Source organism: Meles meles, chromosome X (genome assembly GCF_922984935.1).
Source record: "Meles meles chromosome X, mMelMel3.1 paternal haplotype, whole genome shotgun sequence".
NCBI lineage: Eukaryota > Metazoa > Chordata > Mammalia > Carnivora > Mustelidae > Meles > Meles meles.
Genome location: NC_060087.1, coordinates 14,237,946 through 14,310,034, shown reverse-complemented (window position 1 = coordinate 14,310,034; position 72,089 = coordinate 14,237,946). Strand labels below are relative to the sequence as shown.

At 44.5% G+C, this 72,089-nt stretch overlaps 1 pseudogene; it reads right to left on the bottom strand.

Annotated features, from left to right (window-relative positions):
* Positions 1-30,704: 30,704 nt before the first annotated feature.
* Positions 30,705-57,902, bottom strand: LOC123934550 (annotated as a pseudogene).
* Positions 57,903-72,089: the final 14,187 nt, after the last annotated feature.

Below are 72,089 nucleotides of genomic sequence, written 5' to 3'. Positions count from 1 at the left end.
TATCTCTCAACAGTGTCTGCTGCACGGTCCCACAACTCTTCTGCACTGAGAGAGGACAAGGGGCACAGAAGTGAAGGGAAAGCTTTCTCTGTGATCAAAGGGAGCCAGTTACTATTTTTCTCTGGATCATACACACATACACAAAGCCTCACATAGATCCCTTCAGAAGAAAGTATAGAATATAGCTGATAGTAAAAACTATTTGAAACAGCAGATTTGAAATTCTCTCCCATCAAATTGGAGGGATGGCCTCTTAACCAGTGAGTTAATTTGAATCTTTGAGAAATGACCGTTTCATTATCTTCCTTAATGGAATATACATCAAATTTAGTGTGTCTCCCAGACACCAGGCTAGATTTAGCCAGATGGTGCAAGTTTTCCAATCTCCTACTATTTTTCATGCATTTTTTAGCAGTTTAAATGCCTAACGGGAGTAGCATTCTGGTAGGAGGAGAAGAGCAGTTGGCTTAGTGGTCTTGCCCTCAGCTTTGTGAAGCAATGATCCTTCCTCTGTTCACATTATCTACTAAACTCCTTAAAATTCATGTCTGGGGTTGGGGAAATCATTTTTTTCTGGACCTTTCAAGAAACCTGTCACCACAGTGTTTGGTGTGTGGGGTTTTGTCTTAGTTTAAGTTCACCCGGAAGGAGATGTTAAGACAAAGATTCTGGTACATACGATATCTTTGGGCGATGAAGGAAACTCTGGTATGGGAGTGGGGAAGCAAGACAGGAAAGGGAGGGCAGTGAACAAAGGGTGTATTATGCAGTAAATCACCACGTTGGTTGAGTGGAACTTGATCTCACTGGGAAATTCTGGAGAAAGAATGTAAAACCCATGCTTCAGGGTTCTTCCACCTGAGGGTGAGAGACCTGGGGTATTTATACACCACTGCCTGGTATTTTTGGAGGATGGCTCCTTCCAAATGATGTTAATTTCATGGCACTTCTGTCCTGCCAGGGAGGCAGACAAATCTGGCCTCAGTGGCTAGAGATAGCCCTCAAAGATATGTAGATGTTGGCATTTGGAAATGGGGAGGGTAAGGGGGTGCAGATTTCTTAGACTAAAAAGTTAGACCGGAGGGAGACCTTAAGTTTCATAAAATCCAGAGCCCTCTGAGCCCTCTGTTCTTTCTTCTCCCCATTTCCTAATCAGAGGAACTGTGGTCCAGGCAGGTAAAGTCACACCTGCACAGTGCTGGGCTGCAGTGACAGCTTAGTCCTGTCACCTTTTTATCTTAGAGTCTTTTATCCCTGCCATGTTATTCCCAAACTGGGGGGATACTTAAAATAAGAAAAGATTATTGTCATAAAATTTAAGAAAGTAATTTTTGTTTGTGTTAGAAATAGTGTGTGATTACTAAGAAAGTACAATTGTTCAAATGAATAAATTGGTTATGGGACAAAGTAAAAATAACCAGGAATACTCCTTTCTCTTCACATATGCCTCTTGGACATTAGATGATTTTCCCACAGCTGTGAGCAAGGCTATTCTCAATTCTGGGTCCTTCTGCTCTGCCCTTTGGATAATCTCTAAGGTCTTCTTTTTAAGTCAATTTGACTTTTAAATACAAGATACCATGTGACCTCGACAGCCCCATCGTCTTGCAATACCCCCGGTGCTTCTTAAAAATCCAAGAAGGAAAGAATTTGCAAGATCTCCTAGTCCCACAGGCAGTTAAAGAAAACCCCGCAGGTGAAGTTCTAAGATGCGGGAGTGTTTAGGAAAACCTTAGGAAAGAAGAAGGTTCAGCTTCCCAAGGGGGTCTGAAGGGAACCACCTGGCCAGTCTTTGTTTCTCTCTAGATGCTTTACTCTCTGACCTATGTAGGCTGCTCTTCACATACTTTTGGGGGGGTCCCTAGGGCTTTTATCCGGATTTTCCTACATCTTTCTAATCTTCTTACCAGACTTACCCATTTCTCCTAGTCTTAGAAGGACTAAATTCTGGGTCGGAGATCAAAAGAACTGGGGCAGAAGCAAAGCAAGTGTCATAATTCTATGAAAGTGTTCAGATTTACCTCACTGTTACGTAAGTCTTGATATCTATGTGCCCAGAGGGCCATGGCTGGATTTTCCAGCTGAAACTCTTTAGAAAACTGTTCTTCAACTTCTTTCTTTTGTTTAAATTATAAAATAACATGCATAAGGTAAAGTATGAAAATTTCAGGTGTATAGTGCACTAGATTTTGAGAAAGTGAGTACAGTCATGTAACCACCATCTAGATTAAGGTGTACACTGCCAACACCCAGAAGCCTACTTCAGATCCCCTCCCAGGCATTACCAACATCTCAAAAGTACAGATAATCTTTCACCATTGATTTGTTTTGGATATTTTTAAACTTTATATAAATGGAGTCACACAACGTATACTTTTTTTTGGTCTGACTTCTTTTGTTCAAGTTAGATGTGTGAGGGTTGTCTACAGTGTTGTGAGTAGCAGTAATTTCTTTCTTGTTTCATTGCTGTATAGTATTCAGTTGTATGAGTCAACTACAGGTTATCTGCCCTATGGGTCATTTGCAACGTCTTAGTACTGAAGTTCAGAAAGTCATTGGGATGCTATCTACATTTAGATAATTTATGCCTAAAAACACTGATCAGCGGATTGACAATGGTCAGTCAAGTCTATTTAGCTAACGTGTATGGAGCTTACTACACATCAAACACTGACCAAAGTACTTTATGAATGTGAACTCATTTGACTTCCGCACCAACACTCTGAGGTAGGTCACTATTATTACTCCCATTAAGCAGATGCAGGAGTTCAGGGCACTTGCCTAAGGTCACATAGATGATATCCAGAAAAGAAGAAAGTTCTGGCCAATGGAACTGGCTTAGATCATGTTCTCTTCTGTGTCTCTTGTATACACGAATATTATAGCACCCAGAAACTGTAGTGTATGTCTTCGTTTACCTGTCCTTCTGCTCTTCTAGACTATCAGCTTGAGCACAGCATTTGTGTCTTATTTTTGGCAACGTTGCTTTAGTGAATGAGCCAGGGGCTTTGCTGAAGTAAATGTTTGCATGAGGAATGAGTTAGTGTGGGACGATGAGCTTATGGGCACCTGTTCTTAAAGTGCCCAAGATTTCCTTATATTTTCCTGGTGAGGACAGGGAGAGCAGGATGGGCAATGAGCTAGGAGGGAGAGAAGGAAATGGAAACAAAGATAGAATGTGTTGTCTATTGCTTGCACTTCCACTGTGCAAACTACTTAGAACAGTTCTTATAACTTTAACTCGAAGAGAGAGGGGCTAGAAGGAACGTAAAGTGGGGCACCTGGGTGGCTCAGTTGGTTGGGCAGCCAAGGCTTGATTTTGGCTCAGGTCATGATCTCAGGGTCATGAGATCGAGCCCCACGTGGGACTCTGAGCTCAGCAGGGAGTCCGTTTGAGGGTTCTCTCTCCCTCTGCCCCTCCCCCTGCTTTCATTCTTTCTCTCAAATAAATAAATCTTTTAAAAGAAGAAAGAGCCTAAAGCTATGCTGTCCAACAGAAATATAGCATGAGCCACATGTGTGATTTTTAATTTTCAAGAAGTCACATTTACAAAAGTATAAAAGAAACAGGTGAAACTAATTGTACTTATGTATTTTATTTAATCCAGTATATCCACAACAGTATCATTACAACATGTGATTGATGTAAAAATTATTGATGACATATTTTGGATTCTTTTCTGCTTGGTTTTTGGAATCTACAACATTTCTTAAGTTGGATCAGGCATATTTTTAAAGATTTATTTATTTATTTTAGAGACAGAGGGAGAATTGGGGGAGAAGGGGAGAGGGAGAGAGAAACCCAAACAGGTTCCAAGCTGAGAGCAGATCCTGAGATCAGGACCTGAGCTGAAACCAAGAGTCAGAGGCTCACCAGACTGTGCCACTCTGGCATATATTTGAAAAAATATTTTATGTATGTATGTATGTATGTATGTGAGAGAGAGCAAGAAACAGCCAGAACACGTGCACTTGAGCCCAGGTTGGGGGGGCGGGGAGAGGGAGAGGGAGAAAAGTTTTTTAGTAGACTACGCACTGAGCGTGGAGCCCAACATGAGGCTTGCTCCCAGGACCCTGAGATCATAACCTGAGCTGAAAGCACGAATTGAATGCTGTGCCACCCAGGCACCCTCAGGCACACACACACACACACACACACACACACACACACACACACACACACATATATTTATACACACACATATGTGTATGTATGTGTGTATATGTATGTGTATATATATATTTAATGTACATAAATATATATATATATATATTTAATGATTTTATTTTTAAGTAATCTCTACACCTAACACGGGGCTTGAACCCACAATCCCAAGATCAAAAGTCACATGCTTCGTAGACTGAGCCATCCGGGGGACCCAGATCAGGCATATTTAAGTGCTCAGCAGCCACTTGTGACTAGCGGCTTCAATACCTAGAGCCTTGCTACTCCAAGTGTTGTCCTTACAAGGCAGCATCACAACTGGATGTTTGCTGGAATTCCCGGAATCTCAGGCCCCACCCCACCCCTAAGGAATCAAAGTCTGCCTTTTTTTTTTATGATTTTTTTTAATTTGTTTATTTACAGCATAACAGTGTTCATTGTTTTGGCATCACACCCAGTGCTCCATGCAGCAAAGTCTGCCTTTTAAAGAGATCCGGGAGTGATTTGTTTGCATATCAAAGTTTGAGAAGCAGACCTAGTGGCCAACTGCCCGGAGAGGGTATTTTCCAATGAATGGCAGATAATAGCTCCCTAACCCTGAAATCACAGCCACAGGGTCTCTCATTAAACACTTCATTTGTTAACTTCCCTCCTTCTCTTTTCCCTCCCTCCGTTCCTCATTTCCTTCCTTCCTTTCTTGCTTCCTCCCCTAGACTGGTTCCCACATTAAAAAGAAGACTTTTCCATCAATACTGCTGCTTCTCTTAAATGACAGTGCCAAGCTATTAAATTTTGCCAGCTCATCCTTTGTGAATGAGGGGAAGTGGATTCAGCGGCAGCCCTATCTTTCTGATATTATCCTGTATTAAATGTCCTTCAATTAGTCTGTGCTGCGGGTCCCCTGCAAGACCCCCTGCTGGTTTATGTCACTTGAACATTAACCTCATTGGTTACCAAACATCCCTATTATTAAGCCATTAAAAGCCAGGCTTGTTCACCTGCCAGCCCTTTAGTTTCCTTTCCCATCTCCTGGACAATTTTCTCAGATGGGATTTTAGTGATTTTCTCCACATCTCTCTTCTTCTTCTTCTTCTTCTTCTTCTTTTTTTTTTTATCTTGTGGGAATTTATTTCCTCTCTAGCCCCTCTTCTTTTTCTCCCTTTCTCTTTCTCTGTCCCCTTCCTCCTCCCCACCCCCCTACGCAGTGTGCTGTCTTTCTGCAATTTTTTAATACCACTCTCTCTCCCCAGGAGAAAGTGATTACTTGGTTGAGAACAGGTTGGTTATAGCTGCGTGTGCATTCACTGAGCTGAAGCCTCGTCAGCAAGGCTGTTTCCAGCCCCTGCTGGCGCAAGCGACATTTGGCAAGTCATCGCTTTCCAACCCCATCCAATTGTTTCTGCTAGTTTGATGAAATTGCAGAGCGGGCTGCAGTATGGGCGATTTGAAAGTGGATATTGCATAGGGTTATAGAATCATATTTTGAAAACCCGTTTTTGTATATCTTGTCTACCTTACCTGCATCTTTTTAAAGAGCAATGTGATACAATTTTAGCCATGTGTGTGTACTATTAAGCTTGATGTTTTAGAGGGAAATTTTGGGATGAAGATAGAAATGCTCAGCCTGTGGGAACGTGCTTTATTTTCAAGTTGACGTTTCAGCAAGGGGGCCATGGAAGCCTCCCATTTTGCTCTCCTTTTTCTGGTATCTCATAGCCAAATCCACCAGCCTCTTCTTTTTGTACGGCCAGTAAAGTAACAATGGTTTTTATGTTTTTTAAATGGCTGAAAAAGCATCAAAGACAAATATTTCATGACACCTAAAAACTCTAAGAAATTCACATTTCAGTGTCTGTAAATCAAGCTTTCTTGGCACGCAGCCACACCATTCATTTACGTATCATCTGGGGCTGCTTTCACACCACAGTGGCAGAGTTGTGTGGTCACAACAGATGGTATGGTCTGCAAAGGCCCAAATATTTACTCTCTGTCCCTTTATAGACAAAACTGACCGACCCCCGATCACAGAGCACTGGTTCTCAACTTGGGCTACAGTCTTGGCGAGCTTTCAAAATATAGATGCATGTGTCCTGCCCGTAAAGATACTGGTTTAATTGTTTGGGGTATATGCTAGGAATTGGTCATTTTAAAAACTCTTGGTGATTCTCCTTTGCAGCCAAGGTTTAAAACCATGTAACCGAGTACAAGGAGATATAAAACTTGATTCACTCCTGATGATTTGAGTACTTAAAAAAAAATACATGCTCCCTTACATAACATGGAAATACTAACTTCATTTCTTTCCTTGCTCTTGTCAAGCTCTTTCTGATTCTTGCTTGCTTGCCTAGTTCTGATTTCTTGTCTTTCCCCAGACATCTGAATGTCTGTTTGGCACACATGTTTCCAAGCACCATTGAAGAAAAGTAAGGGAAGCATGGTTGAATGAAGGTTGCTTCTAATTTTAGGGCGACCTCCTTGGGGCTTCAAATAGGAATTCGTGGCTCCTGTGGGTGGAGGAACGCCATGATGGCTGGTGAATATATAGTTGAGAAAGTTTCTTCTTCTTTTTTTAAGATTTTATTTATTTGAGAGAGAGACAGAGAGTTGGGGTAAAGGGCAGAGGGAGAGAGAGAATCTCAAGCAGACTCCCCGCCAAGCGCAGAGCCCAACACAGGACTTGATCGCAGGACCCTGAGATCCTGACCTGAGTCGAAATCAAGAGTTGGACCCTTAAACCACTGAGCCACCCAGGCGTCCTGAATTTCGCTTCTTTCCTGACCATCTAAGCAACACTCTCTTCACCCCCTTCCAAGATGAAGCTTAAGAACTGACTTCTTAGGAAACCCTTTCTGCCCGCCTCCCTCCTCACTCCGGACCTAGAAGAACTCTCGCTTCCAGTCTTCGTATCCCCCTACAACTCCCAGAGGCCTTTCCTCCAGCAGCTGGGACACCAGTTGGCCTTTACTGGTTTATATGCCTGTGCCCCTCCACTAGAGTGTTGTCTGTTTGGGGGTAGGGCCATGTCTTTTTAATCCCATGGCCCTTGCCTCCCAGCATCATGCTTATGATCCAGCAGGTGCTCAATAAACATTTTGTAATTAAAGAAGGAAGGAAGAAACAAAACTTTGTTTTCTCAGGGCATCATGGTGTTTCCTGAGATGTTGTCACTGAAACTGTAAGCTGTCGGTTGGACATACAATGTGTTGTTAGAGATGGTATCTTAAGGCAAATCACTAAAAGATGAACTTCTGGCTTTGGCAGAAAGCTTTGGTGGAAAGGCGAGGCAAGTCATAGAGATCTTTAGTGAACAGTGTCATATTAAGTGGGATCAGCCACCGTGCTGAAGACAGTAAGGGCTATCCCAGGAAAGGGCTGGCCAGGAGTCCAGAGTGTCCCCCCGGAAAGTCTGCTTTTGCTCAGGAAAAATTCTTAGCAATTACCTGTAAAAAAAAAAAAATCAACTAAAGACTTGTCCATCCTTCGCTTTGAACCAGCCCTCTGGATTCCAGCACAAATGGCCAGTTTGCCTTCTCTCTGAATCTTCACTTCACCTCTCTTTCCCTCTTTATTCTCTCTCCTCTGCGCTGGTCTAAAAACTATAGAGGGGAGAGATTATGTCTCTTAATTCTCTGCTGTATACCTGTACATAACATAGTTTGTACGTGATAGAGAGTTGTTGAGTGAATGGAGGAAGAATAAATCTGCAGGACCCAGAGCTTCATGTTCCTTCGTCTACTGCAATGGGTCATGGTTTCAGCTGTCCAACATCCAGACCACTTCAACTGCGGAGTCTAAAGCTCATCTGTTCTTAACCTTGGATCCATTGACATTTAGTTGGTCAGTAAATAGAATTTAAGGTGTCTGTGACTGGGCCTGGAAAAAAAAAAAAAAACACACACCTCTTTATTTCCACTAACCTTTAACTGAGATGTAGCTTTTCCTTCAATAATACATGTAGGCAACAAGCAACATTAGTGTATCAGTAGGACCTGTGATTTTGTCACAGGCGAATCCTTCACACTTGTCAGCAATTCGGAATTATTGTAGTAATTATAGGTGCCCCTGGATTTTGTTATTTAATGTGTTAATATTAAATGTGTTAATATTAATAAAGAAGCACACATACCACTATGTCATAAATTTATTGAATGACCAAATTAATCTTAATTAACCTAGATGAATGCATTAAAATTCTAATAATGTCATTTCTAAGTAACTGAACTGCATTGTAATCCTACACGTTACTTTATACATTTAAAAACATTCCTAGAAGGGGTCCCTAGGCTTCACCACATTGCCAAAGGAGTCCCTGACACACATAAGGTTAAAAAGCCCTTATTTAGAGCTAGTTACAAAGGTGGACCCACTCTGTAAAAATGCATCAAGGAAAATACATATTTTTAAGTATGTTATGGTTCAATAAAATAGTTTTTTAAATTGGTCTGGGCCAATCATGGCAATTCCATATCAGTAATTGATTTATTAAAGGGTACATGTCCCAATCTGGGCCAATGAAACATAAGAGGAAATTCTGCTGGGGCACCTGGGTGGTTCAGCCACTTAAGCATCTGAGTTTTCATTTCAGCTCAGGTCATGATCTCAGGGGTGTGAGATTGAGCCCCACCTCGGGCTTCCCCCTTCACTTGGAGTTAGCCTCTCCCTTCCCCTCTGTTCCTGTCTGCGCCCTATCCCCACTTATACATGCACCCTCATCAATCAGTCAATCTTTTTTTTTTTTTTTTTTTTAAAGTAGGGGTTGAAGCCAAACAGCCAAATTCTGCCATCAGGAAGTGTATTGGGGTGGGGGGGGGCGCCTGGGTGACTCGGTGGGTTCAGCTTCTGCCTTTGGCTCAGGTCACGATCTCAGGGTCCTGGGATCGAACCCCCACATCGGGCTCTCTACTCAGCAGGAAGCCTGCTTCCCCCCCCTCTCTGCCTGCTGCTCTGCCTACTTGTGATCTCTCTCTGTCAAATAAAAAAAATTAAATCTTTAAAGGAAGTGTATCAAGGTCTGGCTGACCAAGAATGGCCAAAAAATCACAGCTTTTGTACCCAATGATGGTTGCTTGAATTTTACTGAGGGAAACAATAAGGTTCTGGTTGCTGGATTTGGTTGCAAAGGTCAGGCTGTCAGTGACATTCCTAGAATTTGCTTTAAGGTTATCAAAGTAGCCAGTTTCTCTCTTTTGGCCTTAGTCGAAGGAAAGAAGCAAAGACCAAGATTGTAAATTTTGATGGTGATAATGGGACAATAATAAATATTCATATACCAAAAAGCCCCAGACTTCCCAGGCAGAGATTGGGGGGGGGGTGGTCGGTTGCTACAGACACCCTCACAGATTCTGCTTCTCCTGGTTCAGCTCAGGAGCTGATTCCCTGCTGGCTGCTGATGTCCTGTTCACACCTGACTATGCAGAGCTTGGCTGACTACCCGTGGACCACACCCTGCCTAACCACACAAGTTAGCCCCTAACATGCGCTGACGGACTAGTTTGGGCCCAATTCAGTATTCATTCAGCTTCCTTTTGTGAGCTTAGCATTACCCAAACTTTGATGTTCTTCTCTGCCCACCCCCCCCCCCACCCCCGACACCGGGCTTGGAAGGCTACGTAGTATCTTCCAGTGCATCAATTGTGTTAATCCTTTCAAAGAACCAACTTTTGACTTTGTAGATTAGGTGCTATTATTTTCTGTTCTCTGATTTCTTTTTCAGCTTTAGTATTTCCTACCTTCTACTTTCTCTGGATTTGATTTGTTATTCTTTAAGTCTGAAATGGAAACATGATCATTGATTTTCAGTCCATCTTTCCTATTATGTGCGTTTAAAGCCATGATATCCCCTCTGTCCACTCACTGCTCCAGCTGCACCCGTCGGTGTCAATATGCTTGTCTTTCCTTATCATTAGTTCGAAATGTTTTATTATTTCCATTGTGGTGTCTTCTTTGACTCATGGATTATTTAGAAGTGTATCGCTTAATATTCAGTCAGTTGTGAACTTTCTAGTAATCTTTTTGTTACTTAGCTTAAGATCACTGTGATCAGAGATCAGACTCTGAATCATTTCCATCCTTTGAAATTGGTGGAGACTGATGAACGGGTGGACGGCAAATTTTGGCAAAAGTTCTTATGCATTTGAAAAAGAATGCATGTTCTGTTATTGTTGGGGGTTGCCCCCTGTTCTGAGTTGCTCTCCTTATTTCCTTATTGTTTTTTCTCTTCCCTCTTTTCAGACTCTAGCATCATATCCTGTAGCAGAACTTCCTGTTGAGTGCTCCCCCATGTCCAACACCAAGGCCACTGAACGCCTCTACACCAACGTGCTGGTGAGTTGCATGGAATTTGGATGGCCAGTGCCTTTTCTCTAGTTCTTGGGAGGCAATCAGGTGTGGTCCCTCAGGGATCTAATTCAGGGAGAATTAGCCTTAGCATTCAGACCTAAACTTGGAGCAATACCACGAGAAACTGCTTCACTTTCTTGAGGGGCGATCCAGATAAATATCCCCTTCCTTGATAAAAAATATACACATAGATACGGTTTCTGTCTGGGAGCAGGTGGCAAGTGTCACAAATGGCCACAAAGAGGGTCGGCTGGGGGAACCTGGGCCCTGGCCCATTTGTCACTGCCACGTATGCAAGACGATCTATACAAGGCAGTGGCCACGTGGTTGTTTCCCGTGCCCCTGGGTGGCTGTTAGGTTGAAACCCGAAGATAAACTGGAACAAAGGTGGATCCTCGCTCTGATGTTGGGAACTTGTGAATATAATAAAGGACATGTACATTGAGTCTTGAAAAGTATGTATGACACTCCCCAGTCCCTTGCTGTTCTATGTGAATCTATGTAACCAGTAATGCCTGCTAAGTAGCGAGCTCTCCTGACTCTGAATGCCGTATAGACAGCTTTAACTCCATGTATGTTTTCCACAATCAGAATAATTTGGAACAAAGTAGGCACAAATTGTGAGTCAGTGCTGAAGAGAATCATTAGAAAAAAAAAAAAAAAGCCAAGAGAGCTAAGGTAGACAGCAAGAGAGCAATGGTCTGCCTAAGGTGATATTAAGGAGACTGAGGCAAAGCATATTCGGAGGTCAGAACTCATGTCTGTGGGGGTAGGAGTGGAGATGTATGGAAGACAGGTTCTTGATGTGCTTGACCATGAGGACCTCGGGTCAGAGCCGAGTCTCTGCAATCCTGATGGAAGGGACGTGGATGGGGTTGATGGAGAAATGATTCTGTGTAGTCAAAGACTATGTTTCCATGGCCATGGCTGACTCAAATTTACCTCTCCATACAGTTTCAGGGAGCAGTTAGCCAGGGGTTCCAGCAGGTCTTTCTTCTGAAGGGAAAGCTTGGAATAGGGAGTTTAATGTGATGAACTCTGGCCCCTGTTTCTGCAGTGGGACTTGGGGCTGCAAATGGTCCTTGTCGTCGTCCTCTTCCACTATGGTCTCTAAATTCCCTTCAACCTCAGCCACTGTCTCACTGCTGGTCTCAGTGGTTTGCCCAGTGATATGACCTAAACCCTCATTCCTGAGGCATCTGAGCCTTTCACAGACTGAGGTTGATGCACTCATCCATTCTCAGTTTCCTTTGGACAAGGAGTACCAGTGTCCAAGCAGATCACTTGGGTTTCATGTACATTCTTCCCTAACCCCCACTACCCACCCCTGCCATGTAAAAGTGGCCTTACCTCTTCCTACTGAGCAGGGTCAATCACCCCAGTAAGATGGCGACTCCTCTGTTTGCCTGCTGAGCCCAAGATACAGGAAGTACAGAGTGTCCACGTGGCCTCTTGCCATGTCCTCTGAAGGGGTCTTGTGTGGTGAGAGTGTGGCCCTTTGGGACATCCTAATCAAGCATAACCCAAAGGTGAAGGAATGGAAAGCACCAAGTCCCTCCAGTAGGTCACTGGGAATAATGGCAGGTGAGATCCCTCCTACTTCCACTTCTTGGTTCCTGGACCGATGGACAGGACCTCATAGAGGTCTCTGAATCAGTGTGCACACCGAATCCTAGAGGGTGGCATTCCATCCCCACGGAGTCTTGCCTCTGAGCCGGCACTTCTGCTGTACCTATAGCAGGCAATCCCATCGCTCTGTGGTGGCCGGTTGCATTCGGAACAGTACAGTATGTAATACAGGCAGTGGGTCCCGTGATCACGGGCTCACTTCCTTACCTCCAGCGCTGTGAAACGAAGCCTCCTGGTCAGATGCTGTGTTATATGGGATTGTATCTTTGCACATCAGGCAGTTTGTAAAACCCTTGGATAGTAGAGCTGGCTGAGGCTCTGCAGACATAAAAGGCAAACCTCGACGTGGAATGAATACCTATTTCTGTGTGAATGAGCTGCTGGATTTTCCAGGGTGGAGATGACCCAAATGAAGTCAGCTGTTAGGAAGTGGCCCATCAGTCTCCTCAAGGAGACGTACCATATTGCAGGCTCAGCATTGGTCTGTTGTGCCAACAGGCCGGACATCCTGAGGTGGCAGTAATGGGTTCCTGTTGGGCCCATGTGGGACCTCCATCTCTGCCCCTGTGGTTACTCTGTTGTTTCCCTTGTGCCGATTCTGTGGTGGCCCATGGCAAACTCTGGATGCCATCCGTTAGCCAGGTTATTTTGTCTACGTGGCTGGTCAGTGCTCATCCATGGTGGATGCTTTTTGGTGGGTGTCAACATGAGAATCACAGATCTTGATACTTTGTGCCCACTTCCATAGATCCAGCCATGTGCCGGAACTAGCCACCAGGCTCACCCAAACACAAGAAATGGATTCCAACTTATGTGCTCGGAACACGGAGAGGAGGAAATATTTGGAGAATAGCAGTGATGACCGCCATAGTCCCCAGTTGTTACGCTCTGTTAAAAGGGCCTCAAAGCATGTTCTTTCTCTCGTGTTCTACAGAGTTTTAGTGAAGGTCAATATTTACTTATAGCTTTCGTTCTTCCTAGAATTCAAGCAGTGTTTCCTTAGGGCTGGGTTAGAGACAGTGTAACTCTTGGGTTTTACTCAGACCAGTATTCCCTTATGCTTTGTTACTGGTAAAAGGGTGTTATTCCTGGCATTTTCTGTCCTGTTTGGGAGGGACTTTTTAAAAGCAGCTGCACACACACCCAACCGGTGTGCTGATCGTGCCCATTCACATCCAAATCCCCCAAAATTCAAGTCTGGCCTCCTACCACACTTACATTCCTCTTTGTGTTCTTTTGGCCCTCAATTGATTCTCTCCCCAACCACGATATAAGCTTCTTGGATGCTGAGACTCTGTCTCCTCTCTCTTTATCACTCCTGTTCCTAGGACAATATCCGAACCACATAAAAGGCATTGTAATATTTGCAACTAGTGATGAAGTGATTCTAGAAAGCAAACAAAACAGGTTTTATGGCAGAGATAGCCACCCATGCAAATAACGCAAGGCAAACAGCCCTCAAATGATAAACGGGACCCAGAATGTTTCTCCCCCCCCCCCCCCCCGGGGCCCCTGCTGATCTGTGTGCTCTGACCTCTAGCAAATGGAACTTCTATGATTTGAGCCCAGCAAGTTGGAGGGGCTGGCTGACATTTAATGTGCTGAATGTTCAGAGGATTGCAGCTCCTCAGGAAGACTTTATTGAATCTGAATCCAGAAAGCAAGACAACCTTCGCCAAGTGTCTGTCAATTAAACTAGTGTAATCATTTTATTTTATGTGCAAGACCTTAAGCTGCTCAAGGCAATATTTTCAAGCTGAAAGGGTCCATCTTGGGGCCCTTCCTTCCTATTTCTATTCCTTTCCCTATTTGAACTCTCACCCCAACCCAGAAGCAAAAACAAAATGCCTTCTATTGGGGAAAACCAAGAAATTGTTTTGCTATTTTGTTTTATGATTCAAACCTATATATTACTGGCTGCCACAGTGTTATTTTCCCCCGCACACTCATCATTCATAGCTACAAGGGTGAAAATAGTCCAAAATGGTATGTAATGTCTGTTACACATTTAGGTGCATAAATTTGGTTGTCAAGATGGTGATTTAATGGAAACTTATAGGTTCGTTGTAGACTCTTTTTAATGCTTAAAATTTTTTTCAAAGTGCGTGCATGTGCATGTGTGTTGTTTTTATTTCTCTCTTCTTGGAAATGTCATTTCTTTGTAATACAGTCCCACTTTATTTATCACGGTCTGGATCAAACAAATTTTGGCTGTAGACTTAGAGTAAATTAAGGAAAAAGCATTTATTCTCTTAAGAGTCAGGAAGTAAAACATCTTGATTTCATATCCATAATGTCACTGATAAACCCAAAGTCTTAAGTCCTGTGGCATCAGGCATGGACGTTGACTGTGGGATTTCTCATTTTGACATATTATTTCTTTGGGACTATAAATCATTGTTATTGGATTAACCCCCCGAGAATCCATATTGTTGAAAAGCGAAATTCATCGAAGTAAATTTTAAAGATTTTATTGGCTTTATTCAATGACTCATGAATCAGGCAGTATCTATCTAGCAGATAGAAAGGCGCTTCAGGAAGCTTTATAAAATGAAAGACTGTTATAGGCGAAAGGGAGCAGGAACAAGGAAGTTATGCTAGGCAAAAAGCAGACTGGTTGTGGCAAGGTCACTTACCTTTAGGGGACAAGGGTCCATCAGGCAGATTATCTACCTAGTGCTGACCAGGCAATTCCTGATTGACTGGTTGAAGGTTCTTTTTCTGTAACTGGTTAAAACTATAATCAAGTTGAGTCTTGGTTTGGTGACTTGGGGCTTAGCATAAGTGACTCCATTTTAGGCCTGTTGTCTTATGTCTAACGAGGTCTGTGCCAGTCGGAATTATTTTGAGTATATTTTTAGTTTCATTTGAAATTGGTATTTAATGCTTTGTAAATGTAGTTTCTTTCTCATTCATGTGCTCTTGTCCTCCTTCTCATGTTTATTCTCAGTCTTGTTAATTAGTTTGATGTTACTAATCCCCTCCACTAATTTCCTCACTGGTTTGGGAATGAAAATTTTTTGCCATTGTAATGCTTTCAGTCTCCTGAAATCAGAGTTCAGATTTTTCATCTTTACATAAGTGATCCACAGTGAAACTCAGGATATAAACTGCAAGATATTTTTCAAATAATTTGAATAATTCCTTACTGAGAAGTTAAGTTATAAATACCTTTGCTACATTCTTTTGAAAGTTGGGGCAGGAATAAGTTATAGTAATGAACAGCTGACATTTCTGTTCAGTGAAAAAGACATGGTGATTTTTCTACACTGTGTTTAATAATTCACCTTCAGGAAATTTCAGGGTCCTTCTTACCAGATGGTGCTAGGGAGAAGAAGGGGAATCAGCCAAGAATGGCACTAGAAATCGTGCTATTCATACCTAATTTTATGGATTGTCATCCCCGACTTTGGAAAACACCACCAATTCAAGATAAACAGTTAGAATATTATAGAGCAGTGCTGTCCAAAGGAAGTCTAATGTGCGCTATATGCATAAATAAAATTTTTTTTCCAGTATCCACATCAAAAAAACAAAAACCAGGTGAATGTAATTATAACAACATATTTAACATGAGATATCCATGATACTCACCTTTCAGTGTGTGAAGATAGAAACATTAATGAGATATTTTATAACATTTTTGGCATAAGTCTTCAAAATGCAGAATGTGTTGTACACATCCCACATATCTCAATTCGGACTTGCCTCATTCCAAGCTTTCAGTAGCCACAGCTGGTGAGTGACTACCATAGCGGACACAGCAGGCACGGAGGCTATCTCACTCAATTTTCTCTCTCTCTCTCTCTATCTCTTTCTCTCTCACACACAAATGAGGACTCAGGAGCCAGAGAAGGCACACTATTTGCCACACTCACACTGTTCATTCAGAAAGCAAGACTCAAAGCCAGATCTTCTAACTGCCTCTCAAGGCCACTTTCTGCTACTTCAAGAGGTTATTTCGGCCTGAAATCTTATTGACTACCTCTCTGAAATCTAATTTTATTTTGCCTCTGTAGTTTTCATCAAGAAAAATAACTTACAAGGCACCCGGGTGGCTCAGTCAGTTAAGCCTTTGGCTCAGGTCATGATCTCAAGGTCCTGGGATCGAGCCCCACGTCGGGCTCCCTGCTCGCAGGGAACCTGCTTCTTCCTCTCCTCCATGCTTATGTTCTCTCTCACCTCGCTATCTCTCTCTCAAACAAATAAAGAAAATCTTGAAGGAGAAGGAGAATCATCTTACAACAGGAATGAGAGAAAAGACAGATTCTTCTGTGAGACTTCAACAGTGATGTCATGGGGGCCCTCACCTGGTTAACAAGGGAGTGAAGATGAACTTGAAACTAATACAATATTGTATGTCAACTACATTTCAATAAAAAAAGGAAGTGTTCTTAAACACTTCACTAAAAGCACAGAAAAAAAAAGGGAGGAAAGAGATATTAAATAATATTTTAATAGCCCCTGTCTGCTTTAAACAAGGTAAAAATCTCTAATCCTGGGCAAATTATATCTGGGGTCATTAAAAGAACATGCAACAGAGCAGCTGGTAGTTACTAGGAAAGCGATGGAGAAAGGAAGAAATGCTAGAGATCGGCACATATCCAGATTTTCCAACTAGGAAAGGCAAATGAATGCTACCAGTAGCAGATGTGTCTATAGTACCCACTAGATGCCAGGTTCAGGTTCTGAGTGCTTTCACTCGATTCACCAATTCCTCACAGCAGCCTTAGGAGATAAGTATTAATACTGTCTTCACTTCTCAGATGAGGAAACGGAGACAGAGAAGTTAAGTAATCTGCCCAAGATACATTGCTAGTTTATGGCAGATCTAGGATTTGATCTAGGGAGTCTGACTCTGGAGTCTAATTATTTGAATTGGTATTATACTATGCTTCTCACAAATAAAACATTTCAGGGGCACCTGGGTGGCTCAGTCGGTTAAGAGACTGACTCTTGATCTCAGCTGAGGTCTTGATCTCAGGGTCATAAGTATGAGCCCTGTATTGGACTCCACTCTGGGTATGGAGCCTACTTTTACAAAAATGGAAATTGCAGTGTTTGTCTAGTTCTCTGCCTTTTCATCCTCCCTTTCCCCATAGTTGGGACTCATCTGATATCCACTTGAAAGTTCAGCCCACACCGGGTTCTGGGGCAGAGGTGACTTTGGTGAGAGAGGTCCTACTAGTTCAATGCTGTCGACCTAGTTCAGTGCTTTAGTACACCATCATATTTTATGGATTATCATCCCCACTCTGACCTTGACCTTGTTCCTCAGTTCTGAGCCGTGTGCCCGTCTTTACACCACCAATCCCTAATTCAGATATTGGAATCTGTTCTTGGACCTGTTTGCAACTTGTGGACAGGAGATCCCGATACCACAGTGTCCTCAGGTCATTGTTCAGAACCTTCTCCTTGGTAATACTTACCTGTCACTTCTGTTCTCTGTTACCTCTTGAGAGACCTCCGTGACACCAATTGCTTTTACCAAAGCACTGTGAAGAATTACTCTCCCCACCCACCCCTTTCCATGGATTGGTCAGAACTTCCTCCCATCACTCAAATTGCCCCCAGTTGCCCATCCAAACCAGCAACTGAGTCTAATTCCAAGATCAAGCCTCTCCCCTCCCAGTTTGCTTGGTTTTCTGTATTATTGGTGAAACCTTCCAGTTATGAGTGAAATACCATTTGAGTCCTTGGAAAAATTATGTGTATTATTAAATAGCTTATTTAGGAGCACTTAAGATGAAAAGTGATGATTCTTAAGAAGTCCTTCCAAATCCAAACTCAGTCATCCTTTCCCCTTTTGGGATAGTGTCATTAAAACTGCCAACAAGGGGCACCTGGGTGGCTCAGTAGGTTAAGCCTCTGCCTTTAGCTCGGGTCATGATCTCAGGGTCCTGGGATCGAGCCCCGCATCAGGCTCTCTGCTCAGCGGGGAGCCTGCTTCCTCCTCTCTCTCTGCCTGCCTCTCTGCTTACTCGTGATCTCTCTCTGTCAAATAAATAAATCTTAAAAAAAAAAAAAAAACTGCCAACAAGAAGAATCCCTTAGATATAGTATATCTGAATCTCAGCAAGCCATTTAACAGGGCTGTCATGTTAATTTTGTGGATGAGAAGCTAAGAGTGTGGGCTGGATGATAGAATAGATATGTAAATTCATGTCTGGTCTTGAATGTCGATTTTGAGCTAGATCTCCAAAACTGTTGTAAAGGTCTTCCTCTTGTTGAGGAGGAAATTTTTTTTCTCTGTCCTTCAAGATTCTTCTAGCTTATTGAAGAATTAAATTGACATGAGGCAGATTAACAGGAGAAAATAAAATTTGATTACATACTTACTAATTCATGAGATTTCAGGCACAATGAGGTCTGTAGGTCATTCTGAACTCAGAAGAAGGGGTTGGGGGCCTGGGACTTCAAAGGCAGGGAAAGCAATTCACAGAAAGCTGAAAAAGAGTAAAGTAAATATTTGACAAACAAATATTTGCTGGGCCATTTAGAAACAACAGGACATAGAGAGGAATTTAAACAAACTTTGCTAAACTCCTCCCTGTTTACCACTCCTAATTTATATTATAATGTAGTGATCTGTGGTGATAGCTCTCTTCCTGGAGCAGACTCCTTTAGGAGTAGATCCTAAATTCTTTTAGGCCCTTAGGGGAAAGGTCAAAATTTCTTCCTGAGTCTTTTGGGCCTTGATTGTTTTCAGCTTAAAAGAATCTGCATGTGTATTATTAAACAGCTTATTTAGAAACACTTAAGATGAAAAGTGATGAAAAGAGTAGGCTCCATACCCAGAGTGGAGCCCAATGCAGAATGAAAAGAGCAAGTGGCACGTTTTGGGGCATCTCTCCCTTGGCCCCTACGCTCTTAACCCTAGCCTTTTCTCCTTTTTTTTAAACACTCTAATAAACACTTATAAGGAAAGCCCAGCAAATATGTAGAAGATGCAGAATAGAAACAAATAATTCCCATGATCAATGACAGACCCAGACTCTACAAGCTAGAATGAAGGGCTAAAATGAACAAAATAAAAGACAGTAAGAATGCATGTAAATACTGCGCTTTTTAAAAATTTAACTGTACAAAAACTGTATGGCAGGGAAGTGGACTAACATTAGTGTAGTGGTTGGGGGGCGGGGGAGTCTTAAGACCTTCATTATAAACGCTTCATGAACCAGAAGAAGTGTACCTGGCTGCCAAGTATTGAATGTGACCTTGGACTACATTAATTATAGTATAATGGGAAGGCTAATTCCATTGTACATGGTACCTGCCAGACTCTGTCTGTGTTATTGCACTCAGATCATGGCAGGCTGACAAATTACAAAGGATCTGAGATGGGCAGCAGGGCCGAAAAGGGTCTGGAACTAATGGTATTCTGGAGCCAGCTGGTACTCCCTTCTAAAAATTGCTAATAGTCGGGAATTTGGGGGCTACTGATTAAACCCTTGGTAGGGCCGTGATGGGAGTATTTACACCGTGGTAATTGGCAAATGCTAGAAATCAGGACTTTTTATTTTCTGGAGAGTGGGGTTGTCAGGACACCGCTGTCATTAACCCTATGATATGAAGAATGAGTAAAGACAGGGTGTTGCATTCGATCAAAAAGAAAAAAAACCTCAAAGGCATTTTTCTCTAAGGACAGAGAAGACCCTCAGTGCCAACACCCCCCACCGCCCCACCCCACGCACCCAACCCCCCAGTGGTGTAGCCTGGGCTGCCCAGTCACTGGTGAGAAACTCCTTTGAAGTTTCTCCTGTTGTCTTTAAAAATTATGCAAATTTTACATTTTACTTCATAAACGATCTGTATCTCTCTGACTGTAACAATAATCCATTTAAAGAGACACTTCTCAAACTCGTCTATGTATGAACCTGGGAACCTTGCTAACATGCAAATTCCAACGGAGTAGTCCAGGGTTGGAGGCTGAAATTCCGAATTTCCAACAAGCCCCAAGGTGCCCCCAGAGCTGCTGGTTCAGAGGCGCTTTGGGTAGGAATGGTTTAAAGGTCTTTCCGTGCCTTCTCTTCCCCCAGCCCCATCTTCTAGTAAATTCGGCACCCACAGTGATAGGGTTTGTGGAATGGATATTGAATCTCTGTCTCACACAGAAAGCAAGCCCTTGGGGGTGTACAAATGGACCTCTGAAAAGCTTTGAGCTGACACTTTCTAGGTTTACTTGCATCGCACTGTCTGCCCTCTTGTCGAATTCCTTTTTACTGTACAGCACGCAGACCTTATCCTCTGCCCACACTGAGTATCATTACAGAAAACAGCAGAGGAAATTCATACTTTGACCCACTGCAGGGAAATTGGCAAGGACGTCATTCACTGTTACATTCTGTCCTGTGTGAGGGCTCAGAGGAACTTTTTCTTAAGTTTTATTTCTGGGAATTGCTTCTTCTGAACACTTTGTTCTTTTTGATCTTACCAACACTCTGAATCTCATAGTTGAATGCGCTTTCCTCTCTCACTCAGCATTATCCAACACAGAACGACTGAGCACCTGTTAGGCTCCAAGTACCAGCGGGGTTGGGGCAGAGCAGGGAACAGAACACACACGTATCCCTACTCTCGTGAAAACTGTATCCCAGTGGCTCTTCCCTTTGATTATTGGGAAGTACGGAGTCACTTTGGAGGCTGCCTCTAACAACTCTACAGGACCCACTAAAAGGCAGTTCTGGTTTGAATCTGGCTCCCGGGTGTATGATTTTCCAACTCTCAACTCTCCACTGCGTTCTCCCACCTCTTTATTTTTCTTGTCTATGCCATGTGCATTTTATTTGTCGTAAGCTGCCTCAAATCCTCTGTGGAATGAGGCAGTGTACAGATAGCTCATTAATTATGTGGAGCTGGAGAAAACGGGGCTACAGCCAACGCAGTAAAGTTACAGGGAATTAAACGGTAGCCTCGTAGACAGATAGTCTGATGTGCCTTTCAGTAATTGGATCGTAGACAGATTACCCTGATTTCAATTCTGTAGACAACAGCGGTGCCTCCTTTCTCCCACCAGCCCCAATATCTGTTGGAGAAGATGAATTCCTTCGGGGCGATGGTGGCCTTGGGGGATCCCACATGTTGAAGTGGGGGCAGTTTTGGAGAGGGAGAGCAGCTTCTGCCGGAGAAGCAGCCCGGAGCTCAAATCCTCTACCTGGGATGTGTTTTGTGACACTCAGTAAAATCTGAACTCCTGCTTTTTCTTCTCACTTGTCTTGTTCCAATTCATGGTTTTCTTCAGATGAATAAAATACCCCTGTATTTCTACTGGATGCTGTAAACCAGCCAGCCGTGGTATTTTTTATATCATAAGCAGCTGCTCTCTGAGCCGACACACAGTGAAAGAGGCCGATTTGTATTTTTACAGCCAGATATGAAACCAGCTTTCAATAATTTGGGAAGCACGTGCTATCTCTTGACATCCTCAGGGTGCTTACTTTTGAAACGAGCCCTGAGGATTGCGGATACTACAATTACTGTACCCCTGAACGGTAGGTAGCCCCGTTTTAGCCGTTTCACCAAAACCAGGATATTTTAATGAATTAATTGATTTTAACTTCAGCATGAAATATTGGCACTTGCGGTGATACTACTCTGTGACTACGTAGAGGCGGCATTTATGACCTTTGTAACTACATTCCATTCACTGAAAAATGACAACTATGCGAAAGAAATACTTTCCTCCTTGCTGCTGCTTCTCCCACTGAGAGCTTTTAGCAAAGGGCATAGAAAGTCCTGCCAATAAATAACAAAAATTTACTATCCTCTCCATCATTTTACAGTCTTGCTCTCCTCATAAGAACACAGAGAGCGGAATGGATGAAATCAACCTGCTTTGCTCAGCACCGAGGGCTTGTTATCACTCAAATGGGGTGCCGAAGGGGGAGATGAGGAGAGATATATAGACCCACAGTGGTGTTGCCCCAGACGTGTTTCTTGGCCATTGTCGTTGTCCTCATTGTTCCGTTTCCCACCCCAAATGGTTGTCTGCCCTAAGTGTTTCCGATGCCATAAAAATCAGAATTGTCTTCACCTTCTGAAGACACCGAAAGACAGAAATAGAAATCCCTTGAGGCAAAAGCTATCCAGAGGGAATCATTTCTGTCTTCCTTTTGTGGGACTGAATGTTCCTGTCCTGTGTAAGAGGCTAGGATGTTTTAGAAAGTGCATCTTCAGACTCCTTGAATCGAGGAAGGAAAAGAGACGGAGCCAGAAAGAGCTTAACTGGAATGAAAAGCATTTTCCTGGATGCTGCCCTCCTGAATTAATCAGGTCCAGCATAGGCGGCTGAAGGAGGTTGTTGGGGAAAAATTCCTTTCTCGTACGACTGGGTATTTCTAGCCGGGCTGCAAACAGAGGAATGCTTTCTCGCCCTTGGTCCGGAGCCATTGCAACAGGAATCAAAATAACTGCTTGCCATTCCTATAAGGAACTTTAATGATCTGAAAGGAAATAGCAAGATGTATAAAAAGACCGAAATTTCTCTCCATTAGTGGTTTAAGCGCTCTTGGTATAGTGATTCTTGAAATCACAATTACAGTCCGTGAAGTTTCTCTAACAACGTCCAGCTATTAGAACTGGTTTGAGAAAAGGAGCACTGAGAACTCCAGCCTTTGCTTCGAAGTACCTCAGCTTTCCCCTCCTTGTGGAAGTCCTTGAGAAAAATAACCAGCATGGCGGGGCGGGGGTGAAGAAAAATGTATTTTTCCTCCTTAGTAAGCATGTCTTTTTAAAAATACAGCCCGAGTTCTCTCTTTTTTCCCATCTTTTGAGGCTTAATTCCCATATGCAGACTATTCTTGTCATAGCCAATCCCTTGCTGCTCTAAATACATCTTTTATTTTGCTGCAGATTTCAATAGTTTCTTATTCCTCTATTTCGGTAACAGCGAATGGTCTACCCGCATTCTCACCGACCAAGACATTTACAGGAGCAGGAGGGCGGCAGGGAGGTGGGGCTGGGGGGCACTGGGCAAGGCACCAGCGATTAGTTGAGTGTCTACAGTGGGTTGGGCACTGGGCTAGACCTTTTCACCAGTGAAATTTAAGCCTCCGCCCATATGCTGTAAGGCTGGTATAAGCATCCCGACTTGATGGATGAAGAAACTGAGGCCCCCTTGTCAAGGTGATGCAGCCATTCTCCCAGGTTTCAAGCGTGCGACCCCAGGTAGTTTGACCCCAGAAGCCATGCCCCTTGTGACCTGCAAAACTGCTTCTTGTCCAGGATGGACGATGCAAGCTCCATTTTACAAATGGCAATGCAAAGGCGAAGGGGGTTTTTACGTATCTCAAATTCCCATTGTAATCCTTGCCCGTTGATGTCCCTGGAAACCTGTTTACTGTACCAAGCCACTCAGCGCAGCGACTAAAGACAGATGATCAGGCTGCCTCCCATGTGGCCTGGGCATTGCATGGGCTGTTGAAGAGAAGCTCCAACTTGATTATAGAACCTATCAAAAGTCACCTTCTTCTTACGGTAAAGAAGAGCTTCAGGTTAGCTGTTTACTTGGGGATGGTGGCATCCTCTCCACTGTGACATTAACCAACATGGTAATGTTAGACTGTCTTCTTGGTGGCCCACAACCGTTCGTCTGTACTGTTTTGTTGTACTAACTCGTTCCTGAGGTTTCCCATGTTCAGGACAGCAGTGTGGGATTCCAGGTTCCCTCTGGAGCTATGCAGGCGTGACGCTCAATGAGAATAACCGAATCTGGCATCCAGAGCTGTGTTTTTACACCATTCTTGGGACCACAGAGAATAAGTATGCACCCAGTAAGCCTCAAGGGAGATGTTCCTGGATATTCCCAACCATACAGAGTTCTCAGAACGGGACGAGGACAACTTTCCCTTTATTTGGTCACCTCTTCCTTCACCTGGGGCATCTGTGTCTGGGAAAGACTCCAGATCTCTACATAGCTCATGGGAGAGTCAGGTCAGGGCCAGAGATAAAACTCTAGAAGGGGATTGTAGCAGAGGCTAATAGCTGATCATCAATATCAATCCTCCCACTCTTTAAAAAAAAAAGATTTTATTTATTTATTTGACAGAGGGAGCACAGGCAATGAGAGCAGCAGGCAGAAGAGAGGGGGAAGCAGGCTCCCCTGATGCGGGGCTCCATCCCGGGACCCTGGGATCAGGACCTGAGGAAGGCAGATGCTTAACCGGCCGCGCCACCCACGTGCCCCGTTCCTCCCCCTTTTCCACAGTAAAACAGTTGTTGCCAGACACACACATTGAATACCTACCTATGTTGTTCCATTTGAGTCCCTCTGTTCAGCCACAAAACATGCCTGCCTGGCTATACTTTACCTAGCATCCCTTGTGGTTTTTTGTGGCCATGTGCTCTAGACTAGTGGTTCTCAGAACATCATCATCATCTGAGAGCTTGTAAGAAATGCAAATTCTGGGGTGCCTGGGTGGCTCAGTAGGTTAAGCCTCTGCCTTCGGCTCAGGTCATGATCTCAGGGTCCTGGGATCGAGCCCCGTGTGGGGCTCTCTGCTCAGCAGGGAGCCTGCTTCCCCCCTCTCTCTCTCTGTCTGCCTCTCTGTCTACTTGTGATCTCTGTCTGCCAAATAAATAAATAAAATCTTTAAAAAAATTTAAAAAAATAAAAATGCAAATTCCCAGGCCCCCTCCTGACCTAGTGAAACAGAAACTCTGGCAGTGAGGCCCGCAGCCCGTGTTTTAACAAGCCCTGCAGAGGATTCTGAGGCAGGCTCATGTTCCTGAGAGTAGAGTGAGTAGAAATGATGTGTGTCCCTTCTGTGACTGGGCCCAAAGACATTGAAGATGCCTCTCCTATGCTCTCTTCCTCCGTCCTGCAGGCTAGAACCAGACAACGCCTCAACCATGCAGTTGGTGGTAGTGCTTTAGGGCAGAAGCTTTCTGCCAATTTGATGCCAAAGAATCTTTTAGATTCAAGCTTTCTTTCTCCTTTTTCTTTTCTTTTATATTTTGAGTAGGCGCCATGCCCAGCATGGAGCCCAACACAGGGCTTGAACTCATGACCCCGAGATGAAGACCTGAGCTGAGATCAAGAGTCGGACACTTAACTGACAAGCCACCCAGGCGCCCCTCAGATTCAAGTTCTCAATGTATGAAGTAAAATTACATAAGATTGAAAAGCTATTTGTATTATAAAATATTCTTTACAAAACCGGATATGTGAAGTAGTACTATATTTGCATTGTAAGTAATGCTAACAAGATCTCATAGTGGGTCTGATGACCTCCATGAATTCAAGATATCTGCAATAACTCTACCAAAATGTGAAAAGTATGTGTGGTCTCTACGGGCAACAGAGTTCCAGGTACTGCTGATACTGCTGTGGGTTGTTGTGCACATTCGTAATTCGTAATGTAAGGGAAGCTAAGTTTCAATTAGAGATTTAGGGTAGACTCAGTAGTGGCCCAGGATATCCATGTTCTAGTCTTCAGTGCCTATAACCGTAGCCCTACATAGTAAAAGGGACTTCACAGCGGATGGAATTAAGTTAGGGTATTGACATGGTGAGATCATCCTGGATTGTTCAGATGAGCCCTAAATGTAGTTACAAGTGTCCTTACACGAGGGCGGTAGGAGGTGGCCAGACAAGAGAAGAGGAGAAGACAGTGTGGTGATGGGTGCTGTGCTGAGACTTTGAAACGGGGGAATGAGCCACAGGGCAAGGAATGCAGGTGGCCTCTAGATACAGGAAAAGGCAGGGAAATGACCTTCCTCTAGAGCCTCCAGAAGAAAACACAGCCCAGCTGACACCTGGACTTCAGCCCAGTGAAACTGATGTAGGATTTCTAACTTCCTAAACTGCAAGCGGATAGATTTGTTGTTTCAAGCCACTATGTTTGTGGTAAATTTTTCCAGCAGCAGTAGAAAATTAATACCAGCTTAGTTAAAGTAATGGTGATCCCCCCCCCCATTCCAGTTCATGCACCTCCTGAATTCTATCCATGGGTTAAAGAACCCTTACCCTAGGGGTTTGGAGAGCTACAGGGTGGAAAGATCTGGGTCCCTGAATGACTCAAGGAGGCAGAGCTGCTCATGAATCTAGAACCCTTTACTCTGGACTAATATCGAGAGGAAAAGAAACTTCTTTGATTTTTTTTAAGCCACTGAATTTGGAGGGTCTCCTTGTTATAGTACCTTAGTTCCCTTATAGTATGCATAGTTCCCTTAACTATTATGGGGCAATTCCTTAAGAGGGTTTAAGGAATATATCTAAGGAAACCATATGGACAGGAGAAAGAGTCCATAGCACCTCAGTCCATCAGACTAAGGAACCAGCAGTGCTAGTGAGCAGTTGGGGCTGGAAACTCAGTGCAGACCTGGCAAGGTCAGGAAGCCAGGGGCTGATTCTGGTCAGGACTGCATGCTAGGGCACTAGGGGGCAAGGTCAGAGAAAGGTAAATGATAGAGGATGGGGGAGCCTGGGACCCAGCAGCGTGAGGGGTCAGCCCCTTTCTGTGTTCAGAATTCCAACCCACAGGCTGGCTCTCAGCTTGCTGGATGCCTTGGAATATTCAGCCAATAAGAACCTTGACCTCTCTATCAGCCGTGATAAAAAGCTTGGCTTGAGGTTTGCATGTTCCTATTTTATCTCACAGACACCTGGGCTCTCGCTCCTCCAGGCCTGGACCTCTGGCCTTTTTCTCTGGTTCTGAGACCCAAGTTGGGCCCCTTTGGTTTTAATGACCTTCTGGTTTTCCTTCTCAGCTTCTTGGACCTCAGAACTCCATTATGGTTTTCAGCTTTCCTCATCTTGGTGTCTTTACTTCCTCTGGGTGAAAAATTTCAACTCCAACTCAGCCTCTCTGCACCAACCTATTTAGAAACCCATCCTCGAGCTGAGTATGCTACAGCCTCGCCTGGAGTGGGTCAGGATTCTAACAAAGACATCTTTTCTTTTCTTTTTTTTTTTTTTTTAATTAATTTATTTATTTTTATTTGCTTATTTACAGCATAACAGTGTTCATTGTTTTGGCATCACACCCAGTGCTCCATGCAGTACGTGCCCTCCCTATTACCCACCACCTGGTTCCTCAACCTCCCACCCCCCCCCCCCCGCCCCTTCAAAACCCTCTGGTTGTTTTTCAGAGTCCATAGTCTCTCATGGTTCATCTCCCCTTCCAGTTTCCCTCAACTCCCTCTCCTCTCCATCTCCCCATGTCCTCCATGTTCTTTGTTATGCTCCACAAATAAGTGAGACCATGTGATACTTGAGTCTCTCTGCTTGACTTATTTCGCTCAGCATAATTTCTTCCAGTCCTGTCCATGTTGCTACAAAAGTTGGGTATTCGTCCTTTCTGATGGAGGCATAATACTCCATTGTGTATATGGACCACATCTTCCTTATCCATTCATCCGTTGAAGGGCATCTTGGTTCTTTCCACAGTTTGGCGACCGTAGCCATTGCTGCAATAAACATTGGGGTACAAATGGCCCTTCTTTTCACTACATCTGTATCTTTGGGGTAAATACCCAGCAGTGCAATTGCAGGGTCATAGGGAAGCTCTATTTTTAATTTCTTCAGGAATCTCCACACTGTTCTCCAAAGTGGCTGCACTAACTTGCATTCCCACCAACAGTGTAAGAGGGTTCCCCTTTCTCCACATCCTCTCCAACACCCGTTGTTTCCTGTCTTGCTAATTTTGGCCATTCTAACTGGTGTTAGGTGGTATCTCAATGTTGTTTTAATTTGAATCTCCCTGATGGCTACTGATGATGAACATTTTTTCATGTGTAAAGACATCTTTTCATTATGATTCCACCTTGAAATAAATACAGAAACATTTCTCGGGAGTATTGCTTGAAGATCAATATTGCTTCATTTAGGGGATACATACATACACATATATGTATATGTATATATGTATATAAACATATTATAAAATAAAAGATATCAGCCATTTATGATATACCTATATCATAAAAGACATCAGCCAGTTGAAATCAATCACTAAGGACTTATGAGGGTACATGTGCAGAGTATCCATATTTCTTAAATGTTTCTGTACATGTTAAAATGTGTTAAGAACTAAGGAAGTCAGCTGGGTAATTTAAACGTCACCTTTCCATTGTTGTGATTTATACATAAGGATTTTCCTGATATGGTTTCTTACATTTGTCAAGAAAAACAGTAGCAAGGTGCCTGGGTGGCTCAGTCGGTTAAGCATCTGCCTTCAGCTTAGGTCATGATCCCAGGGTCCTGGGATGGAGTTCCGCATCGTGCTTCTTTCTCGGGGGGGAGTCTGCTTCTTTCTCTGCCTCTTCTCCTTCTCCCTGCTTGTACTCTCGCTCTCAAGTAAATAAAATCTATAAAAAAAAAGAATGAGGAGTAACCCATAGTAAAGTAGAATTGACAGAGAATGTCCATGAAGTCCATGATGAAATATTGGAAATGTTAACAGCCAATGAAAACTGGGAAAATGAAGTAATAAGAAAAAGTCTTTCTTCTGGAAATAATGTCTGGAACAACCATTAATGATTTTAGCTACCCGCTTTTGGTAAGGGATTTTGTTGGAGCAGAGTAAATATGAAAGAAACAAATACAAATTTTGAATATTGGACATATATGAAGAAATAAGGAAAAGAATGTCTAGTCTTTTTTAAAAAAGATTTTATTTATTTATTTGACACAGAGAGACATGGCGAGAGAGGGAACACAAACAGGGGTTGTGGGAAGGTGAGAAGCAGGCTTCCCGCCAAGCAGGGAGCCCGATGTGGGGCTCTAACCCAGGACCCTGGGATCATGACCTGAGCCAAAGGCAGACGCTTAATGACTAAGCCACCCAGGCACCCCAAGAATGTCTAGTCTTAAATATACATTTTGATTTTTCATATCAACGAATGAAAAAATCTCTAAATTAGCTCTGGAGTAGAAATATAGGAATTATATTTAAAAAGTGATTATAATTTAATTATAGTTTTGTTTCACTTAATCCTTCAAACGCATTCCTGGAAAGTTAAATAAAAATCTATCCAATTTTTTCTTGAGTACAATTATGAATTTTGGAGTTTCCACCAAAACACCAAAGTCATCTGCATTTATATTTAATTAAGTAAGTAAACTGTTTGCCACATGTGGGGCTCTAACTCATGAACCTAAGATCAGGAATCACATGTTCTACCAACTGAGCCAGCCAGGCATCCATATTTTTTGTTTTTATTTTTCAGAAAGCACATGTTTTATTTTAGTTCCAGTATAGTTAACATACAGTATAATATTGTTCTCAGGTGTACAGTATAATGATTTAACAAATCTATACATTACTCAGTGCTCATCACGACAAGTGCACTCTTTAATCCCCGTCACCTGTTTCACCCATCCCCCCCACTCACACATCGCCTCTGATAACTGCCGGTTTATTCTCTAGTGAAGTCTTTTTTGGTTTGTCCTTTTTTTTTTACTTTTTTTGTTTTGTTTCTTAAATTCCACATATGAGTGAAATCATATGGTATTTGTCTTTCTCTGACTTATTTCGCTTAGCTTAGCATTATATCCTCTAGATCCATCCATCCATGCTGTTGCAAAATGTCATTTTTTTTTAAAGATTTATTTATTCGACAGAGATCACAAGTAGGCAGAGAGGCAGACAGAGAGAGAGAGAGATCGGAGGAAGCAGGCTCCCAGCCAAGCAGAGAGTCCGATGCGGGGCTCGATCCCGAGACCCTGGGATCATGACCTGAGCTGAAGGCAGAGGCTTTAACCCGCTGAGCCACCCAGGTGCCCCAAAATGTCATTTTTTTTATGGCTGAGTGATATTCCTTTGTGTGTATGTATGTATATATGTGTTATATATATATATATTTCATATCTTCTTCGTCCATCTGCTGATGGACACTTAGGCTGCTTTTATAACTTGGCTACTGTAAATAATGCTTTAATAAACATAAGGGTGCACATATCTTTTCTTTTTTTCTCTCCAAATTTCTGGTTTAAAAAGGACTTATTTGAGAAAAAAGGTCCTAAACATCAGGTTGTTCACCAAAATAACCTACAGTATCAACTTTAGAAAACAAATCTTAAGACTGTTGCACTAATCATTTTTCTAGAGGATGCATTTGACATGCCAAGTCTCATTCACAAAAATACATTGTTACATTTGTGTTGAAGAGCCTCACATAGCACTCTTATGTGAGGTATAACACACATACCTCGACCTCAGAGCTGCTCTCAAGTGCTCCTTAACTAATGTGATTGCCTTTGCAGTTAGGGAAGCAACTACTGAGCTCAAGTATGAATGGAAAGAACTGTACTCCCTGCACAACAAGAGATTATTTTGGAGACCATTGATAAAAACCGCATCTTTTTTGTCATTAAGTCATGAAGAGGAATCAAAAGCAAGAGCAAAAATTACAGGGTAAAACTTAGCGCCTGGGAGTGTCAAAGGAGGGGACAATGGGACTAGGCACAGAGCAATATGAATTAATGAACACAGGAAGGACAAGGATGGGGACAACAGTGAGTGTGTGCTGAAGAAGCTACTAGGAGAGGGGATCTGGTGAAAAGTCTGATCTTAGACAAGTACCTAAGCAAAGAAAAAATGGGACAAAATTTCCAAATCCCGCTGTGTACTTAAGAGTCACCCTTGCCATTGATACTGTCTCTGTCAACCTTTCCTTCCTCAACCTCTTTTTCATCATCCTTCACTCAACTCCAGCCGCTCACCCCCCGCCCCCGCCCAATCTTCATTATCATCATCATCCGGTAGGTCCCCCCTACAGCGGAGTCATCTGCTCCCCTGCACACTCCATCTTCACATCAGTCTCATCTTGCTGGAGAGCGGCTACTCTGCTCCTTGCCTGAATTGCCATTCTTCATCTCTACTCCCAGTTTGCTTTGTTCTTTTTCAGTGTTTTTTTCCAGACTTTCTAGTAGAGAACCTCTTTTCATTTTATCTGGGTCAACTCCTTCTTAATGATCCAGATTTGTAAGTAAATCCTCGCTGTCCATTCTTAGAACTCAAGCCATTGTTGCCCCTTCCTGAGGTGTTTCCTGACACACAGGGGCATTTTGAGGGAACTACAACCCGAGCAATAGGAGGAGGAGGAGGAACCCTATGCTAAGTAACTCTACTACATGTTATCCTAAGAATCCTGTTGAACAGGGGTGCCTGAGTGGCTTGGTGGGTTAAGCCTCTGCCTTCGGCTCAGGTCATGGTCTCAGGGTCCTGGGATCGAGCCCCGCATCGGGCTCTCTGCTCAGGAGGAAGCCTGTTTCCCCCTCTCTCTCTGCCTGCCTCTCTGCCTACTTGTGATCGATCTCTCTCTATCAAATAAATAAATCTCAAAAAAAAAAAAAAAGAATCCTGTTGAATGTCATAGTCCAAGTGAAAGGAGGAGCCATACAGCTCTCCTGCAGACCGTTTCACACGTGCTTCTCCTTGGATCACTTTTGGCTCTGGAGCCAGATTAATATTAATGTTAATGTTAATATTAATATATAAAACCTGGCCAGCTATCATTCTGCCATCCTCCCCGGCTACAGCAACACTTTTGCACATCAGGAAGAAATTTTTTTAAATGTTTTATTTATTTATTTAGTTGAGAGTGAAAGAGCAAGAAAGAGAGAAAAAGAGAGAGAGAGAACACGAACAGTGGGAGAAAGGGGCTGAGGTAGAAGGAGAAGCAGGGTCCCTGCTAAGCAGAGAGCCCAATGCGGGTCTCGATCCCAGGACCCTGGGATCATGACCCAAGCTGAAGGTAGACGCTTTACTGACTGAGTCACCCAGGCACCCCCCAGGAAGGAATTTTTAGAAAGATACCAATTAAAATGATAACAAGAGTACATAAGTTATCTAGGAATATGTCTAACAAAACTGTACAAGAATTCCATGGAATAAACTTTAAAATTTTATTGAAAGATGTTGAAGAAAACTAAACACACTATGTTCATAGATGGAGGAATTCAATACTATAAATAGTTCACTTTTTCAAATTGATGTATAAATTCAATAATCCCAACAACCTTAATCTTGGCATGCTGTTTCTAAAATATATATGAGGAGTAATACCCAAGGGTAACCAAGATGCTCCCAAAAAAGAGAAAGTAGGTGTTGGAATTTGACTCTCCAAATATTATATAAGTGTAGCAAAGACAGTGTATTCCTGATAAGCACTAGACAATGGAACAGAAAAGACACCCCAGATACAGACACATATATATGAAAACCTGATACATGGCAGTTTTAATTAGAACTGGGAAGGAAAAAAAAAGGAACTATTCAATATATAGTACTGGGAAAATTCGCTATCCCTAAGCGAAAAGAATGAAAACAAATCCCTACCTCACCATATACCATGCAAAATGAACTACTACCTTATTATACACATATATCCAGTTCAGATGGTTTAAGAACTTAAATGTGAAAAACAAAACCTAAAAACTTTGGGAAGAAAACATGAGGAAATATTCACGTGACAGCTCTGGGGGTAGGTAATGAATTCTTAAGACAGAAAAAGTTCAGGGGCATCTGCCTTCAGCTTGGGTCATGATCTCAGGGTCCTGGGATTGAGCCCCGCATCAGGCTCCCTGCTCAGTGGGAAGCCTGCTTCTCTCTCTCCCACACCCCTACTTGTGGTCTCTCTCTCACTATCTCTCTGTCAAATACATTTTAAAAAACTTCTAAAATAAAAAATAACACAGAAGAAGTTCAAACTTTAAAGATTGATACATTTAATTATATTAAACTTCAGGACTCCTTTACATAAAAAATCTTCATTAAGAGAGTGAAAAAAAATAGCCACAACTTGAGTGAGGATATTTGTAATACAGGTAACTAAAAAACAACTCTGTTTTTTAAATTAACATATAATGTATTATTTGTTTCAGGGGTACAGGTCTGTGATTCATCAGGCTTACACAATTCACAGCACTCACCACAGCACATACCCTCTCCAGTGTTCATCACTCATCCACCCCATCCCTCCCATCCCCCTCCCCTCTAGCAGCCCTCAGTTTGTTTCCTGAGATTAAGAGTCTCTTATGGTTTGTCTCCCTCCCTCGTTTTGTCTTGTTTCATTTTTCCCTCCTTTCCTCTGTGATCCTCTGTCTTGTTTCTCAAATTCCTTATATCAGTGAGATCATATGATAATTGTCTTTCTCTGATCCACTTACTTCACTTAGCTTAATACCTTCTAGTTCCAACCACGTTGTTGGAAATGGCAAGATTTCAGTTTTTGATGGCTGCATAATATTCCATTATATATATATACACCACATCTTCTTTATCCATTCATCTGTTGATAGACATCTAGGCTCTTTCCATGGTTTGGCTACTGGGGACATTGCTGCTATAAACACTGGGTGCACATACCCCTTCCAACCACTACATTTGTATCTTTAGGGTAAATACCCAGTAGTGTGATTACTGGGTCATAGGGTAGCTCTACTTTCAACTTTTTTTTTTAATATTTTATTTATTTATTTGACAGAGAGAGAGGTCACAAGTAGGCAGAGAGGCAGGCAGAGAGAGAGGGAGAAACAGGCTCCCCACTGAGCAGAGAGCCCAATGCGGGGCTCGATCCCAGGACCCTGAGATCATGACCTGAGCCGAAGGCAGAGGCTTAAACCACTGAGCCACCCAGGCGCCCCTACTTTCAACTTTTTGAGGAACCTCCATCTGTTTTCCCGAGTGGTTGCACCAGCTTGCATTCCCACCAGCAGTGTAGGAGGGGTCCCCTTTCTCTGCATCTTCACCAACACCTATCATTTCCTGACTTGTAAATTTTAGTGATTCTGACTGGTGTGAGGTGGTGTCTCATTGTGGTTTTTATTTCTATTTCCCTGATGCCGAGTGATATTGAACACGTTTTCATGTGTCTGTTGGCCATTTGGATGTCTTCTTTGCCGAAATGTCTGTTCATGTCTTCTGCCCATTTCCTGTTTGGATTATTTGTTCTTTGGTTGTTGATTTTGATAAGTTCTTTATAGATTTTGGATACTAGTTCTTTATCTGATATGTCATTTGCAAATATCTTCTCCCATTCTGTCAGTTGTCTTTTGGTTTTGTTGACTGTTTCCTTTGCTGTGCAAAAGCTTTTTATCTTGATCAAGTCCCAATAGTACATTTTTGCCCTTGCTTCCCTTGCCTTTATGATGTTTCTGGGAAGATGTTGCTGTGACTGAGTTCGAAGAGGTTGCTGCCTGTGTTCTCCTCAAGAATTTTGTTGGATTCCTGTCTCACATTGAGGTCTTTTATCCATTTTGAGTCTATTTTTGTGTGTTGTGTGAGGGAATGGTCCTGTTTCATTCTTCTGCATGTGGCTGCCCCATTTTCCCAACACCATTTATTGAAGAGACTGTCTCTTTTCCATTGGACTTTCTTTGCAGCTTTGTTGAAGATTAGTTGACCATAGAGTTGAGGGTCCATTTCTGGGCTCTCTATTCTGTTCCATTGATCTGTGTCTGTTTTATGTGCCAGTACCACACTGTCTTGATGATGACAGCTTTGTAATAAAGCTTGAAGTTTGGAATTGTGATGCCACTAACTTTGGCTTTCTTTTTCAATATTCCTCTGGCTATTCAAGGTCTTTTCTGGTTCCATATAAATTTTAGGATTATTTCTTCCATTTCTTTGAAAAAAAATGGATGGTATTTTGATAGGGATTGCATTAAATATGTAGATTGCTTTAGGTAGCATAGACATTTTCATAATATTTGTTCTTCCAATCCATGAGCATGGAACATTTTTCCATTTCTTTGTGTATTCCTCAATTTCTTTCTTGAGTACTTTATAGTTTTCTGAGTACAGATTATTTGCCTCTTTGGTTAGGTTTATTCCTAGGTATCTTATGGTTTTGGGTGCAGTTGTAAATAGGATTGACTAATTTCTCTCTCCTCTATCTTGTTGTTGTTGTATAGAAATGCAACTGATTTCTGGGCATTGATTTTCTATCCTGCCACTTTACTGAATTCCTTTATCAGTTCTAGCAGTTTTGGAGTGGAGTCTTTTGGGTTTTCTACATAAAGTCAAAATATCATCTGCAAAGAGTGAAAACTTGACTTCTTTGCTGATTCAGATGCCTTTTATTTCTTTTTGTTGTCTGATTGCTGAGGCTAGGATTCTAGTACTATGTTGAATAGCAGTGATGATAGTGGACATCCCTGCCATGTTCTTGACTTTAGTGGAAAAGCTCTCAGTTTTTCCGCATTGGGAATGATATTCACTGTGGGTTTTTCATAGATGGCTCTGATGATATTGAGGTATGTACCCTCTATCCCTACACTGTGAAGAGTTTTGATCAAGAAAGGATGCTGAACTTTGTCATGTGCTTTTTCTGTATCTATTGAGAGGACCATGTAGTTCTTGTTCTTTCTTTTATTATTTATTAAATTTTTATTAATTAATTTATTAATTAATTATTAACACTGCTTTGCAAATATTGAACCAAACTTGCAGCCCAGGAATAAAACCACGTGGTCGTGTTGAATAATCCTTTTAAGGCACTGTTGGATCCAATTGGGTAGTATTTTGGTGAGAAGTTTTGCATCCATGTTCATCAAGGATATTGGTCTCAATTCTCCTTTTTGTTGTGGTCATTGTCTGGTTTTGGGATCAAGGTAATGCTGGCCTCATAAAATGCATTTGGGAGTTTTCCTTCCATTTCTATATTTTTAGAACAGTTTCAGGAGAATAGGTATTAATTCTTCGTTAAATGATTGGTAGAATTCCCCTGGGTAGTCATCTGGCTCTGGGCTCTTGTTTTTGGGAGATTTTTGATGACTGCTTCAATCTCGTTACTGGTAATGGGCCTGTTCAGGTTTTCTATTTCTTCCTCATTCAGTTTTGGTAGTTTATATATCTCTAAAAATGCATCCAATTCTCCCAGATTTTCAAATTTGCTGACATATAGTTGCTCATAATATGTTCTTATAATTGTTTGTATTTCTTTGGTGTTGGTTGTGATCTCTCCTCTTTCATTCATGATTTTCTTTATTTGGGTTCTTTCTCTTTTCTTTTTGATAAGTCTGGCCAGGGGTTTATCAATCTTACTAATTCTTTCAAAGAACCAGCTCCTAGTTTCGTTGATTTGTTCTACTGTTTTTTTGTTTTCTATTTCATTGACTTCTGCTCTGATTTTTATTATTTCTCTTCTCCTGCTGGGTTTAGACTTTCTTTGCTGTTCTTTCTCCAGCTCCTTTAGGTGTAGGATTGGGTTGTATACTTGAGACTTTTCTTATTTCTTGAGAAAGTCTTGTATTGTTACATACTTTCTTCTTAGGACCACCTTTGCTGCATCCCAAAGATTTTGAACAGTTGTGTTTCCATTTTTATTTGTTTCCATGAATTTTTAAATTCTTCTTTAATTTCCTGGTTGACCCATTCGTTCTTTACTAGGATGCTCTTTAGTCTCCATGTATTTCTGTTCTTTCCAACTTTCCTTTTGAGCCTCCAATTCTTGGTTTCAGCTCAGGTCCTGATCTCTGGGTCGTGAGATCAAGCCCCACATCAGGCTCCATGCTCAATGTGTCATCTGCTTAGGGTTTATCTCTCCCTCTCCCCATCCCTTTCCCACCCCCCTCTAAAATAAATAAATAAATCTTTTTAAAAAGACAATATATATCAACCTAATGAAAAATTACACAAAAGACATTAACAAGTATTTCATAGCCAGGGAAACACAAATGACCCATACACAATGGAAACACTTGTGCATGTGCACCAGGAGAGGTATACAGCAATACACACAGCATCCTTATTTATAATAGGCAACACCTGAAAAAGCAAATGTCCAGCACCAGTAGAATGGATAAATCATAATACAACCATACCATGAAATACTGTACAATAGCAAAAATGGATAAACTATAGCCAGACCCATAAATGTGGAGGAACCACTCCAAAGCATAATACTGAGTGAAGTAAGAAATTCACAGAAATAAACGATTTTGCTTTGATCCCATTTGTGTGAAGTTCAAGAACAAGGGAAGCCAAATAATTTATGTTTTTTTATATTTCTACCTCTATCAGGGAAATGATGAACAAAACTAGAATAATGGTTTTCTGAGGTGAGGGACAGAATATTCTCAGTGAGGAGACACACAGGGGTTTCAGAGGTGTAGGGTGATGCGTGTTTAAGTACCTTTCTTTATTATTATTTCAACCGTGAACACACAATACATTGTTTTGTATGTGTGGGTTTTTTCATGCTACAAAACATAGGGAAAAATAAAACAGCTCATGTTTATTGAGCATTCCTCTGTGCCAGCCACTTTGCAGATGCTCTGTTTGAAGGAAAGGCTCCCATGCTTTTATTTTTAATGCTTCACCTCTTGTTTTCTGTTTATTGTTTTTTACTTTCAGGAGCATTTACCTAAAATAAAATAAAACATATTGTGCTTAAAGCACGTGGAAAATCATGTGATAATAAAAACAGTGAAGAAAATACTAATACTCAACTCAAGGAGAGTTTTGTCTTTATACTGAACACAGACCCTAAAACCATGTAATCTACTCACAGAGCCCTCTGAACCAAAAGGAGGGACATGAACAATCAGACTAGATCAAAGTTTCTCATCCTTGGCACTTTTGACATTTTGTGCTCGATCATTCTTTGTTGTTGTGTCTGTCCTGCGCACGGTAGGATGTTGAGCCGCGGCCCGGGCGTCCACTCACTCAATGCCAGCAGCCCCTCCTCCCCAAGTTGTGACAGACGAAATTGTCTCCAGACACTGCCAAGTGTCCCCTGGGAGGCAGAATCATCCCAGGCTGAACTAGATGGTCCTGGCACATTCAATGGAAGTATACAGACAGTGAACCTACCACGTGCCTCTTTCCTGTTCCCTTGTTAGTTCCCATTCCTTCTTTTATTTCCTTGACATTTATTGAAATACCTTCTCTTAGAACTCAGTGTTAAGTAGCTTTGCTTGTTATATCATCCCTCCAGGTTTCTGGAGGCTATTCACTCCAGCAGAGAGACTCCAGCGCAGAAAGAATCCCCCAGTTTATAATCACAGTTCTGTACTTCTTTATTTTCACATCCTTTTAACAATAAACAGGAAATTTATATATCTCAAGAAGATTCAAGGATGCATTAGTGACCACTTGTAGGTTTTCACTGACTTTACAGGAGGCCACTTAGGCCTCTCCAGCTCCAGGCTAATGCAGATTTTTTTCAAGTTTTGTTGGGTTTACTGTTTGAAGAGCTTTCACTTGTATAAATTGGGTGGCTGCTTTAATTGATTAAATCATAACCTGAGCTAAGTGGATGTGTTGAAGGCAAGGTTGACCTGTATTAAAAATTAAGGAAAGGACATTTTAAAAAGTTAATGCACGCACTTATATGCATGCATAGTTATTTTTTCTACTCACACACAAGAAAGCTTTTCAGTCTCTGCACATAGTAAGTGTAGGCTGCAGACTTCATCATGCCCTTTGGATGTTCATTTTCTTCATTTAGTCATTTTAAAGACTTTTTTCTAGCTGTGCGTGACTTGCTCTTTTTCTGTCCTTGCTTGTATTTTTAAATTGTTCATTTGCAAGGAATAAAAAGAAACTCCTAACTTGCAGTGTAATTGTGCGCAAGGAGTGTATTTTGGTCCCTGCCGCTGTGTCAGCCTCAGAGTCGGGATGCTGTTGCCATGGAGACAGAGATGTTGAACGGGTTTCATCACCTTTGCCCTGCTATTTAAAATCATACTCATAGCAAAGCTCTGCCAGACACAGGGCTTTTTCTGGTAGGTCAACCACCTCCTCCCTTTTCCTCTTTTAAAAACAACAACTTGGCAGATTAATGCCATTTTTATTTATGACTGTTATAAAATGTAATGTAAATACCCTCTCTCACAGGATGAATGGGTAGCTCTCTCTTTGTGTTGTCTTTTTCCAGCACGAAACCGAAATTCCTTGAGAGTTTGCCAAAACCAGTCCCTTTAATGGGTTCTACTCAGGGTTCTATCCTCTCTTGGTTTTCTGAAAATACCAGAGCAGTGGGTACAGAACAGAGAGAAGCCGAGGAAATTATAGGATGAGACAAGAACGATAGAAGGGAGGTTAATCACAAGCTTTTAAAATGTTTCAACAAACCCCACTGTGTTTGGGGAGTAGGCTACTCTCATACAGCCCTGGAGAGGAGTGGGCCAGTACTACCTTTCTGGAAGCAATTCAGTAATAAAAGCCTTAAAAATACCCTTGCCCCATCAATGACAATTCTAGCAAAATTTTCTAAGAGAACACACATGCAGGGAAACAAAGATTTGCCTACAGGATTATTCATCATGGTTTTATTTATACCAGTGGAAAACTGGAAACAACTAGTTTCAGAAACATGTCCATAAAAGGGGACTGGTTAAATTAATTCTAGTACATCACACAATGGAATACTAGGCAGCTGTATTAAATAATAGTGTGGCATCTATTTCTTAACCTGAAAAGCAGTTCAAGGAATGTCATTTAATGAAAAAAAGGGGCAAGTTATAAATCACTAAGTGTGTTAGTATTCCATTTAAAAAATAATTATAGAAACATACACATGTACATACAGGAAAACTGGAAAATTGTATGTCAAATTTTGGTTTGAGTGTACTTTAATTTCTTTTTTTCTCTATTTTGGAAGGTCTACAGGGACCACTACTTACATAATTTTAAAAGTCAATTAATAAAAAAAATTCATGCTTATGTATGTGCTATGGTGAGTGCTGTGAAGTGTGTAAACCTGGCGATTCACAGACCCGTAGCCCTGGGGATAAAAATACATTATATGTTTATAAAAAATAAGAAATAATAAAAAAATAATAAAAAATAAAAAAAACTTTCTAGGCAGTTTATTCTTTTGGACCGCACCAAATACAGCCAGTTAACTACAGTTAAAAGCATCGAACCCACTGAATTTGGAAACTCCTTTCAACCAGTGTCCAGATTAGCCCTCCAAGAAAGCAGGGCTGGCACTATCCATCACTTGGGCAGAACCCCTGGCTCTCCACTTAACGGCATCTGCCAGCCGCCGGGCCGGCTCTCCGCGCAGGGGAGGCACCAGCTGCCGTGAGAGCTGAGATGAGCTGTAGATGAGGGGATTTAATAGTCCCATCTCTGCCCTCTCGGCACCCTCTCATCGCGGATGCAGGGATGGGGTGGGAAATAAACCTTGAGCAAACCATAAATAAACTTGTGGCTAGGATGTGATTGTAACTCTCCATGCTCTCTCTCTCTCTCTCACACACTCTCACACACACATACACACACACACACACACACTCACGCACGCACACACATGTGCATGGGACTTTGTCATTACCAATGGCAGCTCTCTCCGATATGACAGGGCGGGAAGGGGGGGGGGGTAGATGAAGGAGTGAGGCTTCCTTTGTAACCTGTATTTATTTCCTTTCCTAATGGAGAAGTTTTTGTGAGTCCAAAGTGATGTGCAGAAGCATTTGATGTGAACCGCTAAGACCCGACCTCCGTGCTCATTACTCGCGTGACGTCCCCGCCCCCCAACTTCCTCCACACCAAAACAGCAAACAAGATCACTACTTGGGGCAGTGCAGAGCATACAACAGCCTAAACGATATTTCCACGACCTCCCGTAAGGCAGAGATACCGTATTCATGTGGAGATCTTGGAACTGCCTCGTGTAAGGAGCAGGCTTTCTGTCATCCCTTTGCTGCTCTGGGCCCCTGGAAGGGTGTGGCCTTTGTTATCTGGTGGGACGCAGAGCTCCCCAAGCTCCCCCTGGCCCGCCTTGGGACTTTACCCTGCGTCTTAGTACGTGAACTGCTTTCCGGGAGCCCGGAGGCGGGGTTGGGGTTGGGCAGGCGAGGCAAATCAAAGGCAAGATGCCCCATCAGGTTTCCATTAACTGGATTGTTTCAGATGGTAGCCCATAGCCCGAAGAACAGCAAGTGCTGCTTTGGATCTTGAAAAATACTATTGGCCAAAAGGTAGAAGATGGAAAGGCCTAGAACAAAGCACTAAAACACAAGGGAGAAAAGATATGTCCAGACTAACCACAAGGCAAACCGTTGCTTTTTGATTTCCCCAATATTGCTTTAGATATGGTACTTTTTGAAAAGGGTCAGAATGTATCCGTATTTCAGATTAGCCCAACAAAACTTTGCATAACCTCTCTGTACCTCACTCTTCTCTTCTGTAAAATGGTTACAGAAATAGAAACTGCTCCAGTGGCTTGTTCTGAGAGCGAAAGGAATTAGTGTGTGTAAATCCCTTCGAAGTGCCTGGCAGATGGCGAATGCTCGGTCATTACTGCTACTGCCGTCATCATCGTCTTTACTGCACGGCTCTCAGGACTGGGGCCTGAGTACTAAGTACTACCAGGCACTCTGCTGAGAGTTTTATGTGCAATAGTTGAATTTTTTTTTTTCGCTCCAGCCGTTCCATCGTAAGAACACTATTTATTCATTCATTCTCCCGCTGATGGACATGTGAGCTCTTTGGGGGGTTTTGGGCTATTTTTAACAAAGCTGCTGCGAACAATTTTGTACTTATTCCTTGCAGGACATATGCACCTTTTCTTTGGGGTACGTACCTTGGAGTGAAATCACTAGATCACTGTTCAGCGTTAGTAGATATTGCCGAATGGTTCCCAGATTATTGCCAATGCTTATTTACTAAGCATCTATTTTGTGGTAAGCACAGAGCGTAGGGATTCTGGAGCTGGAGGCTAAACAGGACACAGTCCCTACCCCACGGACTTAGAAAGGTTTCCCCCACTGGATAGCACTTGAAACAACTCGGCTTTCAGTCTCCCCTTTCCTCTCCCAGTGGAACAGCATGAGTACCACACACCCGACTGATGAGCCGAGAGGCAGGAAATATAAGCAGTGTTCCAGCATCACAGAGGAGGTTGGCAGCAGAACTACCATACGTAGAGGACCAGCAACAACAGATAAAAATGGTGACAACAACCGCACCCACAAAATCCCTCTCTTCCCTTCGTGTCTACCGCCGTGACATAAACCTTCCAAGGGAAGCCGTCCTCAGGTTTATGCAGTAGCAGGTCGTTCAGGCCCCCACTCGCCTTCATTAGACCAGTGTGCAGCATAGGACAGTGTATCTGAGACCCCACGGAGCTCCCGAAGCCCTTCTCGGTGCCCTTGAAAATCCCAGAACCGAGCTGCCTGACCTGATCCCTGACTCTGGGAGAAGACCAACAAGAGGAACCTCAGTAGCGACCTCTCCCTCCACCCAAGGAAACTAGGTAGCTTAACCAAAAAAGAGAGAAAATATCCGGGCACCCACAGGTAAATGTCCTAGTTGCCGCAGATTGATGCCTTCTAAATTCAACACAGGTCTGAACTGATACGAACCTTGGATGGAGGGAGTAGACCAGGGTTTCTCAGCCTTAGTGCCGCTGAGTTTTGGGTTGGCTGAACTCCACTGTCAGGAGCGTCGTGGGCATCGTGGGATGTTTGGCAACTTCCCTGGCTTCTACCCAGTGATGTCATTAGCACCACCTACCTCCCATTTGTGACAGCCAAAAATGTCTCCATACATTGCCAAAAGTCCCTTGGGGGACAAAATTGTCCCTGGCTGAAACCACTGGGATATACTTAACGTTAACAATGTGGGACAGTTGAATTTCTATCTTTTCCATCTTCTTACATCCTAGAGGTGGGGCCTAGTATAAAGCAAAAAGGCTAACATTTCTTTTTTTTTTTAAGATTTTTTTTATTTATTTGACAGAGATCACAAGTAGGCAGAGGGGCAGGCAGAGAGAGAGGGAAGCAGGCTCCCTGCTGAGCAGAGAGCCCGATGCGGGACTCGATCCCAAGACTCTGGAACCATGACCTGAGCCGAAGGCAGAGGCTTAACCCACTGAGCCACCCAGGCGCCCCAAGGCTAACATTTCATATCAAGGAACTTTGATACTCTCTAGATAAGTGTGGGGAACACTTGGTCTTTTACTTCTTTAAGGAAATTACACTAGAATGCTAATGTGCACTAATAAATAGAAAATCCCCTTTCAATTTTTGAAATGTCTGAATTATTCAATTGTTCAATATGATTTTATTTCAAATTCAGCAGAGTAAGTTCTTCCGTCACCTCTGCTGAATAGTGGCTTGCAATTGTATTTTGGTCATATATTAATAGATATTTTCAAAAGGTTTCGAGGTCTTTGAAGACAATTTCTTCTCATAAATGCTTTGTTCTTGTTGATATTGTTGATACGCATGATTTTCGCTCTCTCTGAAGGAAGGCGTTGGTAAACGCATGCTGAAATTTTGTTCGGACTCTAATTATGTTCGACTGGGTCAGAAGGGACTTCTTTTCCATGATGGTGAGGTCTTAACCATGTGGATCTATGTTAGGCAGCCAGTTTAAAGAAGTAATCACTGAGTGCCTACTCGGCGCCCTGCCCCCGGGGATGTAACGATGCATGCGACAGGCTCTGTCTGGGAGCATGCTGACCCTTTGGGGTACAAAGGGCAGTACTGAGTAATCAGCAGTGACTAGTTTTAGTTCTTGCTCTGCCAGCGGCCAGCTCGGAGTGCGCTGCAGGGTCACTTCATCTTCGTAGAACCGTCTATTAAATGAGATGAGCGGAGTAACTGAAATGGCAGTTTTGCCATTGGATTTCCAAGGCTTCAGATTCTAGGATTTGCAAGCAATCTCCCCTCCCGTCTCAGTGCAGTTTGGTGTGGGAGAGTGCGGTAATTCCAGTTTTTTACTTTAAAAACAGGCCCTATTTCCCCCTGTCTTCCACTTCTAATTCTCTTGGTCCTAGAAAAGAATTGCAAAGTATTCCACAATGGCATTCCCCAAAAGGTTAGTTTGCGATATTTTCTGACATCCTGCTCCATCTCTGAAAAGATCAAATAAGGCAAAACTTGACCTCCCTGCGTTCAAGGCCTTTTTGGGTAAATGATTTTCCAGTGCAATGAGAGATGACTTTTTTCTTAATTTTGAATAGATGAAAATAGACACCAATCAACAAACCTTTGGCTAAGGGGAAAAATCTCTTTAACTCACATTTTGCTTCAATTACGGGGAGGACAAAGGAGCACACAGCACCCTGTGCATGAATAGATGCTTCATTATTCAAAACAAGCATCAAAGAGCATTCCGTCCCCTATAGAAAATATGCAATCACTGTTTAATTCAATGGTAGGATGCAAATTTAAATTCCCAGAAGGGGAAGACTGTTAATGCCATTTAAATTGGTTGTAAATTACAGATAATACGCTTGAGACCCCCGAATACAGATTAGTGGAGTATTGCTTTAGGAATTCAATTCGACTTTGAACTTACTGTGTATTTATCTATGAAAAATAAAGCCATGACGGCTTGTTTACAGCTACATTTTATTGCCGATCTTTTTTATTTCTGAAGCAAATATTTCACTTTTAAATGCCAGGGTGATGGCACAGCATAATATAAGGAAATGCAATGATGTTAAAGACAGATTAGCACTCTCAGAGGCAGCCCTTCATTAAAAAACAAACAAACAAAACAAAACAAACCGAAGAGAGGAATTTAACCAAGAGATCACACTAGCTGACTTTTCTTTTGACTGCATTTCTGTCCGTGTTTCTACAGCTTAAAAATCCCACAATCAGAAGACAATTGTGAGTTTCGGAAATTAGAGGCTGTGATTATCTCTTGCTGCTCAGGTCTATCAGGCCATATAGAGGTTGTTTCTCATTTTCACCGAGTAACTGATCATGAGTGGGATGCCTGATGGGCGAGTCTTTGTTGGAAGAATTATTCCTTAAAAACAAGGTCTTTTCAGAAGGAGAAAGTGATAGATAAAAATGGACACTTTTCAGCAAAGCTTTCTGAGCTCCCAGCTTGAAGGGGAGCAATTTCCCTCCCAGTTCAGAGAAGTGAAAACGTTCCCAACCCGCCCCCCCACCAACCCCCGCCATGTGGTTTCATGTCTCAGGTAGGAAATAGGTTACTCGGGGTGATAGAAATAAATCAGCTTTGAGGCTCATGTTCTCTCTTCTGGCAGTCGGTGGGGCGTGTTTTTATTTTGTGTACGTGTGTGTGTGTGAAACTGAAAGGTATTTTGAAAAAGTTGCCATTGATATATATATACACAGAATGCAGCCGAGCTGCAGAACAATGGAGGAATGCCTAATTCATTATGCCAGAAAATGGATCGTTACCATCAATACCACATGGAGTTAATCATTTCCAAAGAAGTATAATGCCAAGCTCTCCATAACACTGCACCTAAATGGAGTAATGTTTTATTTTTTTCTTTGATCTGTCAAAGGTACTTCAAGCTTTGCCAGGACCTTAGAGACACATCAACATTTCATTGTATAGTTCCAACGAATTACGCAGACCTTGTGATGTCACAGAGGTTAATTGAATTTTTTAAATCGCCAGGATTATTTTGTTTACTCGTCGTTTGTTTATGCCTTATGAAATAACACAGAGCTTGACACACACACCCATTTCTTTTTCTGGCTGTTTGCGTTTATGTTAAACAGGCGTTTTTTTCCTCTGTGCCCTTAAGGGTAAGGATGAAGACCGCCGTTTGCAGCCGGGGGCTTAAAGACAAGGTGGGTAAGACTGAGCTAATCCGCTCAGGGGACTCCACAGAGTGTGTGTGTGTGCGCGAGGGGGCAGATTGGTGATTTAGGATCTTGTTGCCTTGTCCCTCACAGGCTTTGGATCACAACAATCCTGATGCACAGAAAAAGTGAAGGAGGAGTCGCTGGTTTCTGTTCCTAAAGCCCTGGGTGCTCTGTGCCTCTGTTTGGCTTTAAACCTTATCGGGTGAGGCTGGAGGCCCGCCCCTGCCCGTGCTGAGCCCACCTGTGCTGGCCGGGAATGGTTAGCACAGTCATGGCCATTTGTTTGTTCTCCGTCTCTTCTGGGCCTGGGTTTGGGACAAGCACACTCTTTTCTGGGAGAAGCCACTGACCAACATTCTGCTGCGGTGGGGGGGACCTGCTCTAGGTCCCCATAACCTGGCCCCCAGCCCGCTAAACTAACAGGAACAGGGAGGCAGGGCAGAGCAAGTGACCGACTCCAGGGCCCGAGACCTGGGTTCTTGACTGGCCTCTGTCGTCTTTCCCATGAGATCTCTAGGCCTCGCTGGAAAATGATGTTTCCTCATCCTGAAAGCGAGACGGGCCCTTCATTTGAACTAATCTTGGGTGAGAGCCCTTAGCACCTGCTGGACTCTGCCCTGGATCCTGGACAGAGAGAGAAACAAGACATTCCTTTCCTTAAGGCATTCGAGGTGGAAGAGTGTATGTCGGGAAGGGTGTAGACAAAATAGTAGGCAAATAGTGATAATAAAATGCAGTAAGTTCTCTTTAAAAAAATTTTTTTTTTTTTTAAAGATTTTATCCATTTATTTGACAGAGAGAGAGAGAGAAAGCACCAGAGAGCACAGGCAGGGGGAGCTGCAGAGGGAGAGGGAGAAGCAGGCTTCCTGATCAGCAGACAGCCCCATGTGGAGCTTGGTTCCAGGACCCTGGATCATGACCCAAGCCAAAGGCAGACGCTTAAATGACTGAGCCACCCAGGCGCCCCTAAAGATAGATAGATAGATTGATTGATTGATTGATTGAAGAGAGGGAGAGAGGAAGAGGGAGAGAAGCAGATTCCCCACTGAGCGCAGAGCCCATGGGGCTCAATCCCAGGACCTGAGATCATGACCTGAGCTGAAATCAAGAGTCGCTTGCTCAACAAACTGAGCCACCCAGGTGCCCCAAAATTTGGTAAGTTCTTAACCCTGGTATAAACAGAATATTGTCAAAGCCCAGCGACAGCCAGCTAGATTTAAGGTCACTTCTGTCCATCCATTAAGAATGTAGGCTTTGGGATGCCTGGGTGGCTCAGTCAGTTAAGCAATTACCTTTGGCTGAGGACATGATCTCAGGGTCCTGGGATCGAGTCCTACATCCAGCTCCCTGCTCAGCGGTGCATCTGCTTCTTCCTCCGCCTCTGTGATCTCTCTCACGCTCACTGTCTCTCAAATACATAAATAAAATCTTTTAAAAAAAGCATAGGCTTTGAAGCCAGACCACTTGGTTTCGAGACCTGCCTTCACCCTTACTAGCTGTGTGACCTTGAGCAAGTTACTTAACCTCTCTGTGCCTTACTTTCTCACCTTTCAAGTGGAGGTGATCATAGTACCTGCCTCTTTGGGTTATTCAAGCAATTAGGACAGTGCCTGGCATGCAATGAACCCTACGTATGTTCTTATATAGTGATAATATTTGAGAATTCCCACAAGTCCATGGGGCTGTGAAGGAAATAGTGGATGAAAGGGAATCCTTAACTTTCACAAACCAGAGCTGCATTTCCGAGAGAATGAGGATGAATGTATATTCTGTACTTATTAGGTGGCCAGATGGTTCCCTAACACCCCTGCATCCCTTGGATGCCCGTAAGTCAAGGTCCAGGCTGCCACAGGAGCATTGGGCATGGTTAGGAGCGTTTGGCACATGGTTAAGGGTGTTCTGCATTAAGACTAGGGAAGGACCGGGGCGCCTGGGTGGCTCAGTGGGTTAAGCCGCTGCCTTCGGCTCAGGTCATGATCTCAGGATCCTGGGATCGAGCCCCGCATCGGGCTCTCTGCTCAGCGGGGAGCCTGCTTCCCTCTCTCTCTCTCTGCCTGCCTATTTACTTGTGATCTCTCTCTGTCAAATAAATAAATAAAATATTAAAAAAAAAAAAAAGACTAGGGAAGGACCGTTTTCATTCTTTGATCTGCATCCGGCTCCCAGAGAACACACACAGAGAAGCTAACCATCCCCTTGCCCACCCTGCTAGGTCAGACCGTGGGAGAGAAGTCTGGAGCAGGAACATTTTTGGTCCTCACTGACTCCCATGTCTGAGAAGGAAAACAGGAGGGCGGGTGAGTCTTTATGCTTACAAGTTGCAAAAATGAAGCCAGAACTTGGCCCTGGTGGGAATGAGGGCCATGGGGCTGGCTGGATGTCAGTGGACTCAGGCCAAGTGCGGCCAGCTGTGGGCTGCCTGGGAAGGTCCTTCTGGAAAGTGGGATGCAGAGAGAGAGAGAGAGAGGGGGAATTGGGGAGGCTCAGGAGACCGGAATGGGGTCTCGATGGGGAATTTGAGAGAAAGGAGACCAGGTTAGACCTTAGATATATGACACGGAGAAGGGCAGGAAAACAAGCCACAGTAAGCACACACGTGCGATGAGCACAGAGCAGAGAGGGTCAGACTCGTGGGAACAGGGATATGCTGGTAAATATTTAACACCGGCCCCTTTGGGAAGGCGGGCAGGGAGGGCACTCCTTCACAGGATCTGCGGATTTCCTAGCGTGAATCCAGCCCCTGGGGCTGCTTTCTTGCCACTGGTGTGATACCATCCGAAGCAGAGTTGGGAAGAACTGCCCCGTGGCTCCGGTCCCATGTTATTTCCACGTGCACGCGTGCAGTCGAAATTCAGATAACCTCAAGTGCCTGGAGATAGTAAAGTAGAGCAAAGGAATGAGGAAGTAATGAGTTTTGAGTATTTATTACCTTAGCTTGAATATAATTTTTTCATCGTACATTTCTAGAGCTTCCTTTTAAGTAATGACCATCATTTACAGCTGGGGTGAAATTTTGTGAAAATTTAACAATTGGCCTTTGGAAGCTGGCTCCAAAGCAGCATGGAAATACACATCCTCCTCCTAATATCTAGATCATAGGCTTCTTGTGAGGGTCAGAAAAGCATGTGGAAGCATTTCAAGAACTGTAAGCGGCATGTACATAGTACATACGAAGAGAAATTATTCTCACGGGGACAGGATAACCTCGTGGTCAGGAAAGCAGTATCTGGAAACGGCCTGCCCAAGTTTGAATCCTGGCTTCACTCTTCCGAGGTGCATGACCTTGTGCATATCTTTGCCCTCTCTGAGCCTCTGTTTCCCCATCTGGAGAGTTTCTGTGAGGCTTGGTTAGTATTACAAAGTACCTAGAACACGGTAAGCACAGTAAGCACCTTTTAAGTCTTGACCGAAATTGTTTATCAACATGAACAGCAGTAAGACTGCAATTCTTCCAGACCCAGAAGGCCTTTTAACTGGGAAGCCCAAGATCTTAGCCTCCACTCCCAACCCCAGCTTGGTTTTAAAGAGACAGCTCTTCTCGGGGTAACAGACTTGCTACTGTACTAACAGCCCGCGCTTTTTAGATAACGAACCCTGAGGCCTTTGGGGGAGATAAAAGATACTGCTGGAATCAGATTCCACGGTCACTCACCCTCCCAGTCACTCTCGTAGCAGGAGGGGAAGAGAGTGATCTTATTACCGGCCTAGCTGGCTCACTTGCTTCAGTCCTGACCCAGGCAGAGGCTGGAGCCAGCCCAGGGCAGAGCCCCATAGTAGGAGGGGCCATTAGTCGCCCCAAAGAAGCTGGTCATTGACTGGCTCAAGGCCGGAAATGGCAGCAGATGCTGCTCACCACAGGCCCTGGGGCTGGGCAGAGTAAGAAAGCAGATCAGCAGGACGACAGAGATGGAGAGGGACAGCACGCTGAGGCAGGGGACAGGAGCCGTGGCTGCCACAGCAACCACGGGCTGCTTCAAGGAGTTCAGCGCCCAAGGCAGAAGGTTCTCAGGCAAACAGTCAGAGTCAGGGACAGATTTCGGTGGGCAAGGAAGAAGGTGGTTAGGAAGGTCGTCAGAGTCTCCTCACCAGGGACAAAGAAGTCAGGTCCCATGAGAGAGAAGAATGGAAAGGCAGAAGCGAAGAGAGGCTTCTTCCACAAGGCAGGCTGCTAAGGCCAGGTTTCTTCCTGCTCGGGCCCTGCAGCCATCACAGAGTCCCGAATTCCATAGAGTGAGTCAGAACCAACATATCCTTTTTCTTAACAAACTAGAAGAGAGTAGAGTGTGGTATAGATTGCCTGGATGCTCATCAGCCCCATTTCCCCTTCTTGGGTGCACAGACTGTTCCCCTATGGCCCTTAGGGTTAGGTGGGAACCACGTGACCGAGCTTCGTTCTGGCGGTGGAGTGTAGACGTAAGTGATATAAGCCACTGGGGAGCCTGATCATAAAATCCTTCCAGGGACTCTCCCTGATGCCCCCACCCTGCCGTCACCCTACTCTTTCCCTCCCCCTGCCCTTTCCTTCCTGCCGTGATCCTGTGTGGAAGGTGGTGGTGTTGTAACATAGAGTCTGGGTCTCGGGGGTGGGGAAAAGCCCACTAAGGAGAGCCGGCTGATCTGCACTGGGCCAGGATGTGGACCAGAAATCAACTCGTATTTTGTTAAGCCGCTGAGGTTTCAGGCCCTTTTGTTTCAGCATCTAGTAAGCACTGCCCTAATAAGAAGAGCAGAATAAAATGGAATGAAGGGGAAAGGAAGGAATATAACGGAATAAATTACAATACAACAGAATAGAAACTGTCTGGCTGCATTACAGGTAATAAGTAAATTTGTTTGGTGAAGCATTTGTTTCAGTTCATATGTATACTACTTCTCAATATAAATTTTGTTTTCTGCTGGGGGGAAAGGTGAAAAGAAGAAGCTTTAGGTAAGATAGGGACTACATATCCAATACCTTTTTAAGTATGGACTCGCTAGGCACTTACTAAGGGCTCTGTGTATTCATGGTGCCTGCCCAAGCCACTTTCTCTTCCACTGGGAATAGCATCCCAGTCTTAGTCTTTTTTTTTTTTTTTTCCCCAAAGTAGGCTCTGTGTCCACCGTGGGGCTTGAACTCATGACCACGAGGTCGAGAGTCATGTCTACCCACTGAGCCAGCCAGGTGCTCCTTGGTCTTAGTCTCATAGCTTATGTGGGGCCGGCTCTACCTTTTGATTTCTTGTTTTTTTTAAAGACTTTGTTTATTTATTTGACAGAGATCACAGGTAGGCAGAGAGGCAGGCAGAGAGAGAAACAGGAGGAAGCAGGCTCCCCGCTGAGCAGAGAGCCCGAGGCAGGGCTTGATCCCAGGACCCTGGGATCATGACCTGAGCCGAAGACAGAGGCTTTAACCCACTGAGCCACGCAGGTGCCCCCGGCTCTACCTTTTGAAATCAGGGTGAAGGATGCGTGTGTGAAGCCTGGTCAGTCGAGGTGTTCCATTCTGGAAAGTCTCAGAGATTGGTTCAAGGATGAACACATGAGCCAAGTTGGTCCACTCAGAGCTAAAATTAGGACTTTGGCTGGAGTGATCATGAAAAGAAGTGTTTCATTTTTTTCTGGATCTGGAGCTTTGGGGTTATAAATCTTTGGGGATATAAACCACAGGTGGCCTTCTTGCCATCACAGGGGAAAACTGGCCTGGGAAGAGAACCATCACTGAGGAAGGTAGAGCTGGAGATTGAGCAAGACAGAGGCCTGATGACATCTTTCGAACCCCTGGATCTAGCCGTGCCTGAAGTCATCCCTATAGTTTTTAATTGAATGTATAAATTCAGCAACTGCCTTCTTCTAGATTGCATTGGGACTTTGACAGGTGTGACTGAAAGAGACCTGAGGCTGTGGTGTTCCACATCATTAAGATGTCACTACCTTGGTAAAATGGGCCTCAGAAAAGGATTAAAGTAGAAAACAGCTGCTTTGCCAAGGAATAGTGGTTTTTTTTTAAAATATTTTATTTATTTATTTGACAGAGAGGTCACAGTAGGCAGAGAGGCAGGCAGAGAGAGAGGGAGAAACAGGCTCCCCACTGAGCAGAGAGCCCGATGCGGGGCTCGATCCCAGGACCCTGAGATCATGACCCGAGCCGAAGGCAGTGGCTTAAACCACTGAGCCACCCAGGCGCCCCAGGAATAGTGGTTTTAATCACTGAAGAATCAGGCCTTTGACATATGGGAAAAGTATAAGGTAAAATCAAGGAGATACTAGTTTTTCTTGTTTTCTGTTTTAAGAGGCTGAAGAACAGATGAATACCATTAGAACTAGCAATATATTTCTCTTCATGTTTTCAACACTTATTTATTGACCCCCTTCCGTGTACTGAAACTTTTTTAGGCTCTGGAGATACGGCACTGAGTAATGACCGAGCAAATTTCTTCTGAAGAGCTTACTATGTGTCAGACCCTGTTCTAAGAACTTTATGCTTATTAATTTTATTTGTTCTTCATATCTACCCTATCAGGCAGATCACTATTATTCTTTCCCATTTTAGAGATGACAAAACTGAGGCCCAGAGCAGTTAAGCTAGGAAGAAGCAGAGTTAGTGTTGAACCTTGGGATACTCGCTTCAAGTCCGAGTCTTAAACTCAGTAAACCATACTGCTATGTCCTTACTCACTCTGCACTCACAGCTGTTCCTACAAAGGACCGTCCTCGAAGTCTCTTAGGATCTCTGAGTTTCTTCCTTCAGAATTCAGGTTAACAAAGTCTGACCTTGACTTTGACTTGAACTGTAACATCACTTGTTGAATTCCAGGCACTGCTCATTTTATCTTTCTGAAATTGGCCTAAGTTCCAGCTACTCGTATGTGTGACCCTGTGTGTGGGGAGGATAAAAAGTCTCTCACAGACACAGTTTAGTCTAGTGGTTAAGAGCATAGATTTTGGGGGCGCCTGGGTGGCTCAGTGGGTTAAAGCCTCTGCCTTTGGCTCAGGTCATGATCCCAGGGTTCTGGGATCGAGCCCTGCATCGGGCTCTCTGCTCTGCGGGCAGCCTGCTTCCTCCTCTCTCTCTCTGCCTGCCTCTCTGCCTACTTGTGATCTCTGTCTGTCAAATAAATAAATAAAATCTTTAAAAAAATTTAAAAAAAGAGCATAGATTTTGGACTCCTCTTAGACACTGGGTTCCAATTTCTGCTCTGCCATTTTCTGGCTGCGTGACCTTGCAGATGTGACTGACCCTCTCTGAACTTTTCTTTACCTTGGAAATGGGGTTAATGATTCTAATTCATCCAGTTGTTGCACAACTGGAATAAAGCAATAAAATGCCTGGGGCAGAGTCAGCACCCAGTAAATGCTGGTTGTTATAGCTGCCTTTTTTTTTTTTTTTTTTTTTGGCTCTCAGCTCCTTGTTTGTAGAATGAGGAGCTGGGCAAGATGCTCTCTGAGGTCTCTGCTGGCATATGTTTGTGTGACTCGTATTTTCCAAATGCTAATTTGGGAATGGCAAGTTCCCACTGTCATGGTTTTTCTTTTTAAAGAATTATTTTCTGTTGTGTCTCCGTAAGATTGGGCTTTTCAGGCTAGTTTGCAGCCAAAGGAGCTTTAAGCCTTTCATATGACATCATAAATTGGTGCCCATAAAAGTGATGAAATGCCATATCCCAAACCAGTGAGGAAGAGAGTTCTAGAGGCCAGTGGTTCTCATCCAAATCTAGGTCTTCTCTCTCTGGTGGGGGAGGGCGGGTTGGTTTCCCAGGTCCTTGACCCCTCTGGCAATGCTGGAGGGACGCTCCCATCCCCAAGTTAGAGGGTTTGGCACTTGGGGGTGGGGACGGGCCTAAGGGGAAGAAGCAGGGGAGGGGCGGGGAAAGACCAGAGGAGGAGGGGTGAGCAACAAAGGAAGGGAGGGGCGGCAGGGGAGTCTGGGTGCGCAGAGGCCAGAGGAGAGGAGAAAAAAGAAGAGAGGAGAAGCAAAAGAGGATGAGGACGTGGGGAGGGAAAAGAGAGGGAAAAGAGAGGGAAAGACTAGGACTCAACTAGAACATGGGCAAGGGAGGACTGGGGGCCATGAAGAACGGGGCAGACTGATTAGGGAAGTGAGCTCAGAACTTGCCATGAAATGTTCCGTCTGTTGTGGTAGAAGTTGATTTCTGAACCATACCATTGGAAACCACAGAACAGATTAAAAAATAGGAGACCATATTGGGTCAAGGAAAAATTAATGACCATAGAATGTTCCCTTTTTTTAAAAGATTCTATTTATTTGTCAGAGGGAGAGCACACATAGGCACACAAGCAGGGGGAGCGACAGGCAGAGGGAGGAGCAAGCTCCCTGCTGAACAGAGAACCTGATGGGGAACTCTCTCCCAGGACCCTGGGATCATGACCTGAGCCGAAGGTATATGCTTAACTGACTGAGCCACCCAGGGACCCCCATAGATAGAATGTTTCTTAAAATCAAACTATCAGGATGCCTGGGTGGCACCCAGTCAGTTAAGTGCTCGACTCTTGATTTTGGCTCAGGTTATGATTTCAGGGTCCTGGGATGGGGCCAGCGTCAGACTCTGTGCTCAGTAGGGAGTCTGCTTGAGATTCTCTCTTTCCCTCTGCCCCTCCCCATTCATCCGCCAGACCCGCCCACACTGGTTGCATTCTCTCCCCCCTCAAATAAATAATAAGTAAATCTTTAAAAGCCAAACGATTATAATGCCATTGACTTCTTTTCCACTCTGTGGAGTCACTCCCAAATCGTGATTTATTTACTGTTGAAGTGCATAACCAAACGTAATGCCAACCAAAAAATAGGTGGAAAAGATGACACGTCTACACTTCTCAGAGAGACACTCTTCAGTGGGATGAATTTTCCTTCCTTCCTTCACTTTTTTATTGCTTTATCTGCCAGTCACTCATTGGGCACCTCTCCTGTGCCATGCCCCATGGTAGATGGTAGGGATTCAGAGACAACTAAGACACATTTCCTGTCCTGTGGAAGAATGAAAATAGAGTGCCAGTTTGGGCATTCCTCCCATTCAGATGTGGACGACCATATCCCTTCCCCTTGAATCTTAGCTGGCCTTTACGACTTACCTGTAACCTAAAAAATAAAGTAACATATGAGGTTGGATTATAAAAGGTAGTACAGCTTCTGTTTTGCTTTCTGGAACATTCACACTTCGAGCTTGAAGTGCCACGAAAGAAATTTGACAGCCCAAGGCCACTGTGGCGTGCGGAAACCCAAGGAGCTACACGAAGAGGCCGTGTGCATATGTTCTGATTCATAGACCTGGCCGATATCCCAGCCAACAGCCAGGATCAACTTTCAGATGTAAGTGAATATCCTCCCGGTCATTCCAGCCCCCAGCCACTCAGTCACGTTCAACCACTGGGTCTTCCTAATTTAGAGCCCAAACCGCATGATGCTGAGGCAAGCCATTCCTGCTCTGGCTGTCTTTGAATTGCTGACTCACAGGGTCCATGCGTGGACAGAGTAAGTGTGGATTTATGTCACTAAGGTTTAGGGTGCTCTGTTATGCAGTAGTAGTAGTAATTGGAACAATTTCTAGTGATCGTCCCAGATAAGCCTGGAGACATGGTTATTGAATTATAACACTCTGGGGACAGAGTGTTCTTCATGATACTTGCTGGGACTCACAGCAGTCTGAAGAGTTACTGTCCTCAGAAAGTTGATGGCCTGACATGGGCAGAGCCAACCCAAGGGGCTTAACACTTAACAACCAAAATTTGCCAAGGAAGCCAATAATCTGGTCCTTTAAGAAGCTTTATCAATGCAGCAGCCTAAAAACAACAACTAAAGCCCTTCCTTACACCATGATTCAGGGATATGCCAACTGCTTAAACTCATTTTCATGTCCCACCAGTCTGTGTTTTCATAGAACATAGATACTGACCCATGAAAGCCAAGCATTGCAGAAAATGTGATCTACCATAGACTCATACAATGCTAAATCTATAGGAGGCTTATAGATAATTTGCTCTAGGCCACACACACTTGCCCATTGAGGAAATTATTGAGGTCCAGAAAATGGGGTGCCTGCTGGTGGCCATGTTCCAGGACGCAGGGCCCCTACCTTATTTCTCTCCAGCCTCCTTTCCCTGTGCATCAGGGAAAGCACTGTAGTCAAGGTGGTGGCAGGTAGAAATTCCAGGCCCGTATCATGGGGTCTAAGAGAGCTGGGAAGAGTCTCAGTTACGCTACTGACTAGCCATGCGAATGTGGCCCTGTTACTTAATTTCCCTGAGCCCCCAATTTCTCATCTGTAAAAGGAGGGGTAATGACAGCACTTTCCCCACCAGGATTCCTCGTGGGAGTTCAAGGAGATGAGGCACAGGACGGACATCGCTTTATGCCTGGTCTGGTCTGTAGGAAGCACTTAGAAAGGCCAGATCATTCTAGAATGAAAACTTTTGGACTATACCTGGAAGAAGGGGTCTTTGGGCTGAGTGAGAAAGTTTGATTGATTTTTTTTTTTTTTGGTCGAGTTTGAGGGTGACCGAAGGGCGGCCAGGCCAGCACTGCCGCCGGCCTTCTGGGAGAAAGAGGCACCTGCTGGCCTCAGCTGAGCATTGGGGAGGTGGCTGAGTTGTGGACGCCATGCTCTGGATGCTGGCAGACAACTCGTTGGCTTGTCCCTTCTGAGACCTTCCCCTCCACCTGTGAATGACATTTCAACTCCTCTAGGCCAGATGCACTTCGATCTGATTCCTTCCCCCCGCCTTCATCCTCCTCGTCGCCCCCAGACTGGAGGGTTCCCTGTGTATGTCCGTCAGGGGCTGCAGTATGGTCAGCTTCCTGCCTCCTCCTGCCAGTGAAACCCCAGGGGAGCAGCACAGGGCACCCTGGCGGAAATAAAAATCCAACTGCTCCGCTCTGGCTCCTGGCACTTCCAAGAACCCTGGTGACCTCAAATCCCGGAGCAGCCTCCAGAGCTCAGCTCGAAAGCAGGGGAGGGAAGCGCTGGGGGCCCCAAACAGAAGGAGCTGAGAGGACAGCCCAAACGAACATTCCTCTCTAGGTGCGTGGAATGGCTCTTATGTCAGGAACGGTGCCAAACCCCCGAGAGAAAGGGCTTAATCTCCTTTGGGCTCTCTGAGGTCCACGCAGTCATTCGTGAAAATGTCTTACAGTGTACAGTGTTCCCGGCATCATCTTTAGCCCGCAGGTTGGGTACCAAGATGAACAAAATGGCGATGGACCTGCTCTCTTCCAGCTCACAGTCTTGGGGAGAGGCCAGACTCAGAAACAACAACCACACAGTGTGATCAGTATTGAATTAGCCAGATGTGTGATGATAGCCAGGGACACAGAGGATGTGGCTGTTGGTACTCTCAGAGGTTGAGGGAGGGGTTAGGAAGTCTTTATAGAGGAAGCGGCGTTCTAACTGGGTGCTCAGCGATGAGCAGGGCTTGGCTAAAGCGGAAAGTGTGATCCAGGTCTGGGGATCAGCATGTGCAGAAAAGGACAGCAGTCAGAAAGAACTGTGTCTGGGGGAGCACAGAGCACTCGGTGGGAAGGGAAGGAGGTGAAGGGAAACGAGGCTGGGAAAATGGCTGGGGGCCACGCTTGAGAGCCCTCAGCTTCGTAGACAATCTTGGCGGTAATTTATCCCAGAGGCAGGTGGAGCTTCCGAAGGTTATGGAGCGGGGGAGTAACATGCGGCTTTGTATCTCAGCAGGATACTGCTGCTCCCAGGGTAGATGGTGAAGCAGATGGGTCTGAATTAAGTGCAGGGAGACCATTCAGCAGGCTCTGGCTTCATCCAGGCAGGAGAAGATGGAGACATGTGGCAGAGACCCGCGGGACAGAGGCTGGTGGAGTTCTATCTAGCAACAGCCTGATCGGATTTAACTTACACACACTCTCTCTGCATCCCCCAGACCCTGACGAACTGCAAGTGCTCCATAAACACTTGTTGTTTTTTTTTTAAAATATTTTATTGATTTGACAGAGAGAAATCACAACTAGGCAGAGAGGCAGGCAGAGAGAGAGGAGGAAGCAGGCTCTCCGCGGAGCAGAGAGCCCGATGCGGGGCTCGATCCCAGGACCCTGGAATCATGACCCGAGCCGAAGGCAGAGGCTCTAACCCACGGAGCCACCCAGGCGCCCCTCCATAAACACTTGTTAAAGGAATGAACAAATGTGGAACATTTTACCTTCCAAGGACTCCCACGATGTGAATCGGAGACTTTGTGAGACCCCAGGTTGTCCTTGGATCTCGACCTCCTGGTGTCGAATGGAGAGGCTTCAGTCTGCAGCAGGGCGAACCAGGGCTGTTGCTGTGCCCTGGTCATTCTAGGTAGCAAGAGGCTCATTGTTTAGGAGGGCAGTGGAATCGGGCCATGAAGTTTCCCTGGCATCTATAGATTTTGTACGGAGGTCAGAGAAGAAGGAGCAGAAATCAGTCCGATGATTTTCACCATGAAGCCAAAGTGCTATGGACCTGGGTGTTTGCTGTCTTCCATCCTGTCTCTCATAGTTCCAGGGTCCCTTGGGAGCTGTTAGCTCACTTTTGTGTATGTTAAGTCCTGGATGGAGGGAAGGTCTCGCTTTGGCCACCCCTTAGGAACAGGTCCAGAGACAAAGACTCAAATGCAAGTTGCTCATGTGAAAGGCGGTCCCGGGAAACCCTGGTCAGAAAGTGAAGGCATGGGAAGGGCTGAGAAGGAAGCCACAACAGCATGTGCCAGTAAGCCAGCTCCATGTGAGTTCTTGGAGGTCAGCCCACTCTCTCAGGAGGGAACTCTCAAGGGTAGTGTTCGAGGCATTCCAGACTTATCCCAGCAGCAGGAGGAGAAAGCTGGGGTATTTCTCTACCAGCTCCCGTCTGTCAGTGTCTGAAGGCTGTTTCCAGGGGTGTTCACTCCGCAGCAGTTCCATCTCGCCCCGAGCTCCTGCTAAGCATGTTCTGCTGGAGACGTTCTCCTGGAGATGTTTGCGTGAGCAGCCCTGAGTGCGTAGAGGGAGAAGGACGCATACAGGGTGACAGCAAGATCTGTTATGGGCCACGTACAAGCACAGGGAGGGCATCCAAGTCCGCCCCAGGGAGATCGTTCAGTCCTGAGCTCAGGGAGGTTCGCGGGCATGATAAACACTGAAGTTTAATAGAAATACATCGCTCTTTTTGTGTGGGGTGTTGAGGTGCACGTGTTAAGAGCCTGGACTTAAAAAGATGATCTTTGTGTCTCATTCAAAGCGCAAATCAGATGGTCACCTGGGCTTTGGCATCTTTCCTGTGAGCGGGTAGACTGGAAGGTCGTATCATTGTGTGGCATGGCCAGGCTAGGGGCAGGCTTTAGTGTTCCTCTGATTTCCATCCGTCTTTCTCCAGAGCCACTTCGAATAAACACTGAGACCACAAAGAAGCCAGGTGACTGTTAGCAAATGCAGCCAGACAAGTCACCCAGCCCACGTCAGACCCCATCCATAGAACAGAATGCTATCCCAAGGCCCAAGACATTCCAGAGCCGCCGCTACTCAGAGCCCTTAGACCGGTGCTGGCTAGACCAGTGTGACTTAGAACCGCTGTGGCTCGTGTGTAAAGGTGAGGTTACTGGGCAGGACCCCTGAGACGCTGAGATTCAGGAGGCCTGGAGTAGGAGCTGGTAATCTACATGTTAGACCAGACTCCCTGGTGACTCAAAGTACGTGTTGAGAAGTGTAGGCTTAGATGCTCCGGGGAACGAAGAGAGGAAAAGAGGGGGAGGCCAGGAAAGAGGCCAAGTAAAGGGTTAAGTACATGGGGTTGAGAGAAGGAAGAGACCCGTGAAAGCTTCCAGGGGGGTGGGTAGCCAGGAGCGGGAGACGGCCGGGCCTTCTGTCTCAAATGATTGCCTTCAAGTCCCGAACACTATGGAGCAGGCTTCCTTCTGATAAACCCTGAAGGCAAACATGAATATTTGAAAGTACGTGATCTAAGGGAGTTGATTTAAGTAAGAGAGCTTATCAGGAGGTCTTTGGGCTAGGGAGAAATCTGCTCTCCACAGTCCGCGTGTTCCAACTAAGAGGGAAGCGACCTCTGAGAAACAGCTGGGGAGAAGGAAGACCTGGAAATGCCTGACCAGGCTGAATGCATTTCATGGTTACGAAAGCACCCATTTTTCCAATGGTCAATTTCTTTCTGGTTCTTAGGGGGCTAAAAGCACAGGCTTATCTTGGTGACAGCAGACACACAAAGAAAAACCCAAACAAACAAAACTAAAGTGCCTTCAGAGTTGCTTACAACACTTCGGTCTGGGAGGCAAAGTAACGCGGACCCAGAGACCGCATGGGTCAAGTTGAGTCAAGGAAAGGGCAGACTTCCGGTAGAGTTTGGTCCAGTGGTTCTCACACTTGAATATGCATCAGAGTGACCAGGATGGCTTGTTCAAACATACCTTGGGGGCCCAGCTTGAGTGTCTGGTTCACCAGGTCTGGGGTAGGGCCCAAGGATTTGTTGATGCTGGTGGTCTGGGGGTCATATTTTGAGAACCCCTGGAAACAGAGATACGAAGCTTTGTCTAAAAACTGCTCAAGAGGAGAAGGTATCAGCAGACCCTAGTTAAAAACATGGTGGAGGGATCTTTAAAGATTAATACCACCTTACCTTAGATGAACTTTTTTTAAAAGATTTTATTTATTTATTTGACAGGCAGAGATCACAAGTAGGCAGAGAGGCAGACAGAGAAGAGGAAGCAGGCTCCCCGCTGAGCAGAGAGCCCGAAGCGGGGCTCGATCCCAGGACCCTAGGATCATGACCTGAGCCGAAGGCAGAGGCTTTAACCCACTGAGCCACCCAGGCACCCCTTAGATGAACATTTTAACCTGCTACCTGCATGCTTGCTTCTTGCAGGGAGGGGAATTCATGGGGTAGCTCGCTACCTTCCACACTCCTTCAAGATGAAGATGGTAGACCTCGTGGGCTCTGTCAAACCCTGGTTTGGCAATTACGTCATTCCTGGCCTCTGAAGAGGAGGCTAGATGCTATTATTCGTATGAATAGTAAGCTCTCTGGAGACCCTTAGTTTCACCCAGTAATTTTCAGTGCTCAGGACAGACACCATCCACTGCCGCCTATTTCTAGCCCCTTTGTAGAATTCTGCAGGTCAAAAAAAATTTAGCTGCCCTGCTATTAACATGGTTTTGCTAGGTGTAAACTTTTCAGGAAGTAAGAGTTGAGCTATGGGGGAAGATTACTTCTCAGAATATACAAAAGCAAATCTCCTCAATTCTAGGCTGTAAGTTAGGCTGTTGGAAAGGAGCATGGTAGCTCTTTGAGGTCACCGGGGTGTGCTATGGGGCTGGACTTATGCAACAGGAGAAAGCCAGCTCCATCATAAATCCCAAAGGGGGGCTTTCACCTCAGCTTCCTCTGTCCACTTGCTCAGTTCTGTGCTGGACTTGCACGGCTGCGTTCACAGTCTGACTTGGGCTCTTCACTCTCCCTTCCGTTGGCATCTGTGGGTTAACCGCAGGCAGCTCTCCAAATCATAGGGTGGAATAAGGTCCTGGATTAAAATAGGAATAAGACACTGACGGGAAATCTCTTAGAACAGTTCTTCCGAGCAATTTGAGGGCCTCCCAGACCCCTCTGAGAAACCCACAGAGTCAGCGGACCCTCTTCCCAGGAAAATGCACTCATGGATAGTATTCTGTAGGTAATCCTATAGACACCCCGGGTGAAAAATCCACAGTACATACCAAAGAAGAAGAATCCCAATGGAAAAGAAGAGGCTAGGCTGGGAGGAAGAGGAAGAGGAGAAGGGCGAGTCTCAGCCTCTGTTAGTTAAAGTGACCTAACACTAGCTGCTCTAACAGACAGCTCTCCAAGTTCAAGTGTGTTGGTACATCACAGTTCTTTGTAGGTGCTCCTGGTCAGCAAGCGAGTGACCCCCCTCCCCGCCCCCGCAGCAAGTGAGTGTTGCAGGAACTCCGGCTTCTTTCACCTTTTGCCAGGGTCTCCGAGGCCTGGGCACACAGCCGGCCGAAGGAGAAAGACCACAGACGATGTTCACAGGCTTCTTCTCGGGTCTGGAAGTGCTGCGTATCCCCGCCGGTCATATTTTGTTGAAGAGAATGGGTTTCAGGGCCACAGCTAGATGTGGGCTGCAGAACGCATTTCCCATCTGGGTAACCATTTCTTAGTGACAACTCCAACGGGGAGCATGATCTTCTCGTGGCCAGAAAGGTGCATCTTTCCCTAACCATTGCAGGCTTGTAAAATCAGGTTAAAATAAAGGGAAAACACTGCCTTGAGAGGGAAAAGAAGCCACCAAGAGATATTATGAAGCCCCACGCATGTGTAGAGTAGGCCATCTGTGGCTTTATCTTGTTGGGAGCAAGTAATTGAGGTTACAGAAAAATCATCTTCCAGGTTCAGAATTTTCTAGAACCAGATGGCCAAGTTCCTCATCCTCTCTAATTCTATCCTTCCTTCCCCCTACTTCTTTTTTACTTTTTTTAGAGGAGGGGAGGGGCAGAGGGAGAAGGAGAGGGAGAATCCCAAGCCGGCTGCACACTGACTGCAGAACCGGATAGTGGGCTCAACCTCACAACCCTGAGATCATGACCTGAGTCAAAATCCAGTCAGATGCTTAACTGACTGAGCCACCCAGGTCCCCCCACCAAGCAAAAGTGCTATTTCCAGGGCGCCTGGGTGGCTCAGTGGGTTAAGCCGCTGCCTTTGGCTCAGGTCATGATCTCAGGGTCCTGGGATCGAGTCCCGCATCAGGTTCTCTGCTTGGCAGGGAGCCTGCTTCCCTCTCACTCTCTCTGCCTGCCTCTCTGCCTACTTGTGATCTCTCTCTGTCAAATAAATAAATAAAATCTTTAAAAAAAAAAAAAGTGCTATTTCCAGAAGCAATTTCCTGTTTCAAATGGGTGCTTTTGTACCCGTCCACCTGAACCAGAATTTGGTTGGTTAACTGAAAGAAATAATTAAAACCAGGAATCATTTTTAAAAAATGGTACATGCAAATGGTAAACATTTTATTTAACTTAAAATATGTAAATAAACATCATTCACCGAACTTTCGATGTACAGCCAAGTCGTTTTCTTTGAATAAAAATCAGCTGATGGGGGCGCCTGGGTGGCTCAGTGGGTTAAGCCGCTGCCTTCAGCTCAGGTCATGATCTCAGGGTCCTGGGATCAAGTCCCACATCGGGCTCTCTGCTCAGTGGAGAGCCTGCTTCCCTTCCTCTCTCTCTGCCTGCCTCTCTTGTGATTTCTCTCTGTCAAATAAATAAAATCTTTAAAAAAAAAAAAATCAGCTGATGGAAGTCGCAAGCTTTCCTTCTTGCATGAGCCGCTCTATCTAAAATACACCATGATTACCAGTTTTGGAAGTGGAGCAAGAATTTAAGACACTTGCGAGGTGAGCTTCATGCCTAATCCTCCCAATTTTTTAATGATTTTTCAGTCTCCTACTGTAGTTTGGCAGATGCATAATTCAACAGCATTTTTAGCTACCTTCTACTATTACATAGTCCAGAATTTCAATTTTGTTCCCATAAAAATAACTCCTTTTTGCATTCATATTTCATAATTCACATGTTATATAAATCACTTAATTTTGATAACAAGTGCAACTGGAACAATTGTCATAGACAGGTTTGGCGGTGAACACAGTCAACCCTTAGTAAGTGTAAACAGTGGGAGCAGAAGTGTGCAGGGAATCAGAGCGTGGCTCTGGGCATTTGGGGGGCCATGGACCTCAGCTGGTGTGTGTCACAGAGGGAAGAGAGAGGCTTGGTGTATTTGGTGTGGAGCCAGCCTCCAGTGATCCTTGCCTTTTGGTACTCACGGCTTTCTGGGTTCTCCTCTCACAGTGAATTCATGGCTGGACTGTGTGACCAAGAGAATACGGCAGAAGTATCTATTGTGTGGCCACTGCGGGTAGGTCGAAAGGGTGTTGGGATTTCTGCCTTAGTGTCTTAGACCACTTGCTTTGGGGAAAAGTGGTCCTCATGCCGGGAAGACGTTCAAGCAGCCTGGTGCGGAGAGACCCACATGGAAAGACTCGGCATTCTCCCACCAACAGTCAGCACCAGGCTGCAGGCTTGGAAGCAGACTGGCCAGCCCCGGTCAAGACCGAGGGCTAACTGTCACTTCAGCCAACGTGACTGTCCTCTTCTCATGAGAGACCCTGGCCACAACCATCTGACCAAAGCTGCTCTTGAATTCCTGACCCACCGAGGTTTTGGAAGATGAGGAGTGTTGATTGCTTTAAGCCACCAAGGGTCGGGGTGATCTGTTACGTAGCAATAGACAACGAATACATTTGGCGAAATGGTTGCGTGTCTGCCACTCCGAGAAGCTTCCGCAGTAATGGTGCCATCCACTGTGAAGAAACTGCCCTACCTGCATTTGTCTGTTGGAGTAGTGGCCACAGACCATGTGCGAGCTGGTTGAACAGCGAGAAATAAGGTTGGGATCATAAGGAGAGTGGACCACGGGAGTCTTTACCTAGTACCAGACTCAACCAAGCTACCAGGTTTAAGCTTGACTTTGGGTGTGATCCGATAACCAAGGCTACTTGATTCCAAGTGTAGTACCTGGAGCAGCCGCATTGCCCCAAGCTTGCTGGAAGTTTCCCATCTCAGGCTCCACATCAGGCATGCTGAATCAAAATCTGCATTTCAACAAGCTCCTCAGGGGATTCATACACACTTGAAAGTGGGGAGCACTTCACCCAAGGATTACTTGTATAGCGACTTGGGAATGGAACGGAACACATTCTGAAGGGATTGCTTCTAGGAAGGGTTTTCTTTCCTGAGTCTGGAAAGCTTGGATTTCACGTCCTTCAGGATGCACTGCCATTTCTGACATTGTGCGGGTCTGCTCTGTGACCCTCGACTCCAGGTTCATTGTGACTTAGATGGCTACGGTTCCTGTCCCAGGAACCCGAGTTTCACCTTCTTCCTGCCTACCCGTTGAGTTGCTCTTTCTTGCTTTAGGAAGGCAAATTCATCAAAACCCACTGATGTTTTCCTGCCACTTGAGGGCATAGATTTGTCTCCAGGGAGAAAAAAAACCACCACACATTCTTCTGACTGTGGTATACCTAGGGACACACGGCTTCCTGAGAGGGTGAGAAGGCAGGCTGCTCGCACCTGCCATTGACCTCCTGAGACTCCTCGAGAGCCCCTGTGAGCTGGAAGGCAAGACTTTTAAGGAGGCTGGAGGAGTCATCAATAATGTTATCACAAAAAAATATTTGGTGCCTTTTTTTTTTTTTTTTTTTAACATTACAGCTGCCATTGCTGCTGGTAATGCCCTTTTATTTGTCCAGGGGGGTTTGCTCCCATTAGATTAGATTAAGTGTCTCATTTGAGGCACAATAACAGATTTGGCTGAGGCTTTAGCTGCTGGCTGTGGTTGACTGATACCCAAGCTTTTGACTCCCTGCTGCGTATCTAAGCGGTACAAGCTGCAGTCAATGCATTTAATCTACATAAAAAGAACACAAATTGCACGTTAGCCTTTTTGAGTCTGGTAATCAGGTTCCCCCCCCCCCCAATACATACACACACACACACCTCTCCTCTCCCCCCTCCCCCCCCACTACTCCTGATCTCCTGGACAATTTGAGGCACCCTTGTGTTGCAAAAAAATGTTTTCGGAGTCAGGTATAAAGAAAAGTCTTTTGCATTTTAATTGCACTTGATCTGCACATTGAATGACCTCGGCAATTTATATATTGTTCCTAGTTAGTCCTTTCCACAGTCCTGCTGCGCAGCTGATAACATAATTCACAGGCGCATACCTTGGGCTCTGGGGTAGGGGCTGGGGTTTTCTGTTCTTTCTGAGTTTGCAGAATTCTCTCCCTCTTTCAGACCCAAGCTGCTGCGGCTGATGTCAGTCACTATCTGCTTGTGCAGATGTAGCGAAAAGGCCACTCAAGGAGCCCCAGCCTGCTCCTTTGTTTACATTTAAAGATTGCCCTTTCTTTTCCAGCTGCCTATGCTGTTTGCAGACCCGCCGGCGGAGTGGAAGGCAGCGGCCTCCACACCCTCCGTGGATCCTGGCAGGAACAAACAGCAAGCTCCGGCGGGAACCGCAAACACAGGTACCACTCTCCAGCAGGCTAACTGCAGAGGCAGTGAGATCCGAGACAATCCGTACACATGAAGGGCATAATAATTAGAGAATGGGGAGATGACTTTTTTTTTTTTTAACAGTAGACAGTTAACTTTTTAGAACTAGAGCCATATGCTATTTTTGTGATTTGAAAAATATTCTAAGCATTTAAGACAAGTTTTTGGGAAATCAGAGTTTGGTTTTTAGGAAACGTTTAGGTGTTGAATCGTTTTTACTTGCTTCATATTCACGCTGAAGCTGTCTTCCTCACATCCTCTGGAAGGATTTCATTGGATTACTTTGGCCCATCTCAGACGTGGCTTTAGCTTTTTTTTATATATATATATAATTTATTTGACAGAGAGAGAGATCACAAGTAGTCAGGCAGGCAGAGAGAGAGAGAGGAGGAAGCAGGCTCCCTGCCAAGGAGAGAGCCCGATGCAGGGCTCGATCCCAGGACCCTAAGATCATGACCTGAGCCGAAGGCAGAGGCTGTAACCCACTGAACCACCCAGGCGCCCCTGGCTTTAGCATTTTTGCTCTCAAATCCTTTCGGTGGTGAGAGATTAGGCCTTGCCACTCAAAGTGTGGTCTAACACGCGGCAGTAAGCGTCTCATGATTGTCACCTGCGGGGTTGCTAGAAGTCACCATCTCAGAACCTACTTTATAATGAGGTCGCCAGGTGGCTTGAAAATCACCGTCTGAGAAGCACTGCATCGGGCTCAACCCTGGCTGTGCATTCACATCATCTGAAAACCTTAAAAACAAACCGAACCACTAATGCCTGGACCCGAAGCCCAGAGATTCTGGTCTCATTTGCTCCAGCACAGAACCAGGCACTGGGGATTTCTGCCACCTGCTCATACGATCTCACATGTAGCCAAGGGCAAAAATCACAGGACTACACAAAATCTTAGAGCAGGATGCAAGACCAACAGTTCTAAGCCTAATTCAGTGCCCCGTGGACATTTCCCAAATCCTTTCCCCCAGGATCCCAGAAAACCAACAGGATTTTCAGCAGAATTTAATTTGACAAGTATTTCTTGAGTGCCTCTAATGGATCCATCTCACCACGCCGCACAGGCCCGCTGAGACAAGCCAAGAAGCCAAAATCCCCTTGTGGACAAGAATGAGTTCTCTGTAGAATTCCCTGCGCTGTGACACTGAGAGGTCACCCTGTGTGTCTACTGGTGACCCCGTGGGACTCAGAGAAGGTGGGTTCTCAGACAGCCCTGAAAACACACTCCTCTGTAGAAATTGTGGGACGCGCCAAGCTGGGTTTCTAAGCACTGATTTCAGAGAATCCCAGTCTCGTGGGCTTGCTTGATTTCGTATTTTGACACCTCGTCTAGTGTTTAGCAAACTTTTTCTGATTTTTTTTTTTTTTTTAATTGAAGAGAGGCAGGCGGCCCTTTGGAAAAGATGTTGGAATGGAAGTCAGAAGACCTGGCTGGGTTTGAGTTCTTATTTTGGTGTGAAGCAGTTCGTTATAATGTCTGAAATTTACTGTAAAATTCCTGACCAGTTTGGGGGCAGTTGCGTGGCTCAGTGGGTTAAGCATCTGACTCTTGGTTTTGGCTCCGGTCATGATCTCAGGGTTCTGGGTCGTGATCACAGAGCCCTGCGTCGGGCTCTGTGCCTAATCGGGAGTCTGCTTGAGATTCGCTCCCACTTCCCTTTCTCTCTATCGCTCCCCCCTCAAAATAAATAAATCTTTGAAAACGTTAAAAATTCCTCACCGATTCCAGAGTGATATTACATGCTGCAAACTGCGGTTAAGCAGTAAGCCAGATGCGGTTCAGTCCTGCACACCCCAGGGCTGGTGTGTGGGTGTTCGAAGCACGGGACCTCCCCGTCGGAGGCCACTGCTATACCCGTTTCTGCTATTTGGATCACCTAGGTCTTGGGAATGGACATAGCAAATGTCAGAATAAGGTTTTATTATTAGAATAAATAACTTGTTAATTAGCAAGATGAAGGTGGAAATGAGTTCTCATTGACGACACGACATGAATTCAAGGTACGTGGATGTGCCCAGATATTTTAGCAATGCTTCTGCTCTTGCGTGAGCCAGGGGTAAGAGCCTGGCGACATCTGTAGCTGGTAGGTACCCTTAGGGACGGTACCCCAGAATTGAACCCTACGTGGACCCTTGTCCAACCATCGGTTTAGGAGGACTTCTGACTGCCTGACGGCTGGCTATAATGACAGCATATTCCTATCACGCCGTGTGGTTGTTGTGTCTGTTTTTGAGTGAACCTTTCTTTCATGCCAGGTGATATAATATGGTTTGAGAATCACTTTCTTCATAACCTTGTCCTGAGGCTGCAATGGAGTGGCCAACCCTCACTTATTCAGACCTTTTCAGCAGCTGCCATTAGCTTCCAAAAATATTCTCGTGACTGAGGATGAACAAGTAGGCACGAGTTGGCCACAACCCAGATCCTTTTGTGACTTCGAGTCTCACATCTAGTTGCCGTGCCTCTCTAGGTCTTAGGCATTTTATGAAAAGAAAGCAAGAGGATCGTCAATGTTGGAGATATTTGTCTGGCTTAAGATTCTAAATTTTAAAAAAATTCCAACATATGAAGAGAAGTCAAACAGACCAAAATATAGTAGATCTTGCTTTTGAGCCCTCTGCATCCCCCTGCTGGGCCTCCTCAATCCCAACCCATATTGTGTGACTCTTTTAAATAATCCAAACCCCTGGGAAACTTAGCCCATGCTTGCCATTCTCTCTGTATGGTCCCAATTAAGTCTGTGGACTGTAATATGGAATCCTGACAAGGCTCTGAATGTTGCTAAGTTAATAGAATATTCTGGCAAAAAGCGGAGTGGAGGAGATGATATTTTGCAATTGTCTCACTTAGCATGCTCCTTTTATTTGGAGAAACCCTGGCGATGGGGTTGGTTTCAATTTAACATTTTCCTCCACGGAAACCTAGCAGTGGTACTCATCTCCCAGGGTGGCTTAGATGAAGCCTCAAGTCCGATGACCCCGAGGCAAGCCCCAGGGACTCCTCCTCGGGGCATTGTGGGGTCAGTGAAGCCATTGCAAGAAGCAGACTCCAAACGGTGAGGCTCAGTCACTTGCTTGTTCCAGCAAAGGAGGAAGGGCATGTCTAATTGACCCCTGGTAGATACTTGTCTTTATTTCCTCCTAAACAGCCTTGGTATCTTTCTATTGTGGCTTCCCAAAGATTCCTGGCATGAGCCTTTTAGAGCCCCTAATGAAGCCATTGTACTATTTTCAGTCTAGATCTGTGGCATGAAACAAAGAAGGCACTTGACAGAGCTGTTTCCAGCGCAGTTATTGAAAATAATCCCAACCTATTGGGGCCAAGAATAACCAAGATCAAGACGAAGATCAAACTGTTGTTGCAATCTTGTGCAATAGCAGGTCGGGTGAAAAAATGCTGGGCACCAAACCAGCAGAGACAGTTCATCTCAAAGACTTTTCCTTAGAAAAATTCTTCAAGACATCTGGCTCCCAGCTCTGAAGTTTTCCTGTTTTGTGTTATCTAAATGCTTGTTGGGTTTCAGCTTTGCTGTGTGTTTTCAGTTTTCTAAAGGAATTTACCTTTATCTTTAAAGACAGCATGAAACGAATGATCCCTTAAGGGCTTGAAGCAGGTTATAATTGCATATTATTCTACCTGACTGTATTTTAAATAATAGGAACGTTAAAAATACGAGTATCAGAAGTCTCAGTTAAAATGTCCATGAAAGATAAAGCGGGAGGGGTTGACAGGTGATTTGCATTGTTCAGGTCTGCTAATGGGCTGCTCAAGAAGTCCATTTGCCGACATTAGGTAAAACTTAAAAAAAAAAAACCCACTTAGTCCATTTCTTTGAAAGGATCTGAATATGAAACTCCAGTGATCCTAATGTTTTCCCAGAATCAGGGGCAGTGCTCCTTGAACTCAAACAAAATCTTTTTCTTAGATAGACATTTGATAAATACCCACTGTATGCCAGTTGCTGCGGTGGCAGATTAGGAGTATAGTCACAGAAATCCCACAACTATGGAGACGTGCGGATACATGTCTGAGAACCACCAGCGACCACCCTGATTTCCAAATCCATGACCACGCTTTGAGCGATGGGAAGTGCTAATGACAGCCATCCAAGGCCAAGAGGCCAATAAAAATGAGATGCAGATGGGGTGCCCTAGAGGTTGGAGGTAGGGCTGGGGAGGCCCAGGGGTTTCAGCTTCTTAATTCACCCCATTCTCATCTCCTTTCTCTTGTTCTATCTCTGAGGACATCAGTCTGTAGAAGGAGTGAGTGCTTAAACTGGTTACTGTATTGAGGCTCTCAGCCATTGCTCTCCTTCAAAATCATCTCTAGAACTTAAAACACACACACACACACACAATCTTTTGCCTTAATTTCAGAATCAGAAGTACTAAGATGGAGCGAGGGACTCCATGTTTTTATAGCATCCCCCTCGCAATTCTGATGCTCATCCAGGGTCAAGACTTCCTGGACATAGAGCCCATGTCTTGAAAATGTTTCATTTATTATGATTATTTTTTATTTTATTATTTTCAAGAAAGAACACTTTGTGCTAAAGAGCCGGGGGGACTGTGAAAGAAACAGAGAGCCAGGTCCTGCCTACAAATGATTTATTGCAACCAGAGGAGAACTGCAGAGAGAGAACAAGAAAATAATAGAGAAAGTGAGAGGAAAACAACCCAGAAAGTAGGCCATGGAACCATGTTGTTACCTTTACTGTGGTGGTAACACAGTAAAGGTAACACCTTTACTGAGGTGGGAAGGAGTATTTAAGCTTTTGCACAGGTAGGCTTACCCCTAGTATTTGTAAGACCTGGAACCATAGTACAGTGGAATGTGTGTGTGTGTGTGTGTGCGCGCTTCTGTGTATGTGTATCTCCCAATACTTTAAAGTTATAAATAAGCTCAGAAACTGTTAATCAAAACATGTCTATCCCTCTATCTTGACAAATAGATCTTTGTAAGACCTGAAAGACCAGGTTTGATTTTAGAATTACTGGATTCATTGGAGTTCCACACTGGACCATAATGACATGGGGAGAGTAAGTTTGGGTCACTAGCCTGTAGCACACCTACCCATCCCTTCCCCTCTTGGCTCCATCTCCCACTGTAAGGAGCCCAATGAGTGCATGGACCAGTGGACTGGAGCCTCTGTCTAAATTCTCTTTGCACCACTCTGAAAACAACCACTCCCTTGGCCTTCCCTCTAGCATATTGTGTTTGTATTGGCTACATAATCTGCCCTTGGGAAGAAGGACCCAGGGAAGAAGTGCATGTAGTCTCTGGAAGCTGACTTGGGTCTTTTGGTCAGGAAATTCCAAGGTTCCTTTCATCTAAACCACGGTCTAGAAGGGTTTGGCCTTGCTGGGTCCTCAACTCTGTAGGAAGGGGCCCAGCCAGAGTGGGGTTCTGTAATGGTCAAGACCAAGGATAGGGCCCCTCTTGATGGGATCAAAGAATAGCTTGGTGTCTGGGCAACATGATGGGTTCTATAAACCATAGGTTTTGGCTTATGGGAACATGAAAATCTATCTCATTGACCAGAACTTGGTTATGTAGCCACAACCAGCTAAAACCTGCACCCAGGGGGTGCCTGGGTGGCTCAGTGGGTTAAAGCCTCTGCCTTCGGCTCAGGTCATGATCCCAGGGTCCTGGGATCGAGCCCCGCATCAGGCTCTCTGCTCAGTGGGGAACCTGCTTCATCCTCTCTCTCTCAACCTGCCTCTCCACCTACTTGTGATCTCTCTCTCTGTGTCAAATAAATAAAATCTTTAAAAAAAAAAAAACAAAAACAAAAACAAAAAACCTGCACCCAGATAAAAATGGAGATTCTATTCCTGAGGAAAAAGAGAAATCAGGTGACAACTAGCAGTATCTGCCAATGGACTTTTGATTTTACACAACAGAAACTCACCCTGGAAAATCTAAGCAAAAGGGGAATTTACTGGATGGCTCTTGGACAACTCAGATATTCGATAGTCTGAGTCAAGGGCCAAGCTCTGAAAGGGAGCAAATGATCCATCCAGAACACTATCATCAACCCAACCCTCAGGGCTGCCAACACCACCAGACTCCTAAATGACGCCACCGATGCTATGTATACTTTCTCGAATGTCCCTGCAGCTTGGCATCATCCTTTCTAGAATTGTGCTGTTTGATACGGTAGCTAGTACATGTGGTTAGTGGTACCATATTGTATGGTACAGATACAGAACATTCCCATCATGCAGAAAAATTCTTTGGACAGTGCTAGTCTAGACTCAGAGTCCTGGACCAAGGCATCCAATTTGCCAAGCACTAGCCAAAAACTATTATGTGCCTACCTCTTGGCCATCAGGAGTATTCCCCACACCAAGATGCAATAGAATTTGCTCAAGATAGGGAGGAGGTACGGATGCCCGGCCAC